At 42.7% G+C, this 72,089-nt stretch overlaps 1 protein-coding gene across 1 annotated transcript; it reads right to left on the bottom strand.

Annotated features, from left to right (window-relative positions):
- Positions 1-27,405: 27,405 nt before the first annotated feature.
- On the bottom strand, positions 27,406-38,479 carry LOC139581506 (SLIT and NTRK-like protein 4). The gene is made up of 2 exons (XM_071411335.1): positions 37,601-38,479; positions 27,406-37,000 (listed from the first exon to the last, which is right to left on the bottom strand). Exons 1-2 carry the CDS (start codon positions 37,649-37,651, stop codon positions 34,457-34,459), a joined length of 2,595 nt encoding a protein of 864 aa, XP_071267436.1. The 5' UTR covers positions 37,652-38,479; the 3' UTR covers positions 27,406-34,456.
- Positions 38,480-72,089: the final 33,610 nt, after the last annotated feature.

The raw sequence follows: 72,089 nt of genomic DNA, 5'->3' as shown, positions 1-72,089 counted from the left end.
TTGCTGGTATTTTGGCCCATTCCTCCATGCAGATCTCCTCTAGAGCAGTGATGTTTTGGGGCTGTTGCTGGGCAACACAGACTTTCAACTCCCTCCAAAGATTTTCTATGGGGTTGAGATCTGGAGACTGGCTAGGCCACTCCAGGACCTTGAAATGCTTCTTACGAAGCCACTCCTTCGTTGCCCGGGCAGTGTGTTTGGGATCATTGTCATGCTGAAAGACCCAGCCACGTTTCATCTTCAATGCCCTTGCTGATGGAAGGAGGTTTTCACTCAAAATCTCACGATACATGGCCCCATTCATTCTTTCCTTTACACGGATCAGTCGTCCTGGTCCCTTTGCAGAAAAACAGCCCAAAAGCATGATGTTTCCACCCCCATGCTTCACAGTAGGTATGGTGTTCTTTGGATGCAACTCAGCATTCTTTGTCCTCCAAACACGACGAGTTGAGTTTTTACCAAAAAGTTCTATTTTGGTTTCATCTGACCATATGACATTCTCCCAATCTTCTTCTGGATCATCCAAATGCTCTCTAGCAAACTTCAGACGGGCCTGGACATGTACTGGCTTAAGCAGGGGGACACGTCTGGCACTGCAGGATTTGAGTCCCTGGCGGCGTAGTGTGTTACTGATGCTAGGCTTTGTTACTTTGGTCCCAGCTCTCTGCAGGTCATTCACTAGGTCCCCCGTGTGGTTCTGGGATTTTTGCTCACCGTTCTTGTGATCATTTTGACCCCACGGGGTGAGATCTTGCGTGACGACAGCTTACTTTAAACTTTCCCATATTGCATTCTTCAACTGGTTTCAAATGTACAATGTAAACTCTGGCAAGTGTGTGAGAATTGTTTGTATTACGTGGTCTTTTTTTAATCTGACTATTATTTGGTATTGAGGGAGATCGAGGGACATTATCAGTGGTCTTGTATGTCTTCCATTTCCTAATAATTGCTCCCACAGTTGATTTCTTCAAACCAAGCTGCTTACCTATTGCAGATTCAGTCTTCCCAGCCTGGTGAAGGTCTACAATTTTGTTTCTGGTGTCCTTTGACAGCTCTTTGGTCTTGGCCATAGTGGAGTTTGGAGTGTGACTGTTTGAGGTTGTGGACAGGTGTCTTTTATACTGATAACAAGTTCAAACAGGTGCCATTAATACAGGTAACGAGTGGAGGACAGAGGAGCCTCTTAAAGAGGAAGTTACAGGTCTGTGAGAGCCAGAAATCTTGCTTGTTTGTAGGTGACCAAATACTTATTTTCCACCATAATTTGCAAATAAATTCATAAAAAATCCTACATTGTGATTTTCAGGATTTTCTTTCTCATTTTGTCTGTCATCGTTGAAGTGTACCTATGATGAAAATTACAGGCCTCTCTCATCTTTTTAAGTGGGAGAACTTGCACAATTGGTGGCTGACTAAATACTTTTTTGCCCCACTGTATATGATAAACAGAGAGTAGCAGCAGCGTAAAAATAGGGGTTGGGGAGGGGGAACACAATGCAAATAGTCCGGGTAGCCATTTGATTACCTGTTCAGGAGTCTTATGGCTTGGGGGTAAAAACTGTTGAGAAGGATTTTTGTCCTAGACTTGGCACTCCGGTACAGCTTGCCATGCGGTAGTAGAGAGAACAGTCTTTGACTGGGGTGTCTGTGGTCTTTGACCATTTTTAGGGCCTTCCTCTGACACCTCCTGGTGTAGAGGTCCTGGATGGCAGGCAGCTTAGCCCCAGTGATGTACTGGGCCGTACGCACTACCCTCTGTAATGCCTTGCGGTCAGCGTCCGAGCAAGTGCCGTACCCGACATTGATGCAACCAGTCAGGATGCTCTCGATGTTGCAGCTGTAGAACCTTTTGAGGATCTCAGGACCCATGCCAAATCTTTTTAGTTTCCTGAGGGGGAATAGGCTTTGTCACGACTGTCTTGGTGTGTGTGGACCATTCTAGTTTGTTGGTGATGTGGACACCAAGGAACTTGAAGCTCTCAACCTGCTCCACTACAGCCCCATCAATGAGAACGGGGGCATGCTCGGTTTTCCTTTTCCTGTAGTCCACAGTAATCTCCTTAGTCTTGGTTACGTTGAGGGATAGGTTGTTATTCTGGCACCACCCGGCCAGTTCTCTGACCTCCTCCCTATAGGCTGTTTCGTCATTGTCGGTGATAAGGCCTACCACTGTTTTGTCGTCTGCAAACTTAATGATGGTGTTGGAGTCGTGCCTGGCCATGCAGTCGTGGGTGAACAGGGAGTACAGGAGGGGACTGAGCACGCACCCCTGTGGAGCTCCAGTGTTGAGGATCAGCGTGGCAGATGTGTTGCTACCTACCCTCACCACATGGGGGGCGGCCCGTCAGGAAGTCCAGGATCCAGTTGCAGAGGGAGGTGTTTAGTCCCAGGATCCTTAGCTTAGTGATGAGCTTTGAGGGTACTATGGTGTTGAACGCTGAGCTGTAGTCAATGAATAGCATTCTCACATAAGTGTTACTTTTGTCCAGGTGGGAATAGGCAGTGTGGAGTGCAATAGAGATTGCATCATCTGTGGATCTGTTTGGGCGGTATGCAAATTGGAGTGGTTCTAGGGTTTCTGGGATAATGGTATTGATGTGAGCCATTACCAACCTTTCAAAACACTTCATGGCTACAGACGTGAGTGCTACGTGTCTGTAGTCATTTAGGCAGGTTGCCTTTATGTTCTTGGGCACAGGGACTATGGTGGACTGCTTGAAACATGTTGGTATTACAGACTCAATCAGGGACATGTTGAAAATGTCAGTGAAGACACCTGCCAGTTGGTCAGCACATGCCCGGAGCACACGTCCTGGTAATCTGTCTGGCCCCGCAGCCTTGTGTATGTTGACCTGTTTAAAGGTCTTACTCACGTCGGCCAAGGAGAGCGTGATCACAGAGTCATCCGGAACAGCTGATGCTCTCATGCATGCCTCAGTGTTGCTTGCCTCGAAGCGAGCATAGAAGTGATTTAGCTCGTCTAGTAGGCTCGTGTCACTGGGCAGCTCGTGGCTGAGCTTCCCTTTGTAGTCTGTAATGGTTTGCAAGCCCTGCCACATAAGATGAGCGTCGAAGCTGGTGTAGTATGATTCAATCTTAGCCACGTATTGACGCTTTGCCTGCTTGATGGTTCGTCGCAGAGCATAGCAGGATTTCTTGTAAGCTTCCGGGTTAGAGTCCCGCACCTTTAAAGCGGCAGCTCTACCCTGCGTTGTACAGGAGTGGCAACAACAATGACAAAAATGTATACAAAATATATACCGTTGACGTCGGAAAGTTTACATACACCTTAGAACTTCTTATGGCTGCAATCCTGCTACCGGGATCGATATGACAACAGCCAGTGAAAGTGCAGGGCGCCAAATTCAAACAACAGAAATCTCATAATTAAAATTCCTCAAACATACATGTGTCTTATATCATTTTAAAGGTAATCTTGTTGTTAATCCCACCAAAGTGTCCGATTTCAAATATGCTTTTCAGCGACAGCACTACAAACGATTCTGTTAGGTCACCACCAAACCACAATAAGCACAGCCATTTTTCCAGCGAAAGATAGCAGTCAGAAAAAGCAGAAATAGAGATAAAATTAATCACTAACCTTTGATTATCTTCATCAGATGACACTCATAGGACTTCATGTTGATAAAGTTCATATTTATATCAAAAATCTGAGTTTACATTGACGCGTTACATTCACTACTTCCAAAAACATCAAGTGATTTTGCATAGCCACATCGTTTCAACAGAAATACTCATCATAAATGTAGATGATAATACAAGTTATACACATGGAATTATAGATATACCTCTCCTTAATGCAACCGCTGTGTCAGATTTCAAAAAAACTTGACGGAAAAAGCAAATCATGCAATAATCTGAGACGGCGCTCAGAACAATAGCCAAATTAGCCGCCATGTTGGGGTCAACAGAAAACAGAAAATACATGATAAATGTTTCCTTACCTTTGATGAACTTCATCAGAATGCAGTCATAGGAATCCCAGGTCCACAATAAATGCTTGATTTGTTCGATAATGTCCGTTATTTATATCCAATTAGCTACTTTGGTTAGCGCGTTTGGTAAACAATTCCAAAGTCACAAAGCGCGTCCACTATAACGTGACGAAATGTCCAAAAGTTCCATAACAGTCAGTAGAAACATGTCAAACGATGTACTGAATCAATCTTTAGAATGTTGTTAACATACATCTTGAATAACGTTCCAACCGGAGAATAAGATTGACTTCAGTTGAGCGATGGAACGGAGATGCCTATCACGTGAACGTGCGTGGTCAAAGCATGGTCAGCTCGTGGCAGTGGTGACCAATTCCTGTCTCCTTCGGCCCCCCTTCACATTAGAGTCATCAGACAAAGTTCTATTGACTGTTGACATCTAGTGGAAGCCGTAGGAAGTGAAAACGCATCAATATCTCGCTGTAATTTCAATGAGAGCTTGGTTGAAAATCTAGCAACCTCAGAAAAAATCCAAACAGGAAGTGAAACTTCTCAGGTTTTTGCCTGCCATATGAGTTCTGTTATACTCACAGACATAATTCAAACAGTTTTAGAAACTTCAGATTGTTTTCTATCCAATACTAATAATAATATGCAAATATTTGCAACTATGACTGAGGAGCAGGCCGTTTCCTCTGGGCACCTCTGTGTACCTTTCATCCAAGCTACTCAATACTGCCCCTGCAGCCATAAGAAGTTAGCCAAATACATTTAAACTCAGTTTTTCACGATTCCTGACATTTAATCCTAGTAAAAATTCCCTGTCTTAGGTCAGTTAGGATCACCACTTTATTTTAAGAATGTGAAATGTCAGAATAATAGTAGAGAGAATTATTTATTTCAGCTTTTATTTCTTTCATGACATTCCCAGTAGGTCAGAAGTGTACATACACTCAATTAGTATTTGGTAGCATTGCCTTTAAACAGTTTAACTTGGGTCAAACGTAGCCTTCCACAAGCTTCCCACAATAAGTTGGGTGAATTTTGGCACATTCCTCCTGACAGAGCTGGTGTAACTGAGTCAGGTTTGTAGGCCTCCTTGCTCACACACGCTTTTTCAGTTCTGCCCACAAATTTTCTTTGGGATTGAGGTCAGGGCTTTGTGATGGCAAACCAATACCTTGACTTTGTTGTCCTTAAGCAATTTTGCCACAACTTTGGAAGTATGCTTAGGGTCATTGTCCATTTGGAAGACACATTTGCGACCAAGCTTTAACTTCCTGACTGATGTCTTGAGGTGTTGCTTCAATATATCCACATAATTTTCCATCCTCATGATGCCATCTATTTTGTGAAGTACATCAGTCCCTCCTGCAGCAAAGCATCCCCACAACATGATGCTGCCACCCCCGTGCTTCACGGTTGAGATGGTGTTCTTTGGCTTGCAAGCCTCCCCCTTTTTCCTCCAAATATATCAATGGTCATTATGGCCAAAGAGTTCTATTTTTATTTTGCGTTTTACTGTGGCTATAGATACTTTTGTACCTGTTTCCTCCAGCATCTTCACAGGGTCCTTTGCTGTTGTTCTGGGATTGATTTGCACTCTTCGCACCAAAGAACGCGTCTCCTTCCTGAGCGGTATGATGGCTGCGTGGTCCCATGTTGTTTATACTTGCATACTATTGCTTGTACAGATGAACGTGGTACCTTCAGGTGTTTGGAAATTGTTCCCAAGGATGAACCAGACTTGTGGAGGTCAAAAAAAATAAATCTTAGGTCTTGGCTGATTTCTTTTGATTTTCCCATGATGTCAAGCAGAGGCACTGAGTTTGAAGGTAGGCCTTGAAATTCATCCACAGGTACACCTCCAATTGACTCAAATGATGTCAATTAGCCTATCAGAAGCTTCTAAAGCCATGACATCATTTTCTGGAATTGTCCAAGCTGTTTAAAGGCACAGTCAACTTAGTGTATGTAAACTTCTGACCCGCTGGAATTGTGATACAGTGAATTATAAGTGAAATAATCTGTCTGTAAACAATTGTTGGAAAAATGATTTGTGTCATGCACAAAGTAGATGTCCTAACCGACTTGCCAAAACTATAGTTTGTTAACAAGAAATGTGTGGAGTGGTTGAAAAATGAGTTTTAGTGACTCCAACCTAAGTGTATGTAAACTTCCGACTTCAACTGTATATATACATATACCACCACCACCAGGTGCCTGGGCACAGATAGACCCCTGTCTGTGCATGTCCCTGGAAAAATGAGTATAATTGCATGAAATCTGTTGTACGATTGTACAAGTCTCTCTCCGCTCCATGGCAAAATGTTTGTATTTAGGGTCATTGTCCTGTTGGAAGGTGAATCTTTGTCTCAGTCTGAGGTCCTTAGCACTCTGGGGCAGGTTTCTTCAAAGATCTCTGTACTTTGCTCCGTTCATCTTTGCCTCGATCCTGACTAGTCTCCCTGTCCCTGCCGCTGAAAAACATCCCCTCATTGTGATTGTAACGGCTTCCGTCGGTAGAAGGAGAGGAGGACCAAAGCGCAGCGTGGTATGTATCCATATTTATTAGAATACTTCTTCAATACGAACAAAACAATAAACAGACGAAAACCAACGAAGCTACAGTCCTGAACTAGAGAACATAGAACACATGAACGCACGAACAGGAACAATCACCCACAAACAAACAGTGAAAACAGGCTACCTTAATATGGTTCCCAATCAGAGACAACGTAAAACACCTGCCTCTGATTGAGAACCATATCAGGCCAAATGACAACCTAAACATAGAAACACATAACATAGACTACACCCACCCAGCTCACGTCCTGACCAACTAAACAAAGACTAAACAAAGGAAATAAGGTCAGGAACGTGACAGTACCCCCCCCCCCTCCCAAGGTGCAGACTCCGGCCGCAAAACCTGAACCTATAGGGGAGGGTCTGGGTGGGCATCTGTCCACGGTGGCGGCTCTGGCGCTGGACGTGGCCCTCACCCCACCATAGTTAATCCCCGCTTCCGTGGCCTCCTCGGAATGGCGACCCTCCAAAATAACCCCACTGTACTGATGGGCGCCTCTGGACAGAGGGGCAGCTCCGGACTGAATGGCAGCTCATGACTGAGGAGTAGCTCATGACTGAGGGGTAGCTCATGATTGAAGGGCAGTTCATGACTGAGGGGTAGCTCATGACTGAGGGGTAGCTCATGACTGAGGGGTAGCTCATGATTTAAGGGCAGCTCATTACTGAGGGGTAGCTCATGGCTGAAGGGCAGCTCAGGGAGCTCCTGACTGGCGGGCGGCTCAGGCAGCTCCTGACTGGCGGGCGGCTCAGGCAGCTCCTGACTGGCGGGCGGCTCTGGCAGCTCCTGACTGGCGGGCGGCTCTGGCAGCTCCTGACTGGCGGGCGGCTCTGGCAGCTCCTGACTGATGGACGACTCTAGCGGCTCCTGACTGACGGACGGCTCTGAAGGCTCAGGACAGACGGGCGGCTTTGAAGGCTCAGGACAGACGGGCGGCTTTGAAGGCTCAGGACAGACGGGCAGCTCAGATGGCGCTGGGCAGACGGGCAGCTCAGACAACGCTGGGCAGACGGGGAGCGCAGGCGGCAGCTCAGACGGCGCTGGGCAGACGGGCAGCGCAGGCGGCGCTGGGCAGACGGGCAGCGCAGGCGGGCAGCTCAGACGGCGCTGGGCAGACGGGCAGCGCAGGCGGCGCTGGAGAGACGGCAGACTCTGGCCTGCTGAGGCGCACAGTAGGCCTGGTGCGTGGTGCCGGAACTGGTGGTACCGGGCTAAGGACACGCACTTCAAGGCTAGTGCGGGGAGCAGGAACAGGGCGTCCAGGGCTCTGGAGACGCACAGGAGGCTTGGTGCGTGGTGCCGGAACTGGTGGTACCGGGCTGGAGACACGCACCACAAGGCGAGTGCGTGGAGGAGGAACAGGGCTCTGGAGATGCACAGGAAGCCTGGTGCGTGGTGTTGGCACTGGTGGTACTGGACTGGGGCGAGGAGGTGGCACCGGATATACCGGACCGTGAAGGCGTACTGGAGCTCTTGAGCACCGAGCCTGCCCAACCTTACCTGATGAATGCTCCCCGTAGCCAGGCCAGTGCGGGGAGGTGGAATAACCCGCACTGGGCTGTGCTGGCGAACAGGGGACACCATGCGTAAGGCTGGTGCCATGTACACCAGCCCGAGGAGACGCACTGGAGACCAGATGCGTTGAGCCGGCTTCATGGCACCTGGCTCGATGCCCACTCTAGCCCGGCCGATACGAGGAGCTGGGATATACCGCACCGGGCTATGCACATGTACAGGAGACACCGTGCGCTCTTCCGCATAACACGGTGTCTGCCCGTACTCTCGCTCTCCACGGTAAGCCCGGGAAGTTGGTGCAGGTCTCCTACCTGACTTCGCCACACTCCCCTTTAGTCCCCCCCCAAGAAATGTTTTGGGCTGTCTCTCGGGCTTCCTACCGCGTCGCCGTGCTGCCTCCATTCGCCGGTATCCCTCCTCACATTGCTCCATAGAATCCCAAGCGGGCTCCGGCACTCTCCCTGGGTCGACCGACCACCTGTCTATCTCTTCCCAAGTTGTAACACAGTCCAGATCATGCTGCCGAGCTAGCTCCTCATAACGCCGCCTCTCTGTTTTCGCTGCCACCAGCTCTTCCTTGGGGCGGCGATATTCCCCTGGCTCTGCCCAGGGTCCTTTGCCGTCTAACTCGTCCTCCCATGTCCATTCTTCCATAAAGCACTGTTGCTGCTGCTGCCGCTGTCCGTTAGCACGCTGCTTGGTCCTTTTGTGGTGGGTGATTCTGTAACGGCTTCCGTCGGTAGAAGGAGAGGAGGACCAAAGCGCAGTGTGGTATGTATCCATATTTATTAGAATACTTCTTCAATACGAATACGAACAAAACAATAAACAGACGAAAACCAAAGAAGCTACAGTCCTGAACTAGAGGACATAGAACACATGAACGCACGAACAGGAACAATCACCCACAAACAAACAGTGAAAACAGGCTACCTTAATATGGTTCCCAATCAGAGACAACGTAAAACACCTGCCTCTGATTGAGAACCATATCAGGCCAAATGACAACCTAAACATAGAAACACATAACATAGACTACACCCACCCAGCTCACGTCCTGACCAACTAAACAAAGACTAAACAAAGGAAATAAGGTCAGGAACGTGACAGTGATGCTGCCAACCAACATGTTTTACCGTAGGGATGTTGACAGGTTTTCTCCAGACGTGACGGTTGGCGTTCAGGCCAAAGAGTTCAATCTTGGTTTCATCAGACCAAACTCCAAGCGGGCTGTCATGTGCCTTTTACTGAGGAGTGGCTTCCATCTGGCCACTCTACCATAAAGTCCTGATTGGTGGAGTGCTGCAGAGATGGTTGTCCTTCTGGAAGGTTCTCCCATCTCCACAGAGGAACACTAGAGCTCTGTCAAAGTGACCATCGGGTTCTTGGTCACCTCCCTGACCAAACCTCTTCTCCCCCGAGTGCTCAGTTCGGCAGTGTGGACGGCTCTAGGAAGAGTCTTGGTGGTTCCAAAGTTTTTCCATTTAAGAATGATGGAGGCCACTGTGTTCTTGGGGACCTTCACTGCTGCTGAAATGTTTTGGTACCCTTCCCCAGATCTGTGCCTCGACACAATCCTGTCTCGGAGCTCTACGGACAATTCCTTCGATCTCATGGCTTGGCTTTTGCTCTGACATGCACTGTCAACTGTGGGACCTTATATAGACAGGCGGGTGCCTTTCCAAATCATGTTAAATCACTTACATTTACCAGAGTTGGACTCCAATCAAGTTGTAGCAACATCTCAAGGATGATCAATGGTGACAGGATTCATCTGAGCTCAATTTCGAGTCCTACAGCAAAGCGTCTGAATACTTATGCAAATAAATTATTTCTGTTTATTTTTAATACATTTGCAAAAATTACAAAAACAGGTTTTCCTTATTGTGTGTAGATTGCTGAAAAAAAGTATATTTGATACATTTTAGAATAAGGCTGTAACATAACAAAATGTGGAAAAAGTCAAGGGGTCTGAACACTTTCTGAAACCACTGTATCTACCTAACTGTCAAACTCCACAAAAGCAAAGTGTTGTCCTGATGTGTTTTTACAGTACCCGCTGCTGTAGACTACCTCTCCTTTTCTGTCGGATAAAAGTGGGTTGGAGTTGGAGCGGTAAGAGATGTTGAATCACATTGCATCAAGGACTGCATTGTGTTTGAGTCCCAGTGCGATCACTGCCAACCCCAGGTCTAAATTTGCAAACGTTTCTCAACACCTGTTTTCGTTTTGTCATTATGGGGTATTGTGTGTAGACTGCTGAGGAAAAAAATGTATGTAATCCATTTTAGGATAAGGCTGTAACGTAACAAAATGTTGAATAAGTCAAGGGGTTTGAATTCTTTCTGAAGGCACTGTATTTGTATGCCCTCAAAGCTCATCACTAAGCTAAGGACCCTGGGACTAACACCTCCCTCTGCAACTGGATCCTGGACTTCCTGACGGGCCGCCCCCAGGTGAAAGGGTAGGAAACATCACATCTGCCACGCTGATCATCAACATGGGGGCCCCTCAGGGGTACGTATTCAGTCCCCTCCTGTACTCCCTGTTCACTCATGACTGCACGGCCAGGCACGACCCCAACACTGTCATTAAGTTTGCTAATGACAGAACGATGAGACAGCCTATAGGGAGGAGGTCAGAGATCTAACCATGTGGTGCAACGACAACAACCTCTCCCTCAACGTGATCAAGACAAAGGAAATGATTGTGGACTACAGGAAAAGGATGGCCGAGCACGTTCCCATTCTCATCGACGGGGCTGTAGTGGAGCAGCTTCAAGTTCCTTGCATCCACATCATCAACAAACTAACATGGTCAAAGCACACCAAGACAGCCATGAAGAGGGCACAACAAAACGTATTCCCCCTCAGGAGACTGAAAAGATTTGGCATGGGTCCTCAGATCCTCAAACGTTATTACAGCTGCACCATCGAGAGCATCCTGATGCATTGCATCCCCGCCTGGTATAGCAACTGCTCAGCCTCCGACCGCAAGGCACTACAGAGGGTAGTGCGTATGGCCCCGTACATCACCAGGGCCAAGCCTCCTGCCATCCAGGACCTCTATACCAGGCGGTGTCAGAGGAAGGCTCTAAAAATTGTCAAAGACTCCAGCCACCCTAGTCATTGACTGTTCTCTCTGCTATTGCACGGCAAGCAGTACCGGAGCGCCAAGTCTAGGTTCAAGATGCTTCTAAACGTCTTCTACCCCCAAGCCATAAGACTCCTAAACAGCTAATCAAATGGCTACCCAGTCTATTTGCATTGCCCCCCCCCCCCCACCCTCTTCTACGCCGCTCTTCTCTGTTATTATCTATGCATAGTCACTTTAATAACTCTACCTACATGTACGTATTACCTCAATTACCTCGACACCGGTGCCCCCGCACATTTGACTCTGTAGTGGTACCCCCTGTATATAGGCCCGCAATTGTTATTTACTGCTGCACTTTAATTATTTGTTATTCTTATCGCTTACTTCTTATTTTGGGGGGGGGGTATTTTCTTAAAAACTACATTGTTGGTTAAGGGCAACTAAGTCTTAATTTCACTGTAAGGTTGTATACAGTTGTATTCTGCGAACGTGACAAATAACATTTGATTTTCCCACCAGTGGTGTGTTTCCACCAAATGACTTGTTGCGGATAAAAATCAGTGGGTGATCACGTAGTGCACACAAAATGTACTTTTTTACTTAACGTACTGAATAAAAATGTAAAGTGTAATGTGTTTCCACCTAATTTTCAACTCTACCGATAGTTTAGTCACAAAACCTTTTTAACTGCGTTAAATAGCAAATGTCCATACTCTGGTTTTGGCACCTGCGCTCTCCCCAACAGCTCGCAGATACAGTGCGGGTAGGCTGTGTGGCTGGTCTACATGATGAGATTATCATGGACTAGAGAGAAATTATTTTTATTTGTCAAATGATGGTCAAGCATCGATCATCATGTCACCAGAATCACCATGCACTTTCACCACTCTGTGAAGTTCATCAGAATTTATTTAATGTAGCCTAATAAACTGCATGGTTTCCCGAGTTGTCGTGGGAGGCCCACACACATAGGGTGACTCCAAGTTTACTTCGATATGATGGTTATTATATCAATATTTGCGCATAAATGAGTTTCCACTGCCATTTCTCGCATAATAAATTTGACACAAAAATAATCCACCATGTCGAACAAACAAATCATCTGTCTGCATTTATAACATTTTACAGAAACTTTCCGTTTCTATCACAGCTGTCATGATTTTATTTTATACGGTATGACTTTACTCGCATAAAAACTGTGGATGGAAATGTGGTTAGTGGCTGACAAAACAAGAGGAAAACTACTGATGTACAACCAAATTTCGAACTTGCACCTTGTGTATTCTACTATTCTAACTCTCAAAGTAAATTGAGAACCCTACTGAATCCCCCCGCCCCAAAAAAGGCATCCGGGGGACCTAAAAGCAACAGCTGATGTCATTTCTGCCTGGAGCCTGCCCTGTCTTCTTTCACCTGTGATGATCTGGAAAAAGTCCCCCACATTTGTCACAGGAAATAATGTGTCACTGGGTTATTTTCAGTTGAAGTCAAAAGTTTAACTTTTACACATGGAAAAAGTCTTGGCTAACGACCAAATCGTTGTTATTTATGACTACCTTCATACAAAGTTGTAGTTTCTACACCGGCTCTAAATCTGGCTAACCACAGGAAAGGAAGTAATGGAATGTAACAGTGCTATACATTTCATTTTTCATTATTTCCTACCCACAGAACATGTACTGCTACAGTATGTAATGGCCATCAAGTTTAGAGTAATGTATGTCTGGAGACATATCAAGATAACGTTAAAAATCATCGCAATGTAAACTAAATATAGTAATAACATGCTTTACAAATTGTTTGATAGAGAGTTATAGATTCTTATTCATCGCGGTTCTATGAGCAGAAGTTCATGTGAGAATTGGAGACAAGAAAGAAATGTCCACTTCATTTCTGAGGGGGATATGACCTGAAATCCCACAGTGCACCCAATGACTACATCTCAGTGCAAAACACATGCTTTTGTAAGCCCCTGTTTGTTCCAAGAAATAGGCTAATATAATTTATGATTTCTTCTAATAGTAAACCACCAATGACAACCATATTGATCAACAAATCACATAACAGGCTGTGACAGCCAAATTTCCTCTGTTCCTCATTGAAGAAGATCAAGTCCGATCACACACTATAGTCAGTCAGACATGGAAAAGAACACGTCTCTGTCTCGATTAGTCCAAAAAACACTTGGTTCATCCTCCCAGTGACCCATGTCCTCAATATCTCTCCCAAGAGGCTTCAGTACAGGCCCCAGTGTAAGGAAGTAGGGGCTATTCAACTCAAGGCCCAGATGAGTTCAAGCTGATCTCCCTCTCTCCGCAAGCGTCAAAAGTAGCTGAGGTGACAGACTTGATGTGGCGTGACATTGCAGTCGAACCCCACCCCCAAACTGGTTGGAAGCCGGAGGTGTAGTGTCCACCAAAGAACAGGAGTCTTTGATGCTTGGAGTGTGAGTCAGCGTTCAATTTTCAAGACCTCAACAAATCTAAGGATAAGGAGAAAACTTGTGCCACTCAAGTCACCACTTCTTTCTAATAAGGTGTCTAGTATTGGACTAATAGTGTCTAATAGTAATGTTGCTTTCACTTGAGTGCATATACAATATCTACACATATCTGTGTAACTACTTGAAGGCTTTCTGTCTGAAGCCGGATTGTGGAGTGCTTTCTTCATGTGATCCATAACACTTGTTCTAGGTATGATCTCCATTTCCTGGCATGTTGTTAAACATAGTCATAGTAACACTAAATTTAGTTAAGAAAACGACAGTAACACAGAGGCAGCAGGATAGGGAGCTGAATGAAATCTCCAAAGGGTTCAGCTAAGTGTCCATAAACAATATGATATGTTATTCTTGGGCTACAATCAATCATAATTACATGCTAATGACCAATCTATTCTCTTCCACTCACAGCCTCCCGCGACCTTCCTCCCGACGTTTCTTCTCTCTGCTCATGATTTCCAACAGACATAACAAAGCCTTCAATGTGACGACATATTACATTTAATGGGATGAATATGGCTGCATTTACACAGGCTTCCCAATTCAGATATTTTTTCACTAATTGGTCCTTTTGACCAATCACATGAGATCTTATCACACCAGATCTTTTTCAGAGCTGATCTGATTGGTCAAAAGACCAATTAGTAAAAATATATATATCATCGGACCAAGAGCAATATCACACTTGACTAACTGACAGACAGTGATGCAACAAACAGAAATATACCCAGTCACTCTGTAGATCAATTAGGGTTGTGGGTATGGGGGGGGGGGGGGGTATAAAGCTACAGAGAGGTATCACAAAACAGAATGCTTTTTAATTATGTTAAGCTGAGAACCACATAATTAACATTTTCACAAATATTGCATCATGGTAAATTACCTGAGTGAGGATCTTGAAAGTCTTCTGATTATGTCAGGCTGTAATTGTATATACAGTACTCCCCATCCGATTGTCCATTTTCTTTTGTATCAGAATTAATTTATCAATGTTCTTTTACAGCATCAAGGTTCACATGAAACTACAAGTAAATGATAAAATGATAATGTTATGATTTGCCTTTTCGAAACATACCTATTGGATAGCCAAATTAACAGTGTCAAACTGTATTAGTTGTAGTGACCTAGTTTCAATTGTTTTAATCAACCTTTTTCCCATATCTGCCAAAACTTTAGGGATTTCTCTATACATATAATACAAATTGATTAGCTTCTGACAGTGGCAAGAATAATAATGGTGCAAGTAATTCAATTAAATATTTCCTATATTTTTCACATGAAACTGTGACCCCAATAATTGTCTAGTACTTCAACATGTTTTTTTATTCAATTACCTGTAGGTTAGGGAAAAGGAATGCATAACATTTGACTTTTTCCCTATAGCAAATCCCATTCTCATGTCATAGAGCCAGAAATGATTAAGTATGAACAATATTTTTTTAATGGGCCTGTCTTTTTACCATAAAAGACCTTCAATTACATGGTTGCATGGATTCTTTGTGGTAGATGTCACTTTCATTGGGTTTTCTTTCAGGCAGGAGGCTGTAGGAGGGAACCAGGCGTGATTGTGATCATTTTTGTCGCTGACTGCTGCTCGTCAAAGGAAAACAGACAAGGGTTTTGATGAACTATGTCAAAGCATCAAACTTGTTCCACTGAAAGTTGTAACATGCTATTACCATAACTGCATATTCAGGATACTGAGTTATTTCTTGCACGTCATTGTTTACATACTTCTACTTCTAGCACCCTTAAACATGTGGAATAAAGACTTAGGTTGACGGAACACATACTGACACAGCACCCCTAAACATGTGGAATAAAGACTTAGGTTGACGGAACACATACTGACACAGCACCCCTAAACATATGGAATAAAGACTTACGTTGACGGAACACATACTGACACAGCACCCCTAAACATATGGAATAAAGACTTACGTTGACGGAACACATACTGACACAGCAATGTACACAAGCTGTGTCAATATTTGAATCTGTATTGTCCCCTAGCTGGATTAATAATCATCATGCTCTGACATTAATATTTAAGACCAGACATTGCATAGGGTCTCATTCTTCTATATTAAGACATGCACAACCTGGAATTACCCTCTGTAATCATTTCCAATTATGTCTCCACTCATTGTTAGCTTCCCCTTGGTTGTTACATACGAAGGATGGGCTTTTTATCGGAAGTTGAAAAAGGAATGTGTCGTGTACATTAGGAACCATTTCAAGACACTTCAAACTGCCTCTTTATCTGTGGCCCACAGAGACCCCAGTGCCTGACAGCAATCTTGATCTGTGTCCCAGCAGAGGCAAGGCTCTGGGAATGGGTTTATGAATACAATCTGCATAATTACCCTCCGATCCTGTGTTTGGAAAGCCTGTGGGTCCGCACTCACTTCTTACTCTTATGAATTTAGAGGACCGTCTGGTGAGAAACTGAATTTAGAGGACTGTCTGGTGAAAAATGACATGTATAGGTAAAGAGGAGACATGGTAGAGGCCACATGAATAAAGTATAATCCTCAAGTCTCCGTTTTGGCTGATGTTTGCTGTTTCATGGCACAAGGAAGAATAAAAATGTTTCCCTTCTACTTGGCAAGGATCTTGTAACATCACTGGTTTGGGAAGCAATTATTTAAAACATGACATTTTCTGGAGCAGCAAGGCAAGGAGGCGTGTGTTGCAAAGTCCTTAGCAAATATCACACTGTGGGAACATAAATGGCTTTAGTTGACAAAAAAACACCAGTCCCTTTTCCATTTGTAAATATTGCTGATCTCCCTGACTGTGCTCTGAGAGCAGGTTTAGTGAAAAAATATATTTGTATTGTTGTGTTTTCTAAAAGAGGTATTGTCACTGGGTGAGTCGATTTAATGCAGTTTCCATTAGGCAGGCTCACTAACAAGCAGCAGCATGCAGGAAGGGAAAGACAAACAGACAAAAGGAAACAAACTGAAATTGGCATGGGACCAGCTGGTTAGACCCATTGTTGCAACCCCTATTACTAGTCTGTTCAACCTCTCTTTCGTATTGTCTGAGATTCCTAAAGATTGGAAAGCGGTCGCGGTCATCCCCCTCTTCAAAGGGGGAGACACTCTAGACCTAAACTGTTACAGACCTATATCCATCCTGCCCTGCCTTTCTTCGAAAGCTGTCTTCGAAAGCCAAGTGAACAAACAGATACCCGACAATTTTGAATCCCGCTGTACCTTCTCCGCTATGCAATCTGGTTTCCGAACTGGTCACGGGTGCACCTCAGCCATACTCAAGGTCCTAAACGATATCATAACCGCCATCGATAAAAGACAGTACTGTGCAGCCATCTGCATCAACCTGGCCAAGGCTTTCAACTCTGTCAATCACCGCATTCTTATCGGCAGACTCAACAGCCTTGGTTTCTCTAATGACTGCCTCGCCTGGTTCACTAACTACTTCTCAGATAGAGTTCAGTGTGTCAAATCAGAAGGCCTGTTGTCCGGACCTCTGGCAGTCTCTATGGGGGTGCCACAGGGTTCAATTCTCAGGCCGACTCTTTTCTATGTATATATCAATGATGTCGCTCTTGCAGAGGGTGATTCTTTGATCCACCTCTATGCAGACAACACCATTCTGTATACATCTGGCCCCTCTTTGGACACTATGTTACAAACCTCCAAACGAGCTTCAACGCCATACAACACTCCTTCTGTGGCCTCCAACTGCTCTTAAATGCTAGTTAAACGAAATGCATGCTCTTCAACCGATCACTGCCCTCACCCGCCCGCCCAACTAGCATCACTACTCTGGACGGTTCTGACTTAGAATATGTGGACAACTATAAATACCTAGGTATCTGGCTAGACAGTAAACTCTCCTTCCAGACCCACATTAAGCATCTCCAATCTAGAATCAGCTTCCTATTTCGTAACAAAGCCTCCTTCAGTCATGCTGCAAAACATACCTTCGTAAAACTGACTATCCTACCGATCCTTGACTTCGACGATGTCATTTACAAAATAGCCTCCAACACTCTACTCAGAAAATTAGATGCAGTGCCATCTGTTTTTTCACCAAAGCCCCATATACTACCCACCACTGTGACCTGTATGCTCTCGTTGGCTGGTCCTCGCTACATATTAGTTGCCAAACCCACTGGCTCCAGGTCATCTATACGTCTTTGCTAGGTAAAGCTCCACCTTATCTCAGCTCACTTGTCACCTTAGCAACACCCACCCATAGCACATGCTCCAGCAGGTATATTTCACTGGTCATCCCCAAAGCCAACACCTCCTTTGGCTGCCTTTCCTTCCAATTCTCTGCTGCCAATGACTGGAATGAACTGCAAAAATCACTGAAATTGGAGACTTATATCTCCCTCACTAACTTTAACATCCTCATCTGCACATATATCACTCCAGTGTAAATTGCTAAATTGTAATTACTTCACCACTACTGGCCTATTTATCGCCTTACCTCCTTACTTAATTTGCACACACTGTATACAGATTTTTTTCTGTTGTATTATTGACTGTACGTTTGTTTATCCCATGTGTAACTCTGTGTTGTTGTTTTTGTCGCCCTGCTTTCTTTGCTCTATCTTGACCAGGTCTCAGTTGTAAATGAGAACTTGTTCTCAACTGGCCTACCTGGTTAAATAAAGGTGAAATAAAAAACACGCAGCCAGAGGGACTCCAGATTGACTGAAGAGTTGGCAGATAGTATAACAGATCAAATGGAGGGTAAACCAACAAGCAGATGCCTTCAGACGTGTCTACATTATCAGACTAAATAAGGAGGGATTTAACAGTGACAAGAGTGATGGAATAGGGGAAGGCCCTGCAGCATTCTGAGGGCCTGATAACAGTAGCAAAGTAACAGATAAATGAACATCAGCCGCCTGGGACTGTGATCACATTTCAGCATGCAGTGAGCACCAATCACTATCCCTGCTACTACCCTAATCAACATCCTCTACCTAACCTACCTACCACAGGCTATAACAGCACTATCCCCTGAGGGAGAGCGAGAGAGAGAAAGAGTGAAAGACCCCCATACCAGCCGTTCTTGAAGCACCACTACACGTTGGGTAATTACCTTCTAAAGTTTAAATGACTCTCTGGCGTCAGTGTTTTCATTTTATCTTTATCTCTTTTGATGGGTTTACAGAGGAATGTTTGATGTGGGATGCCAAAGAGCAAAGGATCCTGGGTTCTAAACAGAGCGTTTTCTGTTGGAACAGCACAAATCAGACCTCTGTGGTTACCGAAAGGGAGAAACGCCATGCCCTAATGGACTGAGTCACTCCCGTGCTTTCCCCCTGATTAAACTAACGACCCATTTGAACCAGCTTAAGAGGCACTTTACTCCGTTTCCACTCTCCAGGCAGGAAATGCCATATTTAATACAGAAATATGTGTATGTGACCAATAGATTTTGATTTGATTTGATGTGTGGTGAGGCGCAGGAGGACAGACAGAGAGCGTCGCTGATAGAGCCGTGCCCAGTCCCCAGCAGAGTGGCTCTGTGTGACAGCAGAGTGACAGGAACCACTGTCCTTCTGCTGGTCCTACACTACATTGCACACACTGCATAGATATGCAGCACGAAACGTTCTCACAGCCTCAGGCCACGGAGAGGGACTTCTATTTTATGCTGTGACTGTTCATCTGTCATTCCTTTCTCATGGTTTGCTAGACCTGCTTCTTTCATTGTCTAATTTACAGCGAGGCAGAATTTGCACTCAAAAGTCGACTAAGCCCACATAAAAATATTAAATGTAGGTAAGAGTATGAACTGTAAATCAAAGCTATCAGTGATGTCCGGTGTCCAAATTTGAATTGATGTCTCTGAGTCCAGTAATAGTCATTAATATATCTACATTAGATACACCAGCCTGCTCTTGTGAGGAAAAAAAATACTAATTTATTTAAAAGAGTTGCCATGGGGAACGGCATTCATGATTAATGTGGGGGTTGATTATGCAACCAATTGACTATAATTCACACCCAGTGAAACCTGGGCCAGCCGCCTGCCAGAGGGGGGGATGTTATTAATAATAGAGGAATCCTGCACTGCAATCCCCCTGTACCTCAAACTGAAATAAAGAGCCCAAATAAAAGGCAAACTTCAGGGGTGAAAAGGGTTCAGTATTCCTCTGGCAGCTCCTCACAATCAAACTGCAAAGCAATCCTGCTGGTGTTGCTGCTGTTACAGCAGTGTTGTCAGTGTCCTATGCCAGCTGCCTGCCGCCACACAATTGTACTGTTAAATGTTGAACATGGACATAACGGAGGACTCCATTCCCTGTAAATGTTATCAGATTGTAGCCTGAGGACAATCACGAGGGACATGCATTGTTGCTGTTACATTAAGGCGTGCTAGGGCAGCTTGAGGTCCATTAAATAATATTAGAGTCAGACAACATTCATGCAGGCTAGTGTCTTCACGGAAGCCCTTGCACACAAGATTGATATGAATACAATAATAACAAGATGTTACATGTAAACAGAATCCATGTCTACATGACCAGCCTTACTTTATTCACTATGCTTCAAAACACAGAATAACACGGTGTCATTGTACCACACCCAGTGTCCTGTGGGTGATGCCCTGTCAAAATGGAATTCAACACTACTGTATATGCTGTGTGAATCGACAAGCAGCTAAGAAGAACTCCAGCTAAGAAGCAAAAAGTCTAATACCCTACACTTTAGGGCTGGGGTCAATTCCAATTGAAGGCAGTTAATTCAGGAAGTCATCTAAATAACAATTCAAAATGTGAAAAAAATTATATTATTTTCAATGACTTGTCAATAAACTGAGAAAGTGAAGCTGTTTATTTCATAAGTTTGTCTTTTTTTCTCATTCTAAATTAAAATAACTTCCTGAATTGATCGCAGCCCTGCTACTCTTTCTCACATAACAGGATTCTATGCAGCTTCACAGCTATAGGAGGAAATGTAGGAAGTGAAGACGCAAGAATGTTGTTATCAGTTAGAATTCCCAACAACACATTGTGGATCCAGGTAGTGCCTCAAGAAGACCACTTGCATAATCATGTGTCATGTTCATTCACAATTCATGACATCTTCATGACATCAACAGGAAACCAAGGTTTTGAAACATCTCAATGGCTTGTAAATGAAATGTACCACTTGAAGGCTGAAGGACAACTGTTTAATTTCCTTGCAGAATGCCAAGAAGAATCTGAAGCGAGAACATTCGTCTACATGCGACTGACAACTAGATTTCCCCAAGACACACATACATACCCCCTTAATAATATTAATGTGCAACTTGTTTGTTGTGGACTCTTAATTACGGAGACAGAGAAAATAATATCATCAGAATGGAATGAGCTGTCTTTAACTCATGTATAGTTATTAATAATAGATGGGATTTTGAGAGACAACATTAGCAAGCTTGATTTATCAGGAGACTGTTTCCTGTGTGAAGCATAAGAAGCTGTCTTAGTGTGGCAAACCACAGTCAGTGATGATGCACAAATACTACACAGAGCCCTAGGGGCAGGACAGACACACTAACCAGATACACAACCTTATCCGCTTAGTGCCCACATTGTATTACATATTAAAGTCTATGGTTTACATTGTAGTTGTGTGCTTAAAATGATGTGTGCATTAGGTCCGGCCGGGACGATGCCAGTATCGCAGTTTTCTTTCCATGCCGAAAATAAAAACAGGAAGCAGACCAAACTCTGTATGTCAAATATTGTCAAATACATGTAACTCTGGATGACAACATAATGACGTTTGTCTCCAACATTAGGGCTGTTTTCCTAAAGGAGTTAAATCCGCTTCGTGTTTTGTTTCCTTGCGTAACTATAGACTAATGAAGAAAGTTAAGCAAAGTTGCTATTCCTCAAAAAGGTTATTGGAAATGTTCTTGTACTATTTCTTATGTTTCTCCTTAAGCAAAAGTGAAGAAGAAATTAGATGACTGAAAATAAGGTTTTTGGATTGGTTCTTAATTCCAAGATGGCTAAACCCTCGTCTCCAAGATGGCTAAACCCTCGTCTCCAAGATGGCTAAACCCTCGTCTCCAAGATGGCTAAACCCTCGTCTCCAAGATGGCTAAACCCTCGTCTCCAAGATGGCTAAACCCTCGTCTCCAAGATGGCTAAACCCTCGTCTCCAAGATGGCTAAACCCTCGTCTCCAAGATGGCTAAACCCTCGTCTCCAAGATAGATAAACCCTCGTCTTAAACTCAGGGGAGTGAAAGAATACGCTCATGAAAGCAATTGAACATGTTTAATTCACTCACAAACTTAATCTGAAAGTTTCACAATGTATTATTTTAAACCCAATAACATGTTTTAGAAGAGTAATCTCAGTAAGAAATATGCTAACATGATTGCCATTGCTAGCTAGATAGCTAAATCGGTTGCCTAGCCATTTGAATATCAGTCTCTGGAGATCAGGTCCATAACACCTAGGATTATCAGTCTCTGGAGATCAGGTCCATAACACCTAGGAATATCAGTCTGATCAGGTCCATGGGTGAAAATGTGTGTGTTTGTATTTACATCAATTAACAGTTCACTTTATCATCCAAGTGATAATGGATGATGGTAACTTGGTGTTTATACACATCACCACACAATATCAAAACACACACACTCACACAATATCCACGCACACACAATATCAAAACACACACTCACACTATCAAAACACACACTCACACAATATCATAACACACACACTCACACAATATCCAAAACACACACAATATCCACACACACACACAATATCTACACACTGACTCACACAATATGCAAACACACACTCACACAATATCCAAACACACACTCACACAATATCCAAAACACACACTCACACAATATCAAAACACACACACTCACACAATATCCAAAACACACACAATATCCACACACACACACAATATCTACACACACACTCACACAATATCCAAACACACACTCACACAATATCCAAAACACACACTCACACAATATCGGAACATCACGGCCATGAAATCACACCGGTGCTTATCAGAGGTTAAATACAGAAAATATATAATTAGCACCATCAGACAATAACATCCTGCATCATCATTCACCTCAAGGATGAAACATTTTCAAGACTAAAGCACCAAGGATGTTATATCACATTCACATGATGGTGTTGTTCAATGTGTCTCCACTGGGAATGGTAATATATGATTGACCTGAGACCTGTGAAAGCTCTGCGCCTTTTCTTTGGGTTCATTTATTATCTATTCATTTATTTCCAATTGAAATGTAACAACAAATTGTTTTATTCTGAATATATAGTCTCCTTTTCCGAAGGGAAATCACTGGGTGAGAATTCAATCCCAAAAAGCACAATTAGATTCTGTGCACGTGTTAATAATCCACCTCAGAGGAAAATAATAAACATTCTAGAGGTTAGAGTTTATTTCATCGCATCTCTTCTTGGTCACTATTTTGATAAGAGGGCTGTCACCTTTTCCGGGTTTATCTGTCAAGTGTATTTTTTTCCTGCAAATACAGTATTGATTTTAGATTCATTCTAAAAGGGTTGCACGGAAAATACATTTACTGGAACTATTGTGAGCACTGACGGTATTGAATTAGGAATATTCTGATGCAGTGGTTTTTATTCCAAGAAAACGGTAACCCAATATTGTTTGTACTATATTCATCTTTCATATCATCATAGGAACAGCTTTGCCTGAATGATCCAAACGTAGCATACATACAAGTGATGGTTGCTGTGGGAGTAGAGTCAACCAGGTTGCTTCTAGAGCACAGAGAAAATAATATAGCAATGCAAAGACATAGAGTGGGTCGGACAGTGGGTCGGACAGTGGGTCGGACAGTGGGTCACACAGTGGGTCACACAGTGACAGTAATACTGGATTTCGTTAGCTAATCTGTCAACTTGTCACTTATTTGAGGGGATTTCGGGTTTAATAGTGGAAAAGGTCATTTACTTTGACAACTTCAGTCAGGATGTGTGAATCAATATTCTTTTTTGAGACAACGCAAACTCAAGCTATTTTTTGTTTAACACCATTTTGTAGCTTAAAATGTACTGCCAGGCTCAGAATAGAAACCAGTTGAAGAACAATAGGCTCCCTCCATGGCCCTGGTCTCCTATCACATGACACAGTACTAACGTCTCCCTCCATAGGCCCTGGTCTCCTATCACATGACACAGTACTAACGTCTCCCTCCAAAGGCCCTGGTCTCCTATCACATGACACAGTACTAGCTTCTCCCTCCAAAGGCCCTGGTCTCCTATCACATGACACAGTACTAGCGTCTCCCTCCAAAGGCCCTGGTCTCCTATCACAGGACACAGTACTAACGTCTCCCTCCAAAGGCCCTGGTCTCCTATCACATGACACAGTACTAGCTTCTCCCTCCAAAGGCCCTGGTCTCCTATCACATGACACAGTACTAGCTTCTCCCTCCAAAGGCCCTGGTCTCCTATCACAGGACACAGTACTAACGTCTCCCTCCAAAGGCCCTGGTCTCCTATCACATGACACAGTACTAGCGTCTCCATCCAAAGGCCCTGGTCTCCTATCACATGACACAGTACTAACGTCTCCCTCCATAGGCCCTGGTCTCCTATCACATGACACAGTACTAGCGTCTCCCTCCAAAGGCCCTGGTCTCCTATCACATGACACAGTACTAACGTCTCCCTCCATAGGCCCTGGTCTCCTATCACATGACACAGTACTAGCTTCTCCCTCCAAAGGCCCTGGTCTCCTATCACATGACACAGTACTAGCGTATCCCTCCAAAGGCCCTGGTCTCCTATCACATGACACAGTACTAACGTCTCCCTCCATAGGCCCTGGTCTCCTATCACATGACACAGTACTAGCGTCTCCCTCCAAAGGCCCTGGTCTCCTATCACATGACACAGTACTAACGTCTCCCTCCATAGGCCCTGGTCTCCTATCACATGACACAGTACTAACGTCTCCCTCCATGGCCCTGGTCTCCTATCACATGACACAGTACTAACGTCTCCCTCCATAGGCCCTGGTCTCCTATCACATGACACAGTACTAGCGTCTCCCTCCAAAGGCCCTGGTCTCCTATCACATGACAGGTGAGGTGATGAAATATGCTAGGCACCTCTCAACACACGTCTATAAACACAGACGACATGAGAGCCTGCACTCTGCACACACTCATGTCCTGGCTGATGTGGTCATTTGGAAATGCATAAAACACTTGAGGGATTGTCACAGTCAAAATATGTTGTTAGTACTTTTATCCCTTTTAGTCAGACATCAAACCATCATTGCCCCCTCCCCACCCCATGATAGACAGACACAATCCTTCCTGAATAACAGCACTATTACATCCTGTCATGTCACATGTCCCCAACACAGAGAGCGTTAAAGATGCTCAGGGTGTTTGTGATGTTGTTTGTGTATGCCTGTCAACGGGGACATTTCTGTCCCCTTTTTGCTTTCTGATTATTCAAGTTTGAGGAGTTCAAACTCCCACTCTGAGGATTCTTGCAAATTAAACATTTATCAACTACAACATCTATTAATGTAAATGAGAGAGAGAAAAGGTCTGTGACCAAAATGCTGCACAAAAATGTGTTTGTAACTAAACTCAGCATGAGCTCAGATTATCTACTTAGTGTTGTATGTTATCCTAATTTATGCTCCTGTGATTGACACCTCTCTCAGGACTGCAACAGTGACTGTTTTCCATCATGAAAACAAGTTCTGAAAGGCAACCCCTTCTAACAATTCAATTTGCGAGCTTGAAAATGCAATACACATAACTTATTAATAATTTGTAATGCTCAACTGAGAAATGCTTAAACGTTCCTCAACAAAATGAAGGGCAGCACACACTACCTTTTAGTTTAAGGCAGAAAACATTTTAAAGCAAACATACACACGACTGAAAACAACCTTCCCACATGGGCCACTTTAAAACATCCAGAACATAAAGTATCATTGATGCACTCTCTATGCTCAACAACCTCCCTGAAGCATCATAACACACACCACTACAGGCACAAATACATGACTAGTAGCATGGGCACCCAGTGGTATGAAACACCACAACACCTCTCAGTGGTATAAAACACCATAGCAACACAACAACTCTCAGTGGTATTAAACACCATAGCAACACAACAACTCTCAGTGGAGCATGTGAAGTACTAGTAGTGATTAATTTTATGTTACAAACAACTCTCTTTATTTCAATGCTGCTCAAGACAATTATTTTCACCATCATTTTACCAATCTAACTGTAGACTTATTCACAACCCACTGGGCACACACTGGTTGAATCAACGTGGTTCCATTTCAATTCAATTATGTTGAACCAACACGGAATACATGTTGAATTGACGTCTGTGCTTAGTGGGAAGACGAGGACAGTTCTCCACTGTTGAACTCATCTTGACATAGAGAAACTATGGGATCTCAGATAAGTATTTTCTCTGCAGCGCTCCGAGGCCTGCACACAGCCCTATACTGTAGTGCCTCGCTCTGCCTTTCTTTCTTCAAACAAATGACCACATTATTCAGCAGAGGCAAAGACCCTGAGGTTTAATCCATCCTTGTTATCTGCCAATCACAGCTCGCGCTTGGCTGTCCTTATCGCTCTGTGGTTGAAATGAAAAGGCGTCCATTGCGTCCAAGACGTCTACTTGTGCATGCAGCCCCGCACTCCTGCACCTCCGGGGCCTCCTACAGGAAGTGTGCTGCCTAACGAGCATGTGACATTGACTGGAGCAAATATACATGAATAAATCAATTGCCGTTCCATGGCGTCATTTCGGAAGGCTTGAAAGGGCTTGGCTTGCAGGGTGAGGGACAGGGTTGGAGGGCATGCCGGTCATACAGGACAATGCAACATTGGAGTGTTCAGGGACAGGGGAAGAGACTAGAGGGGTGAATATTACCATCACTCAGTGACATTTTTAAATGATACTATACTGTGACCAAGTCTTAGGGCCTGCTCTGACCCCTAAATGGTCCCCCTCTACAAACAAACATGAGCTGTTACATGAGTCACAACAGCATCAAAGAGTTTGTCACAGAAATGCTAATAAATGCAAAGAAATCCAGATAGTACCAGCTAGGAGCGATGCCAGGACTACAGTACCAGCTAGGAGCGATGCCAGGACTACAGTACCAGCTAGGAGCGATGCCAGGAATACAGTACCAGCTAGGAGTGATGCCAGGACTATAGTACCAGCTAGGAGTGATGCCAGGAATACAGTACCAGCTAGGAGTGATGCCAGGACTACAGTACCAGCTAGGAGCGATGCCAGGAATACATGATTGGGGAAGCGGATTCCTAATCGTTACCATATATGGGGTGCATGCACGTCACACACTATGAAAAGATTGCTGATGCAAATACTGCTACTGAGCCAAACACAAGTGACTTTTGTAGACTCATTGCAGAACCAATGACAACTTTGTGTAAAAAATGTAAACTATGAGGATTAAAATATTGTATTCAACTAATGAAAAGGATTGGTTGTCCCCATGGTTACTTAGTCAGACACACATACTTGTTCAACCCATTGCATAGTAAAGTTAGCATAATTATATGGATAAAACATGCTACGGATACATACATGTTCATCGTTTTATAATCCCTGATGATGGGTTCAGCCATATGTGATATGTCTCGACATCGAGCCTAAAAAGCCTTTCATGTGGCGTTACAAGACAAGGGTGCATCAAAAAAGATGTGATAGATCTCTGCCCAGGTTGTTGTACTCCAGGTTTATTACAAAGGCAACTCCCATATGAAACAAGAAATTCTGATGTGAAAATTTCAAGGTCTACAAAATCACATGATAAAATGATGGTGTAAGAGTTTTTGCTCTGCATAATACATCACAGGAAACCGCATCCATATAGAGACTGTTCACATCCCATCATTGGTTTGACAAAACACAGTTATGCACTTCTTATGCAATTCCACAAGGGCAAACTTCACACATGAAGTCACAAAAGCAGGAGGGGAAAGCGACAGCATTTGAAGGGTTATATATAATGAATTATCTATAGGTGTCATCTCAACATTCAGACCTGGCAACACATTAGATCAAAGCGGGTAAATAAATAGACCAACTATTTAAAAAGACATCTGGCGCAACAGCTAAATGCATTAAAAGATCTAGACTCTGCCAATGTGGGTAGTACAGTTACATTGCAAATGTATGCACACACACGCTCACACAATATCCGCACACACACTCGCACAATATCCAAAACACACAACATCCACACACACACACACACACTCACAAAATATCCAACACACACACTCACACAATATCCAAAACACACACAATATCCACACACACACTCACACAATATCCACACACATTATCATGCAATATCCACACACACACTCAAACAATATCCAAACACACACTCACACAATATCCAAAACACACACTCACACAATATCCAAAACACACACTATATCCAAACACACACTCACACAATATCAAAACACACACACTCACACAATATCCACGCACACACTCACACAATATCAACACACACACAATATCAAAACAGACACTCACACAATATCCACACACACACTCACACAATATCAAAAACACACACAATATCAAAACACACACACTTCCACCATATCTAAACACACACTCACACAATATCCACACACACACTCACACAATATCTAAAACACACACACAATATCAACACACTCATTCACACACTATCCAAACACACACTCAGACAATATCCACACACACACTCACACAATATCCACACTCACACAATATCCAAACACACCCTAACACAATATCCACACACACACTCACACAATATCCAAAAACACACAATATCTACACACTCAGTCACACAATATCTACACACTCAGTCACACAATATCCAAACACACACTCACACAATATCCACACACACACACACACACACACACACACACACACACACACACACACACACACACACACACACACACACACACACACACACACACACACACACACACACACACACACACACACACACACACACAATATCCAAAACACACACTCACTCAATATCCAAAGACACACTCACACAATATCCACACACACACTCACACAACATCCATAACACACACTCACATACAAATCCCTGTCAACATGCAGTGCCCTCGTTCATGAGGCATTTAGAGCAAATTAGCATATTGCAATATAGGTTATCTTTTTTTCCCAAAAACAATATTGAGGATGATTGGAAGTCATAGATCATTCAAATTAAATGAGACCATGCTGGAATGCTAAAATATATACAAGGGTTTTGTAACCTTTGTATTCACCCAATTTGTTCACCAGTGTAAAAATGGAGACAACATGACAAACACAACACACACACATTCAGTAGAGAATGGTAGGAATATAACCTGAGTATATTCACTTAGAGAATGATAGGAATATAACCTGAGTATATTCACCTAGAGAATGGTAGGAATATAACCTGAGTATATTCACCTAGAGAATGGTAGGAATATAACCTGAGTATATTCACTTAGAGAATGATAGGAATATAACCTGAGTATATTCACCTAGAGAATGGTAGGAATATAACCTGAGTATATTCACCTAGAGAATGGTAGGAATATAACCTGAGTATATTCACTTAGAGAATGATAGGAATATAACCTGAGTATATTCACCTAGAGAATGGTAGGAATATAACCTGAGTATATTCACTTAGAGAATGGTAGGAATATAACCTAAGTATATTCACTTAGAGAGTGGTAGGAATATAACCTGAAGTATATTCACTTAGAGAATGGTAGGAATATAACCTGAGTATATTCACTTAGAGAAAGGTAGGAATATAACCTGAGTGTATTCACTTAGAGAATGGTAGGAATATAATCTGAGTATATTCCCTTAGAGAATGTTAGGAATATAATCTGAGTATATACACTTAGAGAATGGTAGGAATATAATCTGAGTATATTCACTTAGAGAATGGTAGGAATAAAATATGAGTACATTAATTTAGAGAATGGTACTGTAGGAATAAAATATGAGTACATTAATTTAGAGAATGGTAGGAATATAATCTGAGTATATTCACTTAGAGAATGGTAGAAATATAACCTGAGTATATTCATTTAGAGAATGGTAGGAATATAATCTGAGTGTATTCACTAAGAGAATGGTAGGAATATAACCCAAGTATATTCCCTAAGAGAATGGCAGGAATATAATCTGAGTATATTCACTTAGAGAATGGTACTGTAGGAATAAAATATGAGTATATTAATTTAGAGAATGGTAGGAATATAATCTGAGTATATTCACTTAGAGAATGATAGGAATATAACCTGAGTATATTCACCTAGAGAATGGTAGGAATATAACCTGAGTATATTCACTTAGAGAATGATAGGAATATAACCTGAGTATATTCACCTAGAGAATGGTAGGAATATAACCTGAGTATATTCACCTAGAGAATGGTAGGAATATAACCTGAGTATATTCACTTAGAGAATGATAGGAATATAACCTGAGTATATTCACCTAGAGAATGGTAGGAATATAACCTGAGTATATTCACCTAGAGAATGGTAGGAATATAACCTGAGTATATTCACTTAGAGAATGATAGGAATATAACCTGAGTATATTCACCTAGAGAATGGTAGGAATATAACCTGAGTATATTCACTTAGAGAATGGTAGGAATATAACCTAAGTATATTCACTTAGAGAGTGGTAGGAATATAACCTGAAGTATATTCACTTAGAGAATGGTAGGAATATAACCTGAGTATATTCACTTAGAGAAAGGTAGGAATATAACCTGAGTGTATTCACTTAGAGAATGGTAGGAATATAATCTGAGTATATTCCCTTAGAGAATGTTAGGAATATAATCTGAGTATATACACTTAGAGAATGGTAGGAATATAATCTGAGTATATTCACTTAGAGAATGGTAGGAATAAAATATGAGTACATTAATTTAGAGAATGGTACTGTAGGAATAAAATATGAGTACATTAATTTAGAGAATGGTAGGAATATAATCTGAGTATATTCACTTAGAGAATGGTAGAAATATAACCTGAGTATATTCATTTAGAGAATGGTAGGAATATAATCTGAGTGTATTCACTAAGAGAATGGTAGGAATATAACCCAAGTATATTCCCTAAGAGAATGGCAGGAATATAATCTGAGTATATTCACTTAGAGAATGGTACTGTAGGAATAAAATATGAGTATATTAATTTAGAGAATGGTAGGAATATAATCTGAGTATATTCATTTAGAGAAAGGTAGGAATATAACCTGAGTATATTCATTTAGAGAATGGTAGGAATATAATCTGAGTATATTCATTTAGAGAATGTTAGGAATATAATCTGAGTGTATTCACTTAGAGAATGGTAGGAATATAACCTGAGTATATTCATTTAGAGAATGGTAGGAATATAACCTGAGTATATTCACTTAGAAAATGGTAGGAATATAATCTGAGTGTATTCACTAAGAGAATGGTAGGAATATAACCCAAGTATATTCCCTAAAAGAATGGCAGGAATATAATCTGAGTATATTCACTTAGAGAATGGTAAGAATTGAACCTGAGTATATTCATTTAGAGAATGGTAAGAATATAAACTGAGTATATTCACTTAGAGAATGGTAGGAATATAACCTGAGTATATTCACCCAGAGAATGGTAGGAATACAACCTGAGTATATTCACTTAATAATTTCAAATATGTGATGTTAGCCAGGCTAATTTGCAACACTGACATTTCATACAAAAAGACAGCAAAACAAAGGCAGAGTATAGCTGAACAACCGGCAGTGACTATGGCCCCACACTGCAGTACACACCAGGCAACGGAAGCAAAATGATGAGACATCTCCTACAGTACATACAGCACTACTCTCCGAGTGAATATGACAAACGAAAAACATGAATGTTTACTGGCAAGAAATGTTAACTTCAATCTTAAAAGACAATTGTTTCCTTCATCAACAGAAAAAAGTCAACCTAAATGACAAAACCATTTCACTCTGGGAGGAAACCCTTTCACTGCGGAAGGAAACCATTTCATTGTGTGAGGAAACCATTTCACTGTGGGAGAAACCATTTCACTGTGTGAGGAAACCATTTCACTGTGGGAGAAAACCATTTCACTGTGGGAGAAACCATTTCACTGTGGGAGAAACCATTTCACTGTGTAAGGAAACCATTTCACTGTGGGAGAAAACCATTTCACTGTGGGAGAAACCATTTCACTGTGTAAGGAAACCATTTCACTGTGGGAGAGCGAACATGAAAGGCTAATAGAGTGCATTCAAAAAAGCAAAAACAAAGAAACAAATGAAATAAGTATACACTGCCGGTAATCACTAGATACATATAGCATCAGCTGCGGTGTTGTAGGTCATACAGTATATTACAGAGGACAAAAGCTTGACCTGTCCATCCACAAACATCCCAACAGTAGTTTAGTTCTCACCCACATCTTAAAAACGGTGCTCCCTGTTTTATCATAGAACATGAGTTATTCATTGGCTGAATCAGACTAGAATGTAAAATCTACTTCTCTTGGGGTGAGGCAGTGTGGGGGTGACAGACGCACTGCAATTGTTGAAGGCATTTTAAATACAGAAGCAAACATGCACCAGAACATCTGCAAAGATTATGACACCACATTATCATTTTACTCACTAACTAATTCATCCCCTGTAACAAAAAAACTGTCATGTAAAGGAATAGTGTTATTGCCTTTAAAAATTGTGAGAAAGAACAATCCCCTAAACATTGTTTGATCAGTGTAATGGGACATGATGAAACAACTCACACACAGCATTGATGATTGGGCTGTATCATATGTATTCATGTTGAATTGAGATTCATGTCAAACATATTTTGTGTTCAAATACTCAACTATTCTCAGGTTTTCTTCTTGAGCATTCAAGGCTTTATTTATAAAGCAACTTAAACGACTGAGGAAACAAGATGACATTTTCTTGAGGAGAAGAAAAACACAGTGCAGATAGGTGCCTTGACTTCAACAGGTTTATACAATAAAAACTAACCAATATACAGTATTCTGCTGACTGATAGAACATTGTATTGATCATATCTTTCAAGGTACATTCTATTCATTTTGTATTTCAAACACTCATTAACTTAACAATACTTTAAATAAGGACTTGGTAAAATAAAGTGGATAAAATCATTTGAAATAACAATATAAGCTGTCTCCACAATATAACCTTGAACTAATAAATCAAATAAAGGATTTAAGCTATTATGATTGAGCATATTAATATTGCACATGGTGTTTGATATGAATCTGTCCAGATCAGTAGCTACTGTATATAAAACAAATTCATAGCCACATAATTTTCTTCCAAAGATAAATTGAACATATCTCATACACTACCTTTCTAATCCATTACCATGGTACCACAGTCAAACCATCCAGAATTGTATCACTTTAATGCAAATTTATTTTGGTTGCATAATGTTAAAAAGAAACCTTTACAAGAAACCTTTTACAAGAAACCTTTTTTCAAATACTAATCAGGCCTCAGTTTGTGCACCATCATAGTGAAATAACATCCATCTCTAGTCCCCTTTCAGGCCATAGGTAGAGTTCATGAAGACTCCAAAAACAGAAACAGTTACTCTGATAAATCATTTGTGGAGTGAGATCTGGGCCTGTCTTGCTTATGCATTCTAAATATCCATTTCACTTTTAAATAGTACCAATAATCTTTAAATAATCCTGCATAGAAAAATAAATAAATTAGTTAAATGTACTACCAATTGATAGTTGGTCATCAATGATATATATTGACAGGGGTCATCAATCATATAAATTGACAGGGATCATCAATCATATATATTGACAGGGGTCATCAATCGTATATATTGACAGGGTCATCAATATTCAGTTTGTTTAATGTTGCTTTTTTTCTACATGTTTTGTCTTTTATGGGTATAGTTGTTTTGTCTTCTGTTGTAATTTACAAACTGTCCCACAGATACAAATAATGTAGACTTACAAAATAAATCCAGGTATGCTTACATGGCAAGCAGCTGTTTTTCTTGGGCTTAAAAGAAATGTCCCGACATGTGCCATACCCAAACATATCCAGAGGAACCACATTTAATTCAAACACTATTAACATGGCTCTTTACACAAACAAGTCATGGAATCATTCCAAATCTGCTGTTTGGTTCATAGGTGCCTTTTCTTAGTGAAAACACGGCGTCAGGTTCCCCAGCAGTGACCAGCAGTGACCAGTTATAATCCAGGCAGATGGTAAGAGTCTGCAAGTGGGGGATCCCAACCACGTTATATTCCCAGGAGAACTGTAAAGTCACCATTTGATAGTTCATTCATTGAAAATACTGATCCCATATTGCCACAAAAACACTGCAGAAGGATCACTAGCTATGATGAGGTACAGTCAACATTGTTTTCATGACCCATGATTTGGTTGAAAAAAAATCTGATAAGTACCAATTTCAATAGCAGCAAAACACTACAATTGTCTCTTAAGGATGTCTTGTGGTATAATGTGATAATAATACATGTTATAATGGCATCACCACATCAGGAGGAAAGTCTGTATTTGCAACAGAGCCACTGATTCTCGGGAAATCATGTTATCTGACTGGAGCCTCCTGTCCAGTTTATCCATTGGTCATTAAGCTTTTCCAAAAGGCACTTTTGTCATTGGGGGAGGGGGGAGGGGAGGTGGATAGATAGCCTACATTTGACTCATTTGAGTCTGTTCTTCCAGAACCTGAAGGTAGTCAGGTGTACCTTGAAGTTTAGTTTTAAGTTCATAGTACTCACTTTTCCTTTGTTCCACTACTATCTTACTATGGTTTCCCCCTATTAGTGACTTCTTCATCTTTTTGTCCTGTGGTTTCTCAGGGTAACGGATCTGAAACCCACTCCCCCCTATACTGCTGAAATCCCCCCTTTTACTGTCTAAAAAGTTTTGAATAAACATGTTGGATTCTCTTGGCAGGAACTCATCCAGCTCGTCAATGGTGCTCAGTCTCTTATTGCGTGGATCCAGGGAGGACAGTGAGTCCTTGTCTTGGTCAGCGCTGTTGAGCAGGATTATTTTCTGTCTCTGGGAGTCAGCAAACTTAAAGCCTGACTCAGAGTCTCTAATCCCACAGGTGTGACTCTTGTTCATATGCTGGATAGTGTGGGGGATGAACGTCTCCCCTCCCAGATCATCTTTCTTGTTCGATTTGTTGTGTCTCCTGAGCGTGAGTTGCATGGAACCACACTCCTGGTTCCCCATGCCCTCCTGGCGTCCGGCTGGCTTCTTATTGCGCCTCAGCACGAACACCAAGAGGCAGAAAGCAACAAACACTGTGATGATGAGCACCACCAGGACACTGAGGATCATGATGGATAGGGGAACTGGACCACCTGGAGGGGCTTTGCCCACCCCTGCTGGGGACATGGAGGTCACCACCGGAGTAGTACTGGTCAGGATGAAAGGGGGCCTAGCTATAAGTTTGGGGCATAGGATCTCATTTTTCAGCAGCCGTAGCTCTATATTGGAAAACTGAACTGGGGATGCACATTTGACCTCTTTCGCAGCCACTCCGTCATTTAGCTTCTCCAGCCACAGTTTCAGAGCCACTAAATCACAGGAGCATTCCCAGGGATTGCCTTCCAGATCAATTTGCGTGAGAGACCTCAGCTGGTCTAAAACACCACTCACAGGCAGAATCATGAAATGGTTGTTCTTAAGATTTAGCCTAGCCAGGGAAACACCAGCAAAGATATAGGCAGGGAGGCTCCTTAGCACATTATTGTTCAGATACAACAACTGCAGATTTGGCATGGAGTCAAATGTCCCTGCTAACACCTCTTGTATGGCATTATATTCCAGATACAAGTATTGGAGGTTACTGAGCCCAAGGAACATCTCAGGATGCAGCTGCTCTAGTTGGTTCCCATTGAGATAAAGCCTACGCAGGTTGGTCAGATTGGCAAAGACCCCTTTTTGAACTGTGACTATTTGATTGCTACCCAAATGTAATAAATCTAAACCCTCAAAGCCTTGGAAATCAACTGGGCTGATATCTCTGATATAATTTCCACTCAGGTGGAGCTTCTTGGCATTTGGTGGCTTGGGAATGATATCTGCTAGATTGTTTATACTTCTCTCTTGGCAACTCACACTGATGCCAAAGTCTGAGGGGTGAGCTTTGCAGGTGCAAGGCTGTGGGCAGGAGAGAGGTGGGGTTCTTGTTTGATAGGACATAATTGGAATATTTTTATTCAAACCGGGCAAACCAACAATCCCGTTACCATAAATCTTTGATGGGTTTGTTGTTTTGGGAGCTTTGGTGGCTATGGGCGGTATCGTAGTGGGGGCCTTGTCGGATGTTGTTCGGCCATTTTCTGGCTGTGAAGGGGGCATCCTTACATCAAAGTCACTACCTGTTCCCATGGGACACAGTTCCTGTTTGTTTGTTTCTTTCAACAGGCGTCCATACAGGTCACTAGGGGTTTCACATATAGCCTCCCCAATAAAAATGTTATAGGGCATGTTCTCCAACCAAGCTTTCAAGGGTAACAAATCACATGTGCAATTCCATGGGTTGTCATCAAGCTGCAATTCCACTATACGTCCAATGTGTTCCAAAACTCCCAGATATGGTAGCTTCTGGATCCTGTTTCCTCTTATATCCAAATGTGTAAGGGAGGCAAAGCGAAAAATGTTATCAGGAAGGATCTGGACTAGATTGTCATTCAGAATGAGAACTTTCAACCTATGCAATTTGTTGAAAGATCCTTTTTCAATATACTTGATCAAATTGTAGTCAGCCTGGAGGTATTCCAAGTTTTCGATCCCATAGAAAGTGTCAGCTCGGAGGACTTTTAATTCATTGTTATTTAAATGCAGCTGTTTCAATGAACTAAGGCCATAAAAGGCCCCTCCCTCGATGTTCTGTAGTTTGTTGTTTCCCAGTTGAAGAGAGACTGCGTGTGTGAAATTGAGAAAGGAATTGGGGTAAAGGACGATCAATAGGTTATTTTGGAAATTCAAATGATAGAGGCTAGAGACCGGGGGCAGCAGCTGGGTAGGTCTGTACACAGTTATTTTCTCACAGTTCACATATAGGACGTTCTCGATGGACATGCATGAACAGGCGCTGCAGGTCTCCGCTGAGAGGTCAGAATCCAAGTCAGAAAACGTACTCGATACGAAAAAGGCCAACAGAACTAGAAGCAGCATTTTGCCTTTTATAAATCCCCCAGAAAACCATTTAGTAACCTTTGAGAGGAAAAACAAACAAACAAACAATCAAAACACAAACTGGTACTATACATACAGACAGTACTTCATTAATGGTTAGATAGTATATGCCCTACTGCTGATGTTAGTAATGGTTAGTTAGTATATGCCTACTGCTGATGTTAGTAATGCTTTGTCTACACACCAGGCTAATTTAATGTACGCAAATCAACCCATTTCTCTATAGCAATACAGCCATCAAGTACCATTTTAACCTAAAAAATTGTATTAATAATAATAATAATATTAATAATAATAATAACCATAATAATGATAGACAAATAATAAGAGTCTAATAATAGAAGCCTTAAAACCATAATCTCCTTCTGATCCATAATGTTACAAAACATCATTGAAATCACCATTATATATTACAGTAGTGCGTCAATTTTGTGGGCATATAACAAAAAGAGTGGAAAATGTATATGCTACTGCATCCTATGCTGACATATTGTGGGCTAAAACATCCCATGAAGCCTGTGCCCCAGGCGGATCAACCCATATTATAATTAAACATATGAACAATGTAGGCTACAGAATGGATATTAAAGCTTTTCAACCAAATAACAGAGGACTTACCGTAAGCGTTTGCAAATGTGGTTTCTTGAGAGACGGACATTGGCAGTGCATTGAGACGCGGTGCTCCCATTCAGACGTAGGTAGGCTATCGCTCAGATTTCAGCCTATGCGTCTCTTCTTGACAGGCTCCACTTGTTAAAAAATATATTTATCTCGTAGGGTTCCCGATGTTGTTGTATCTCCATGAAGCATTTCAGTTCGCAATGAACTAAAGACACTGTGCCCACCTCAGCGTTATTAAGAAAGCAGGGACAAAAGGCGAGCAGCTGAAGTGACTGCGAAACAACTTCTCTCCAGTTCACGATAGAGGAAAATGAAACGAATGGTGCTGCTGGAACACCTAGTCCATAGAGATGCTGAGCCTATGTATATGGCTCGCTGAAGTTGGACTGAGCCGTTCAGGCAGAAAAAAATGAAGCAGCAGCACCCGATAAACCTAAACAATCCTGCGCGGGTTTACTCACCTCCAAAAATCTGAAATTGCTTGCTAAGCGTCTCTTTTCAAATCATGCATTTTACAGGGCTGTCAGTGTGACATCTGAGGCTGAGCCTCTCTACTCCAAGGAAAAGAAAAGGAGAGGGAAAAAAACACCACACTGTGATATTCAGAAAAATGAGAACGGCGACTAACTGACGCGGAAAATGAATAATTCAGTTTAGTCAGATGCGGGCAAGCAGGAGATGCCGCTCTCCATCTTCCAACAAAAGCAAGAAACTGCGTTCAAATAAACTACTGTTAAAACAGTCACCAGGGATCCGGATACGCAGGAAGGAGGGAGTGTGTCTCGTAATAGCAACTATTCCTGCCTGTCTCATAAGTATGCTGCTTTACAGCTGCATAGAGCTTCCCACACGACTAGCGGGAGAAGAGGGCGCAGAGAGAAAGGGGGAGGAGGGGAGGGGTGAAGAAAAAGAGGGAGACAGAGAGAGAGATAGTAGAGAGAGAGAGAGAGAGAGGAGGGGAGGGGGTCTCGTATACCAAACGGAAAACTTCAGACCTTGACATGAATGATTTTAGTAGTAGGTTAATTTAACAGACTTGGAATTGTTTCTTGTCGTTATGATGATCAACAGAAATGGTTATGCATCACGCATTGTGCTATAGCCTATTGGATCGAGATCATACGGTAGACTTCGTTTGAGGATGAAGTCGCTTACCTGACAGTTCAAGAGGGGTCGGCGCCTGCATTATATTTTATGATTGGAGTGTTTAAAACGACAGAGAACGTGAGCGGCATTCTAATGTGGACTATTATTCAACGTGGACTGCAGTCAAAGCAAGGCAAACATTGCTGAGGGAAGTAGAATAAACAGACACTGCCGCTCATATTGTTTTTGAGGAGGCTACTTGGATAGCGTTTTTATGTTAGACATTATGGCTGCATTTACACAGGCAGCCTAATTCCGATTTTTTTTCTCCCAATTATTGGTCTTTTGACCCATCAGATCAGCTCTTTTACCAATAACGGCAGAATATTTTAATTGTGTTTGTTGTGTAAAAAGCCCATTTCTGATATTTTTTGGGGTCACTAGTTGGTCTTTAACCAATCAGATCAGCTCTGAAATATATCTTATGTGAAAAGATCTAATGTGAAAAAAATATCTGAATTTGTCTGCTTGTGGAAATGCAGCCCAACTGGAATTCAGCATCACTTTAGTTTTCAGACAACAGGTGGATGCTCCCTCATGTGAAGTCAATAATAGAAACCACTCAATTTTAGCCTAGACTTCACCTGTTTGTTCAAATAATATTCATACTTGAGAGACAATAGCTCCAAATGTGTGAAACGCAAAGAGCTCTCCAAGTGAACAACGTTTTAATGGCAGAGTGACAAAACACTACAAGCTTATTTTTTTAGACTATGTGGAGAACAAGATACAGGCTTAATCAATTATAGGTCAAGTCTGAATGACAGTGACAGTAAAAGTAGGCTATTGTAATATGAATGTATCCTATTTTCCCTGCCCGTTCAGTTTTGACATGAGGATACATGGGTGCGCCAGTGAACTGACGTTATGGGCAGTGTGACATTGGGAGAATCTCAATGAGAATCCTAATTGCATAATCCTTGCGTCCTCTCTCCTCGCCTCCTCAAAATCCATTGGATGAGAAAGTCAGAGGCCTCCCCTCTGACCTCCTCCAAAGGGTTTTGAGAATGAGGCGAGGAGAGAGGACTTGAGGAGTACAGTATACAATTGAGATTCTCCCTGCAGAGGTTTCTCACACATGCAGAAATCAAAGGTAGCGCCCTCATCTGGCTGAACATTTTACCTACTTTATTGTCTTGGTACCTATAGGTTACAGTATAGTATGCACTCCTGAATGTTGACTGTATTGTAGGCTAGGATGCAATTATTCTCAAAAAAAAATTTGTTTATAAGGTTACATGGCATCACATGAAGCCGAACGACTGGGTTGTCTGTATAGCCTATGGACCCAGTTACATCAGCTATAGGTTACGTAATGCAAGTGCATTAGTAGGCTACTTCAGAAAGAGCCTCATGTGAATATTCTATACTGTCAAGCAGTGTGGCAGTAGCCTAAATGTTGATATTTATTTACCATCACACTCTCAAAGTCTCCCATTTTGTACTGTGGAAAACGGTTGAGGCATGCCATGTAGTCTGTTGTTGCAGAATCATTTGTTAATATCTTTTCTCTTCAACAGGCTATGAAATAACAGCAGCATAGCCTTGGGGGCAGTGTGCTAAGGTAATTCTCTACACAGGTAGAGCTAGGATGCGTCAGACAGTGTTGTGATTAGCAGAGGGACAGTATTTGCTCTTGGAGTACAGGGGGTTGTATTTTTCTTCTTCCTCTCTTTCTGTAGACTCCCCTTTGATATGCTAAATATATGTCTATTTATATCCCACACAGAAGAACAGAATAGGTGGTGGGGACAGACGTTAAATGCCCATGTCTGGGAAGGGAGGGAGGTTGTCATTTCAGTCCCCTTTTTTTTTTTTTGATCTGAAGACACCAACCTTGGTTAGATGTTTAGGAATACACAGCCTGATGCTTGCAGGTATCTTTTACCCGGGTCAGAATTATGTTTATTTAATTATATTACTCCTTAGTGCACGTACCTCAAGGCTACAATCAGTAGGATTCCTTATCAGAAGACAAACTGCTACAGTCATCACAGTATTAGTTTGCGAACTGGCACATATTAAATATTAATTTGCATCCAAGTGAATACATATCATTGCTTACAGGCTATCTTAATGATGATGTTGCCACCATGAGGGGAGGAGAGGCCTAATGTTAATGACTATCTTAAAAGGGGAGGTCTAATGTTAATGATTCTCTTCAGAGGAGAGGTCTAATGTTAATGACCCTCTTCAGAGGAGAGGTCTAATGTTAATGACCCTCCTCAGAGGGGAGGTCTAATGTTAATGACCCTCTTCAGAGGAGAGGTCTAATGTTAATGACCCTCCTCAGAGGGGAGGTCTAATGTTAATGACCCTCCTCAGAGGGGAGGTCTAATGTTAATGACTCTCTTCAGAGGAGAGGTCTCATGTTAATGACCCTCTTCAGAGGGGAGGTCTAATGTTAATGACCCTCTTCAGAGGGGAGGTCTAATGTTAATGACCCTCCTCAGAGGGGAGGTCTAATGTTAATGACTCTCTTCAGAGGAGAGGTCTAATCTAATGTTAATGACCCTCTTAAGAGGGGAGATCTACTGTTAATGACTCTCTTCAGAGGAGAGGTCTAATGTTAATGACCCTCTTCAGAGGGGAGGTCTAATGTTAATGACTCTCTTCAGAGGAGAGGTCTAATGTTAATGACTCTCTTCAGAGGAGAGGTCTAATGTTAATGACCCTCTTCAGAGGGGAGGTCTAATGTTAATGACCCTCCTCAGAGGGGAGGTCTAATGTTAATTACCCTCTTCAGAGGAGAGGTCTAATGTTAATTACACTCCTCAGAGGAGAGGTTAATGACCCTCCTCAGAGGAGAGGCCGAATGTTAATGATTCTCTTCAGAGGAGAGGTCTAATGTTAATGACCCTCTTCAGAGGAGAGGTCTACTGTTAATTACACTCTTCAGAGGGGAGGTCTACTGTTAATGACTCCTCAGAGGGGAGGTCTACTGTTAATTACACTCCTCAGAGGGATGCGTATTTTAGATGTACATGCTTGCAAACAATAGATTCTCATAAAATATATTCTTGCCCCTTATAAAAATGGTCTATTTGTTTGTTCTCTATAGTCAAATTGTGGTCAAACCACCATTTAACAAAACCTATTTTCTGGTCTTTCTGATATCTATACGGCTGACCAACACCACTCGTGTCGCGTGCGCACCAACGAGAGTCTGCGTTGCCAAGGGCTAAAATAGAAGTCAGTTCTATTTCTGACGCAGATCGCGCTGCAAGTCCTGCCTCTCCCATCTCCTCATTGGTTTATAGAAGCAGGTACCCACGTGCTATCTCCTCATTGCTTATACCCACGTGGGTGACTGAAAGACGAACGAGGTTGGTGGCGGTAATGCACCTAATTTCTGAAAGTTGCCAATCGCAATATGAAGTTAAGAGAAGAAAAAGCCTAGAAGGAGAAGAGATGACTAGAAACGATTCGGTTGACCGTTTAATGTGTGGATTAATTGTCGGAGTAGAGGACCTTGTGCATTTCAGGTAAAATAACATCTCAATGTTTAATTCCCAGGACAAATTAACTAGCAACAGCAAGCTAGCTAAATAGGACAAATTAGCTAGCAAGTGCAAGATAGCTAGCTAAATTGCCATAAAGGTTTAATGCTTTTCAACTTGTCCCCAAATTAATGTAATTGGTTCAGAGTTAGTTTTTATATTTTAACCTGCGTGTCGTGATCACGTTTGGTATGGGGGGACAAAAGAAATGTATGCACGATGGCACACGATGGCGCATGCGCACAGCCAGTTTGGGTTCCGTGTTACCTTAAGAATGTAAGCACAGGTGTGTGAGAGTTGCTTTATTTGATATGTCTCTGAACTGCAGCACTGTAACTCTACACTGAGGTGAACTGCATGGACTAGCTGCTCCCTACCGTCCCTTTTTTAACTGTTTCATTCTCTTGCAGGTAAGAGGGTATACCATTTAAATATCTCTGTTACGAATCCCTTTGGCCCGACAATCTAGGGGGGGATGGTAATGGACCCGTAACATAACTCATGCAAATTATAGTAGTGACAAAGTAAGAGTGAGAACAAAATAACCACGACAACTAATATCTACCGTCAAACACTCATGGTTTATTTACAAACACACGGTAATGGGGGGAGCAGGAAAAGGGGCAGAGCTGGACCCAAGGAAAGAAAGAATAATAATCCAAAAACACCCCTAAGCTAGACTAGCCTATTTCAACAACAGCTAACTAACTAACCAAAAATACAGTGGGTGGTCCGCCCAGTTCTAACTAGTGTATTTAACAAAGTTTACCTACGGGTAGTGTATGCCCATGGGCGAACTGTCTGGTTACCCCCTTTACCCACTATCAAAGAAACACTCAAACACCATAACAAACCAATACTCACATGTGGGGACAAAGTGACATGTAGTTGCAAACCACACAATGGATCTACAGACATATGGCATTGACAGAGAGATTGAGCTGTAGAGAACACAACTGACAGGGTTTTTAAACCAAGGGAAAGGGACTGTGATTGGGTAGGAGAAAAGGAGCAGGTGTCTTCTGATTAGCGACTGATTGATGACTGATTGGGGAATGATGATGGTCACCTGTGAGTAGGGGAGAAGGAGAGAAAAGAAATACACAGGATACACACAGAATACTTGTATCCGTAACAATCTGCCATGAGTCCTTGTTCTCCAAAATCCCACACGAAGAAACACAACATGAATGAAGGGTTAACAATCTCTTGTAATAGGTTCTGCTTTTTTACATTTCTGTCTAACCTAAAGGTAAATAGAGGGATTTGTCCTCACATGGAGCTGTGACTGTTGTGAATGTGAGGATAGTCTAAGCTTGACATATTCATTCTACACTATTAACTCAGCTGCAGAACAGCCAACTGGTTGTTACAGGCTGCCAGTACACTCTGTCCACTCATGGCAGTAAAAACATTTTGTACCAATAATCCACACTTCAGTATATGATTTAGTAAATGTGATTCAAGTGAAATATGTAATGTGAAATGTATATACGGTGCCTTCGGAAAGTATTCAGACCCGTGGACTTTTTCCACATTTTGTTACGTTACAGCCTTATTCTAAAATTGATTAAATATTTTATTCCCCCTTATCAATCTACACACCCATAATGACAAAACAAAAACAGGTTTTTAGATATTCTTGCTAATTTAATAAAACTAAAAAACGTTTAAATTTATGTAAGTATTCAGACCCTTTACTCAAATCAAATCAAAATGTAATTGTCATATGCGCGGAATACAGGTGTAGACCCTCGTGAAATGTTGACTTACAAACCCTCCAACAGTTTTAAGAAAAAAGTGATAAGAAAGTATTTACTAAAATAAACTGAAGAAAAAATAAATAAATAAAAGAAAAATTGAAAAATAACAAATATTTAAGGAGCAACAATAAAATAACAGTAGCGAGGCAATATACAGGGGGTTCTGGGAAGGAGCCAATGTGCGGGGGCACAGGTGAGTCGAGGTAATTGAGGTAATATGTACACGTAGGTAGAGGTAAAGTGACTATGCATGGATAATAAACAGAGAGTAGCAGCAGCATAATAAATGGGGGTGGGGGACTAATGGCTACATGGACTAATGCAAATAGTCCGGGTAGCCATTTGATTAGCTGTTCAGGAGTCCTATGACTTGGGGGTAGAAGCTGTTAAGAAGCCTTTTGGACCTAGACTTGGTACTCTTGTACCGCTTGCCTTGCGGTAGCAGAGAGAACAGTCTATGACTAGGGTGGATGGAGTCTTTTGGCAATTTTTGGGGCCTTCCGCTGACATCACCTGGTAAAGAGGTCCTGGATGGCAGGAAGCTTGGCCCCAGTGATGTACTGGGCCTTACGCACTACCCTCTGTAGTGCCTTGCGGTCGGAGGCTGAGCAGTTGCCATACCAGGCGGTGATGCAACCAGTCAGGTGATGCAACCAGTCAGCAACCACTCTCGATGGTGCAGCAATAGAACCTTTTGAGGATCTCAGGACCCATGCCAAATCTTTTCAGTCTCCTGAGGGGGAATAGGCTTTGTCGTGCCCTCTTCACGACTGTCTTGGTGTGATTGTACCATGATAGTTTGTTGGTGATGTGGACATCAAAGAACTTGAAGCTCTCAACCTGCTCCACTAGAGCCCCATCGATGAGAATGGGGACGTGCTTGGTCCTGCTTTTCCTGTAGTCCACAATCATCTCCATTGTCTTGATCACATTGAGGGAGAGGTTGTTACTCAGTACTTTGTTGAAGCACCTTTGGCAGTGATTACAGCCTTGAGTCTTATTGGGTATGACGCTACAAGCTTGGCACACATGTATTTGGGAAGTTTCTCTCATTCTTCTCTGCAGATCCTCTCATTCTCTGTCAGGTTGGATGGGGAGCGTTGCTGCACAGCTATTTTCAGGTCTCTCCAGAGATGTTCAATCAGGTTTAAGTCCGGGCTCTGGCTGGGCCACTCAAGGACATTCAGAGACTTGTCCCGTAGCCCCTCATGCGTTGTCTTGGCTGTCTGCCTAGGGTCATTGTCCTTTTAGAATGTGAACGTTCGCCCCAGTCTGAGGTCCTGAGAGCTCTGGAGCAGGTTTTTCTGTACTTTGCTCCTTTCATCTTTGTTTTAATCCTGACTAGTCTCCCTGTCGCTGTTGATGAAAAACATCCCCACAGCATGATGCTGCCACCACCATGCTTCACAGTAGGGATGGTACCAGGTTTTCTGCAGACGTGACACTTGGCATTTAGACCAAATCAATCAATCTTGGTTTCATCAGACCAGAGAATCTTGTTTCTCATGGTCTGAGAGTCCTTTAAGTGCCTTTTGGCAATCTCCAAGCGGGCTGTCATGTGCCTTTTACTGAGGAGTGGCTTCCATCTGGCCACTACCATAAAGACCTGATTGGTGGAGTGCTGCAGAGATAGTTGTTCTTCTGGGAGGTTCTCACATCTCCACAGAGGAACTCTAGAGCTCTGTCAAAGTGACCATCGGGTTCTTGGTCACCTCCCTGACCAAGGCCCTTCTCCCCGATTGCTCAGTTTGACCGGGCAGCCAGCTCTAGGATGACTCTTGGTGGTTCCAAACTTCTTCAATAGAAGAATGATGGAGGCCACTGTGTTTTTGGGGACGTTCAATGCTACAGAAATGTTTTGGTACCCTTCCCCAGATCTGTGCCTCGACACAATCCTGTCTCTGAGCTCTATGGACAATTCCTTCGACCTCATGGCTTGGTTTTTGCTCTGACATAAACTGTCAACTGTGAGACCTTATACAGACAAGTGTGTGCCTTTCCAAAGCATGTTCAATCAATTTAATTTACCACAGGTGGACTCCAACCAAGTTGTAGAAATATCTCAAGGATGATCAATGGAAACAGGATTCACCTGAGCTCAATTTCGAGTCTCATAGCAAAGGGTCTGAATACTTATGCAAATAAGGTATTTCTGTTTTTATTTGTAATACATTTGCAAAAATGTCAAAAAATCTGTTTTCCCTTTGTCATTGTGTGGTATTGTGTGTAGATAGCTGAGATTTTAATTTTATTTCATCCATTTAACAATAAGGCTGTAACGTAGCAAAATGTGGAAAAATTCAAGTGGTCTGAATACTTTCCGAAAGCACTGTGTAGAGAGTCAAATTCAATCTTTAACCATGATGAATTATGTATGTCCATATGCCAGAATGTTGAGTCTCTATAGTATACCCAAACGTTACGTTTCTATAGTATATCCCAAAAAAGTTTGAGCAAAGAGATATGAGTCATGAACAACAATATTTCCTTTATAGGCAGTGTTCTCTGATCAAGCTATCACCTTACGGTTGGCAAATTACATAGAATCCATTTAGTCCGTTTGATTTCTGTGGTTATTATACGTTTAGTGTTACTCCCATTTAGTAATATGTACTTACAGGTGCTGTCAATAAACAATGTTGCATTGGGATGCTTCTATCTTCCCCTCTGTAACATCTGTCTGTGTTCTGAGAAATGTTGCCGTGCGTCCATGTAGGGGTGAGTAGAGAGAACATGAGTAATGATCTACTAAGTAGAGAGAACTTGAGTAATTATCTACTAAGTAGAGAGAACATGAGTAATGATCTACTGAGTAGAGAGAACATGAGTAATGATCTACTGAGTTGGGAGAACTTGAGTAATGGTCTACTGAGTAGAGAGAACTTGAGTAATGATCTACTAAGTAGAGAGAACTTGAGTAATGATCTACTGAGTAGAGAGAACATGAGTAATGATCTACTGAGTAGAGAGAACTTGAGTAATGATTTACTGAGTAGAGAGAACTAGAGTAAGCAATCGGGGAGAAGGGCCTTGGTCAGGGAGGTGACCAAGAACCCGATGGTCACTTTGACAGAGCTCTAGAGTTCCTACTCTACTGAGTAGAGAGAACATGAGTAATGATCTACTGAGTAGAGATAACTTGAGTAATGATTTACTGAGTAGAGAGAACTTGAGTAATGATCTACTGAGTAGAGAGAACATGAGTAATGATCTACTGTCATCTGGTAGATCACACCCAGTCTCCCACACCCAGTCCCACACACCTAATAGGCAGAGAGAGAGAGACTACACAGTACATCGGACAGCATCAGTGTCACTTCTTCCATAAAGAATAGAAGAAGCATTTCAGCATGTCAGCCACCCAAAGGTGGACCACCAGTGCTGCCGTGTGAAACTGTCACAATGGTTGTTAGCAGGGACACTCAAATGGAGACATGCATCAGCCTCTCATGTGGTGTCTTTCCCCTTCATTAGAGACAGGGTCGTAGTGCAGACCCATATAGGCACTGGTCCAAATGGGAATGGAAAAGCATTGTTTAGAATAACACAAAGATGGAACAACAGTAGCTTGCCTGTTTTAGTTCACCAATAAACATACATTTTCTTAAAAATATATATATTTAAGGTATTTTCATTTGTTATAGTTATGTCACTTTGTTTTAGTCAGTAAACAGTGTGTATTGTGCACAAGCTAACATGTAATTGTGCTAACAACGCAAACTCCTACCATATCATAAAGCTTCCACCCCCACAGCATAGGGACGGTAGAGGGGATAGGATCAGTGGGTAACAGTTGGCTTGGAATTGAGTTTATATTCTCTACAAGTCCTGCATTGCTCCTACATCCAGTGCTTAAACAGAAAATATATTGGAAACAGAATTGAACATGGAGGAACAATGCTATCAAAGGAAATCCAATCATATTTCAAATCATTAACCACAATTGTTCTTGGAGAGCAGCAACCATATGTAATCCCTATGAACACAGTTAGGATCGCAGTAGGAAATGAAATGTCAGCCATGGTGGTATATCTAACAGTGATGGTATTCACAGGGATCTGAGCAAACAGAGAGCGTTGTGGGGGTAGGGCACACCTGGAGTCCATCTCTGTGATCCATGGAATGCAAGCATATTTCTGGAACAGACATTACTGTAGTTGAACAGAAAACAAGCTGTTCATCCTCAGTGACACTGCTATCTGGATGTTGTTTTTCTATATGCATTGGCAACAACAGCTTGTTACAGCGAGTTAATCCTTGGTCTGAATGATCAATTATCAGCTATGTACTGTAAATAGTTAGCTTACTGCTCTCCTCTTTAATACTTTCTGACATCTCATCTACTGTTCTACACTGAAACAGTTCATTAACATCAATGCTTTTATCCCTGTCAATAGAAAAGGGAATCCTCGATCTTTGCAACGTCATCCAATTAGATGTGATATGACGTTCTATCAAAAGTCTGGTAATGAATTTCTATGTGAGAGGATTAGAGTGGGATATACTTGCAAACTCTTCATTAACTCAGGCCTTCAGACCATCACTTGAGTAATTCATCCTAACAAGTACAGACAGGTCTGTTAGTGTCTAACTGAAGACATGGAGGGCCTAGTGGTCTGTTAGTATCTAACTGAAGACATGGAGGGCCTAATGGTCTGTTAGTGTCTAACTGAAGACATGGAGGGCCTAGTGGTCTGTTAGTATCTAACTGAAGACATGGAGGACCTAGTGGTCTGTTAGTGTCTAACTGAAGACACGGAGGGCCTAGTGGTCTGTTAGTGTCTAACTGAAGACACGGAGGACCTAGTGGTCTGTTAGTGTCTAACTGAAGACACGGAGGACCTAGTGGTCTGTTAGTGTCTAACTGAAGACACGGAGGACCTAGTGGTCTGTTAGTGTCTAACTGAAGACACGGAGGTCCTAGTGGTCTGTTAGTGTCTAACTGAAGACATGGAGGTCCTAGTGGTCTGTTAGTGTCTAACTGAAGACACGGAGGGCCTAGTGGTCTGTTAGTGTCTAACTGAAGACACGGAGGACCTAGTGGTCTGTTAGTGTCTAACTGAAGACATGGAGGTCCTAGTGGTCTGTTAGTGTCTAACTGAAGACACGGAGGGCCTAGTGGTCTGTTAGTGTCTAACTGAAGACATGGAGGTCCTAGTGGTCTGTTAGTGTCTAACTGAAGACACGGAGGACCTAGTGGTCTGTTAGTGTCTAACTGAAGACACAGAGGACCTAGTGGTCTGTTAGTGTCTAACTGAAGACACGGAGGACCTAGTGGTCTGTTAGTGTCTAACTGAAGACACGGAGGACCTAGTGGTCTGTTAGTGTCTAACTGAAGACACGGAGGACCTAGTGGTCTGTTAGTGTCTAACTGAAGACACGGAGGACCTAGTGGTCTGTTAGTGTCTAACTGAAGACACGGAGGACCTAGTGGTCTGTTAGTGTCTAACTGAAGACACGGAGGGCCTAGTGGTCTGTTAGTGTCTAACTGAAGACATGGAGGACCTAGTGGTCTGTTAGTGTCTAACTGAAGACATGGAGGACCTAGTGGTCTGTTAGTGTCTAACTGAAGACACGGAGGACCTAGTGGTCTGTTAGTGTCTAACTGAAGACACGGAGGACCTAGTGGTCTGTTAGTGTCTAACTGAAGACACGGAGGACCTAGTGGTCTGTTAGTGTCTAACTGAAGACACGGAGGACCTAGTGGTCTGTTAGTGTCTAACTGAAGACACGGAGGTCCTAGTGGTCTGTTAGTGTCTAACTGAAGACACAGAGGACCTAGTGGTCTGTTAGTGTCTAACTGAAGACACGGAGGACCTAGTGGTCTGTTAGTGTCTAACTGAAGACACAGAGGACCTAGTGGTCTGTTAGTGTCTAACTGAAGACACGGAGGGCCTAGTGGTCTGTTAGTGTCTAACTGAAGACACAGAGGGCCTAGTGGTCTGTTAGTGTCTAACTGAAGACACGGAGGACCTAGTGGTCTGTTAGTGTCTAACTGAAGACACGGAGGTCCTAGTGGTCTGTTAGTGTCTAACTGAAGACACGGAGGACCTAGTGGTCTGTTAGTGTCTAACTGAAGACATGGAGGGCCTAATGGTCTGTTAGTGTCTAACTGAAGACATGGAGGACCTAGTGGTCTGTTAGTGTCTAACTGAAGACACAGAGGACCTAGTGGTCTGTTAGTGTCTAACTGAAGACACGGAGGACCTAGTGGTCTGTTAGTGTCTAACTGAAGACACGGAGGACCTAGTGGTCTGTTAGTGTCTAACTGAAGACATGGAGGGCCTAATGGTCTGTTAGTGTCTAACTGAAGACATGGAGGACCTAGTGGTCTGTTAGTGTCTAACTGAAGACACGGAGGACCTAGTGGTCTGTTAGTGTCTAACTGAAGACACGGAGGTCCTAGTGGTCTGTTAGTGTCTAACTGAAGACACGGAGGGCCTAGTGATCTGTTAGTGTCTAACTGAAGACATGGAGGACCTAGTGGTCTGTTAGTGTCTAACTGAAGACACGGAGGTCCTAGTGGTCTGTTAGTGTCTAACTGAAGACACGGAGGACCTAGTGGTCTGTTAGTGTCTAACTGAAGACACGGAGGTCCTAGTGGTCTGTTAGTGTCTAACTGAAGACACAGAGGACCTAGTGGTCTGTTAGTGTCTAACTAAAGACACGGAGGTCCTAGTGGTCTGTTAGTGTCTAACTGAAGACACGGAGGGCCTAGTGGTCTGTTAGTGTCTAACTGAAGACACGGAGGGCCTAGTGGTCTGTTAGTGTCTAACTGAAGACACGGAGGACCTAGTGGTCTGTTAGTGTCTAACTGAAGACACGGAGGTCCTAGTGGTCTGTTAGTGTCTAACTGAAGACACAGAGGGCCTAGTGGTCTGTTAGTGTCTAACTGAAGACACGGAGGGCCTAGTGATCTGTTCGTGTCTAACTGAAGAAATTACAACTGACTCCTGCACAACCATAGTAACAACCATTCAAGGAAATTAGCATTGCAGAAGAGTCCTTGCCCTGTAGTTGCAGAAGAGTCCTTGGCCTGTATTTGCAGAAGAGTCCTTACCCTGTAATTGCAGAAGAGTCCTTACCCTGTAATTGCAGAAGAGTCCTTACCCTGTAATTGCAGAAGAGTCCTTGCCCTGTAATTGCAGAAGAATCCTTGTCCTGTGAGAATAAAGCTCTTGACGAAAAAGCCAAGAGTGAGCGACAACAGCTCACATTCAGAACTGAGAACGTTCTTGTCTAAAAGTAAGATTTACACAAGAAATGTTGTATTGTTCCATGTTCAAACCTGTACTCCTTTTTACAACTACCTATGAACACATTTCAAGATTGAAATAGAATGCCTGCGCATCACAGAGCAATTTTTCCCCCTTTTATCCCCGTTTTACCTTCTAACAGTAGACGCTTCCCCTATTGTATTATGACTGCCCTGTCAGAGTGCGCTGCAGGGTATCGTGGGAGATGACCCATCCTGCTGGTCAGTAATGAGGTCCACATGTCGAGGCTCACATGCCATGTCACACTAATTGGAGCTGTTTGCAGCCAGCCATGTAGCATACTGTGTGATCTCTCTGAAAAGAAGGACGCTCTCCCTAGAACCACAGAGTTTTTGTCCCCATCGCTTTGGGTCTCTTTGCAAGTAAGAGGTTTCAAGCTTACATATTGGCAGTCTAATGTTAAACATATTTGATTTAGGTCTCAAACAAACAAGGGTAGTGATCTCCGTACAGATACAATTTCTTACTGTTATCCATTGTGCTGCCTTGCAGTAACTTCATTGATATGCACACATGTACACCCACTAACCATAGAGTGAGTGATGTTAGGCACCAAACGTCAGAGAGAGAGAAAGTTGAGAGCCCACCTAGGACTTGATCTGATGCTGTATCACAACGATGTCAATTGTCATATTTGACACTTTAATAAAAGCACAGACATGAAGAAGAGATATGCCTTTCATATTCTCTGTGTGTTCATAATATATCTTGGTGTGGTGACACATCTTTGTAAATATGTATTTTTAGTGAATGAAACATCAACACAACAAGTATGTTTTGATGTGATGTCAGACACTGTGGGAATGAAAAAAACAAACAATGATCCTTCAATATATCTTTTAGATGCCTACTGTATTATATGTATTTATATGTATACCGTATGTTACATAGTGTAGAACAGCTTTGGGTTTATCTTTCAAAAGTGTAGAACAGCCATTGTGTTTCTCTTGCAAACATGTAGAACAGCTATTAGGTTTATCTTACAAAAGTGTAAACCGCTATTGGGCTTCTAAGTCATGAAGCATAGAAAAACAATCAGATAGAATGTGTGGCACATCGAAATGTGGCCTGCGCTGCGTAGCCTTGTCTAGGGCAAACCGATCAAATCAGAATGTAGCCTATTTGATGGGGGTGATACATGATACTGTATCATGAGAACCTAAACCCTGCAGCTCACCACACATCCAGCAGTGGCCCCTGAACAACATGGGGAGATCTGGCACATACAGGAGGATCAAGCTATCCATACATGTTTTAGAACCTTTAGGTGATTGTATAGGAGGATCAAGCTATCCATACATGTTTTAGAACCTTTAGGTGATTGTATAGGAGGATCAAGCTATCCATACATGTTTTAGAACCTTTATATCATTGTATAGGAGAGTCAAGCTATCCATACATGTTTTAGAACCTTTAGATCATTGTATAGGAGAGTCAAGCTAGCTATATATGTTTTAGAACCTTTAGACCATTGTATAGGAGAGTCAAGCTAGCCATACATGTTTTAGAACCTTTAGACCATTGTATAGGAGAGTCAAGCTAGCCATACATGTTTTAGAACCTTTAGATCATTGTATAGGAGAGTCAAGCTAGCCATACATGTTTTAGAACCTTTAGACCATTGTATAGGAGAGTCAAGCTAGCTATATATGTTTTAGAACCTTTAGACCATTGTATAGGTGAGTCAAGCTAGCCATACATGTTTTAGAACCTTTAGACCATTGTATAGGAGAGTCAAGCTAGCCATACATGTTTTAGAACCTTTAGACCAGGGTGTAGTTGTTGGGTTCTTGAATATCTCTACTTTGTCCTGAACTTGTTGAGTGAAGAATGAGTCTGGTGGTGCAGTCGATGTAGCTGGGCTGTCAGTGAATTTAACAGACACTCAGAGACCCAGAATCAATCGATGAAGGGCATTTCATTTCATCCAATTGTCCTCACCGGCGCTCCATGCACCCAGGTTTAATTAGAATCAGTTTTAAATATTTATAGCAGTTGTCCCTACTGTAATCCTTAGAGGAAACTGGATAACTTGGGAAACCTGATGACACCAAACACACTCACTGACAACTTCAAGCTGCTTAGCAATTAATTAATTACCTAGGGCCATGCAGTTTCTTAACATATAGATCCAATTTGATGTCTTGTTGATGCGAGCTGGACTCCAGTGAACCTGAAAGATACGGTATAGAGTTGAGGAGTAGAGGTTAGTGGTGCGGCCTGAGCTAATGTGTCCATATGGTGGGAGGCAGGTCCACATGAATATGCAGCACATCAACGTCAGGGTTCCAGCAGGTTCACAGCACGACCATTAGGGCCGGAGTAGACATTTAACACTGATCACACAGCCCATTTCATCCCAGTGAATGGAGGCGCTCTCGAATGCCAGCTCAGGGTCACCTCCCCTCTTATACTCTGAGCATATGAGACACTCGAGGCAGCGATAACCTTTGTCTGCTTTGAACAAGGACCAAGCTGGAAAGTTGAATGCATGTGAATGAGTTGAAGTTTGTACAGCACACTCTGTGCCTGTAACTGTATATGTCACGTTGATGACTATGAGATACGCAGTCATTTGGGATGTGTTGTTGATGGAAAAGGACAAAGCTTGAAGGTTGTTATACTGTCTCCACAATGTTTCCACACTGTCTCCAATGTTTCCACACTGTCTCCAATGTTTCCACACTGTCTCCACACTGTCTCCACAATGTTTCCACACTGTCTCCACAATGTTTCCACACTGTCTCCAATGTTTCCACACTGTCTCCACAATGTTTCCACACTGTCTCCAATGTTTCCACACTGTCTCCACACTGTTTCCACACTGTCTCCACACTGTCTCCAAACTGTCTCCACACTGTCTCCAATGTTTCCACACTGTCTCCAAACTGTCTCCACACTGTCTCCACACTGTCTCCAATGTTTCCACACTGTTTCCACACTGTCTCCAAACTGTCTCCACAATGTCTCCACATTGTCTCCAATGTTTCCACACTGTTTCAACACTGTTTCCACACTGTCTCCACACTGTCTCCAATGTTTCCACACTGTTTCCACACTGTCTCCAAACTGTCTCCACACTGTCTCCAATGTTTCCATACTGTTTCCACACTGTCTCCACACTGTCTCCAAACTGTCTCCACACTGTCTCCACAATGTTTCCACACTGTCTCCACACTGTCTCCAAACTGTCTCCACACTGTCTCCACACTGTCTCCACACTGTCTCCACAATGTTTCCACACTGTCTCCACACTGTCTCCACACTGTCTCCAATGTTTCCACACTGTTTCCACACTGTCTCCACACTGTCTCCAAACTGTCTCCACACTGTCTCCAATGTTTCCACACTGTCTCCACACTGTCTCCAAACTGTCTCCACACTGTCTCCAATGTTTCCACACTGTCTCCACACGGTCTCCACACTGTCTCCAATGTTTCCACACTGTCTCCACACTGTCTCCACACTGTCTCCAATGTTTCCACACTGTCTCCACACTGTCTCCAAACTGTCTCCACAATGTTTCCACACTGTCTCCACACTGTTTCCACACTGTCTCCACACTGTCTCCAATGTTTCCACACTGTCTCCACACTGTCTCCAATGTTTCCACACTGTTTCCACACTGTCTCCACACTGTCTCCACACTGTCTCCAAACTGTCTCCACACTGTCTCCACACTGTCTCCAATGTTTCCACACTGTCTCCACACTGTCTCCACAATGTTTCCACACTTTCTCCACACTGTCTCCACACTGTCTCTTAACTGTCTCCACAGTGCATTCTGTGCAGACATAAGCCCTGTGAGCTCATCAAAATGTAAAGTGAGGAGCACAGATTACTCATTCTGCTGTTACTGTCAGACCTCCCTATAATCTTTGAGGGCTCATGATGAATTTTGCAGAGTCAGTGACAGAAAAACTCTTTGTCATTATTCCACAGTACAGCTATGCTGCACGTTTCACTGACACACAAGACCACAGACTGTGTAACCTAGAGTTGGTCCACTGTCGTGGTATAATATGCCATTGTAGATGATGGTGGGAGGACACATGTCTCTGTAACACAGATTAGCCGCAGCATAGTGCCACACAGGAAACACTGTAAAGGTTACTAGAGTGGTAAACGTACCATCTCAAAGGGAAAGCTCCCTGTGCTCTTCTAGCAAAGTGAATCATTTGTCTCCATTTGACGGGACACCAGCCTTACAGAACCAGTCTTATCTGTTCTCGTTCATTCTTCTTACAACCTCGCTAATGTGTTGGGGGAGCAAATTATTCTATTAATATCAAGAGCAAAGTTAATCACATTGAAGAAAAACTCAGAGAAATCTATTGAGGTGTCTTGGCAAGGTGGCACAGGAAAATGGACTGCAGGGTGATGGAGTGAGCTGGTCTACGGGTTCCTCCATACAGCTGAACCGGGTGAACTATGGTCCTGTTATTCATTTGGCACAGCAAAGCAGGGAAGGTCAAGAAAAAAACGCAGAGCTCACATTTCATTTTGCACAATACCAGAGTAAACACATGTATTATCAGTCCATGATTGCATGACACCAGCTACAGATGTGAAAGAACATTATCCTTTTACTGCATTTTACCATAGGCCACAGTTTTATATTATTGTCAACATGAATGCACAAGAACATTACCATTTTACTGCAGTGGGCTAAATCATGGCCACACAGAGTGTTTCTTGGTAGTTTTAAATAAATCTAATGAAACAAAAGTATACACCTCACACACATGGCTATGAGCTTAAAAAAATAACATACCTGTACCATATCAGATATAGAGTTGACATGTATTACAATTTGAGTTTGCATCCCAATATTACACTTTATATACATCACAGAAGACTGAAATATAACAAAACTGTTTGACATAGAAACATAGAAGTGACATAGAAGCGTTTAAAAAAAATCTTGTTTATTGTTTATGAAATATATGAATAGCATTCCACCCATGAGGCCACTAGGTCATTTGACTGCAGGAAAGGGCTACCAAAGAGCATGTAATGTTCAATAAAAAATATTTGACCTAAATATGTGGTCCTCTCAGTTGGTAGAGCATGACATTTAGGCACTTGCAATGCCAGGATAGTGGGTTCGATTCCCGGACCAACCATATATAAAAAATAAATACAAATGATGCATGTGTGACTGTAAGTTGCTTTGTCTAGAAGTGTCTGCTAAATGGAATATATTATTATATTATATTGCCTGAGTACAGATCTGTTCCTTATCGTTTGCTCTCATTATGCGATAAGGATGATACATTCTGATCCACAGGACCTAGTAATGTGGTACGGTAGTTAATATCACTACATGTATCTTTAGGTTACCGACACCAGGTGAAGCGTGTTGCATGTATGTTCATGTCAGCTTCATATACAGTATAATATGTAAACTAAGGTCAGTCTTCTTCCAGCCCAACAGCCCTAAGACACCTGTCCCTCCTTGTTCATTTTATTGTGCAACTTGAAAAGCTTAGTTATGTCTCACAGTGGCACATCAACAGAAATCACCTTTGAATTAATAATTTATACAGATAAATCAACAGCATGATTGGGATTGCATTTTCCCATACAATTATCAGAATGACACCTATGAGCATGGAAGCATAACTGGATAATGCATAATGTATAACAACTACATAATGCACATTTGAATACAGTAATGAGTAAAAAAATGAATGATGGATGTCCTTGTTGTAAGCAATACAAGGACAAAGACAGTAATGATCCACCTGCACTGGAACTATATTTTGACTTTCTCTCTTTTCACCTGCAAGTCATTTTCTATGTCAAAGGCTTTCAGTCAAGAACTCTCACCGGCCAACTCTGGTCCTGTAGGACTGCAGGGTACAGGCATTTATTCCAGCCCTTGTATTGAAGAGATAACCACAGCGTAGTCAGAAATAAATACGTTTGGTATGGTGCTAATAAAACGTGACTGGTCTTGGGTTCACCACAAGGTTAAACGCCTCCCGTCTCAGTGCTAATCAGGGACCCACTTCCTCACTTTGTCACGTCCTCCCACAGTCTGGTGAAGTGGCAAGTAACTCCTCCAAAACAGATCTTGAAAAGGAGTGACAGAGTCTGCATCTGAAATTGCCTTCCCCTCCAGCCAGTGACTCTGTGTCAGTCATCAATAAGACCAGGACAAGGAGATTACAGCCAGCTAGATGTTTTGTGTTGTGTAAATACATGCTGATCCTGAGGAGACACAACATGGCTAATTCCCTGTTGGCTCCATGCACCTTGAACTTTAGCCATGCAGTCTTAGGGTGCGTCCCAAATCGCACCCTAGTCTCTATATAGTGCACTACTTTTGAGCAGAGCATGAAAAGGGTACCATTTGGGATGCACACTTACTCACAGCATTCGGATCCAGACAACAAGCGTATTGAGTAAAACAATATGGCTCAGATGGTTTGTGGTTGGCATCTGTGCCTTTGCAGTTTATTAATTGCATTCAAAGTTGTACTCCACTTTGGCATCATGACGGTGTATCGCTCCCCTTAGAGCATGAAATAGAATAGAGGCTGCAGCAGAACTCACTGCATTATTCTCTGCCCTGTTTACTGATACCTCCTCCTGTCTCCCCTCTGAATCTCACCTACCAGGCTACCACACTACCACGCTCACGTGGCCCCTGCTGCACAACAAACAGCCTCAATAAGGTTAGCAGAACGTCAGGGATGACAAATGCAGCACTTAGTGTACGAGTCTTCTACACAGATATGTGTCTTGTCACATCTATTCTAAATGATCCCTTTACCCTTCTGCCTATCCTTCATGTTCTATTTATCTGCCAATATGAGCGGAGACTTTCTGCTGATTGAAGCACTCCTCGTGGCCCCTCCCTCCCTCTCCCTTCCCCTCCTTTCCTCAGTCTGAATTTAGTATCTTTCACTTTCTGCCCAGTCAATGCAGATCAAGATGGAACAGCTCCTAGCCCTCCTAGTCCTCCTAGCCCACCTAGCCTTCCTAGCCCTCCCAATCATCCTATCCCTCATAGCCCTCCTATCTCTCCCAGTCATCCTAGCCCTCCTAGTTTTCCTAGCCCTCCCAATCATCCTATCCCTCATAGCCCTCCCAGTCCTCTCAGTCCTCCCAGTCTTCTCAGTACTTCCAGTCCTCCTAGCCCTCCCAGTCCTCTCAGTTCTCCAAGTCCTCCCAACCCTCAATTTGTCTAAAAAACATGGATTGCTGTCATGTAGACACAGAGAAAAGATGGATTGTAGTTACACATGAGACTCAGAAGAAGGGAGGGGGATTGTGTTTATGTGTGTATTGTGGAGTAGCTTAGTGCATGTTGATAAAGCACTGGCAGAATGATGTCAAGAGACTACTGTTAAATATCCCTGCTGTGTTGTCTTGACGCTGTCTGACAGAACGTGATGTTGCTTTATCATGGCTAATGCATTAGGTATATTCATTCTCTAAGAAACTGTCTATAGACGGCATGCGCAAAACAACTGTCAACTCTAAAGGATTATTGACAACATGAACTATATTTAATCTCAAATGTTTATTGAAAACATAAAGACATTTGTCCAATGAGCACTTGTTGTCCCTCAAATACATTGTTACAGTTGTTGGTTAGCTACCTAGTGAATTTTAGCCATGTTAGCATAGACATGAAATCAGTCAAAACACCTCAAAACAAGACAAGGTATCAATAATAAGATAGAACTAGCTGAAATGAGTCATCTACGATTCCCTACATGGCAGTTTCTTGTCATTGTTGCTAGCTATCTGGCCATCCAGAATCACAACACACCATCGATATGTGCATTAGTTTCGTGACGTTGTCAGGCAACCCATCTATTGTATGTCTTCATCCATGATACTATCTGCACAAAATGATAGGGAGGAAGATAGTCAAAGTTACTTTGGAGGACACAGTTTTCCTGAAACATACGAAAAATGGGCTATAGTCATAGTGAGCTATGGTGTAATGTCTACGCCATCTCCCTTTTGCTGTTTTTATGGGATGACTAAACTGGGAGTAGTGTTGGAGGCTGGGTTGATCCTTTGTCTTTGTATATAATACTGTTGTTTTGCCCTGTGGTGCCATACCTTCATGGATTTGAAAAATAACCGTTTGGAGAAAACGTTCTCCTGCAGTTTCATCTTTGCATACTTAATTTCCTAAGTACCGCCATAAGAAGTATTATACTTGTCACTTCCATGCTAAAAGAAAAATAAACATACCTCACTTTCACAACTGCTATGGTTATATTTACTGTAGGTAAATATGAACCTAGTTGATATTCTATGTTTGTCACTGAAATAAAACAGATAATCCTGCAGAAACAGGAAATGTGGATTATTATGTGAATTATAATGAATATATGTTTTTGTAGGGGCAGGGCGAGACCCAGATGCAGACACAGGAGGCAGATGGTTCGAGTCTGATATTTATTACAATTTAAGGGGCAGACAATAGGCAGGTCGAGGACAGGCAGAAGGTCATTAACCAGGTCAGAGTCCGAGGTACAGGGCAGGCAGGCTGAATAGTCAGGCAGGCGCGCTCAGTGTCAGGGCAGGCAGAACAGGTCGGAACCGGGAGGGCTAGAAAACAGAGACTAGGAAAAACAGAGACTAGGGAAAAGATTGCTTCGATCACGTGGACTGGGATAAGTTCCAGATAGCCTCAGACAACAACATTGATGTATACGCTGACTCGGTGAGCGAGTTTGTTAGCAAGTGCATCGGTGATGTTGTACCCACATTTCTAAGTGGAAATTACAAACTCCAGAAGCCTTTTTTAAACCTCAAATACACTACACGTTTTAAATATCCTACATTGCAGTAAAGTCCTCCTTCAACAAAATGATCAAATTAAGATCCTACATCTGAATGTCCTTTTAGTGACTACAGTAACAGGTCAATAAAATACATTCCATCCACTTTTCCTTATTGCCTATCAAGAGGAGTCCTTATTCCCAGAAGTCTGTTTGTGTTTGATTGAAACCCAGAGTGTTGGATTGAGTCTCAGAAACTTGATAACCGTGCTTGATTGAATAGGTTCCAAAGTTTTTTCAAAATGTGTCGCACTTCACTTCACAGAACACAATTTAACAAATGTTGAATACAGTCCCGCTCTTTGGTGAGATCAATATGGAGATATCAAAGCTGTGGTGCAGTACTCACACTGAGATATAAAAACACCTGGAAGAGAGGCCATGTGCCCCAATGTACATTATTACCACATCAACATGACATCAATGGGAAGTGGACAGCGCCATTCATTTTAATACATTACAATTAACCCATCAGACTACACCATATGGGCTTTGAAGGTATGAAATAAATTGCCCAACTGTTGAATTCTTGTAAATCCCTATCAACACCATACTGCCTCTCATTGTTAAGCATCTGGAAAACCTCAAGGCCTATGCTAGACTGTTATTTATTGATTTCAGTTCCGTGTTTAGCACAATACAGCCACATGTCCTCCTCAGCCAGTAAAGCAGATGGGTGTTAACCCCTGTACCATAAGGTGGTACCACTCATTCCTGACTAGCTGTACTCAACAGGTTAGATTTAAAAGTACCCTCTCTGAATTGCAATACTCAACAGGTTAGAGTTAACAGTACCCTCTCTGAGGCTAGAGACATTAGCACAGGGGCCCCGCAGGGTTGTGTGAGTTCACCCATCTTATTCACACTGTACACAAATGAATGCACTAGCAGTAATCCTAGTAACTATATTGTCAAGTTTTCTAATGATAACTCCATTCTTGGTCTGTTGTATAAAGATGCTGATACTACTGTGTACAGGTCAGAGATTCAAAGGTTTGTCAACTGGTGTGATTTATTTCACCTTTATTTAACCAGGTAGGCAAATTGAGAACACGTTCTCATTTACAATTGCGACCTGGCCAAGATAAAGCAAATCAGTTTGACACATACAACAACACATAGTTACACATGGAGTAAAACAAACATACAGTCAATAATACAGTGAAAAATAAGTCTATATACAATATGAGCAAGTGAGGTGAGATAAGGGAGGTGAAGGCAAACAAAATATATATATAAATAAATAAAAATATAAAAAGGCCATGGTGGCGAAGTAAATACAATATAGCAAGTTAAAAAAAAAAAGTAGAGTAGAGATAGTAGAGATAGAAAAAGTAGAGATAGAAATAATGGGGTGCAAAGGAGCAAAATAAATGAATAAATACAGCAGGTAAAGAGGTAGTTGTTTGGGCTAAATTATAGATGGGCTATGTACAGGTGCAGTAATCTATGAGCTGCTCTGACAGCTGGTGCTTAAAGCTAGTGAGGGAGATAAGTGTTTCCAGTTTCAGAGATTTTTGTAGTTCGTTCCAGTCATTGGCAGCAGAGAACTGGAAGGAGAGGCGGCCAAAGGAAGAATTGGTTTTGGGGGTGACCAGAGAGATATACCTGCTGGAGAGCGTGCTACAGGTAGGTGCTGCTATGGTGACCAGCGAGCTGAGATAAGGGGGGACTTTACCTAGCAGGGTCTTGTAGATGACCTGGAGCCAGTGGGTTTGGCGACGTATGAAGCGAGGGCCAGCCAACGAGAGTGTACAGGTCGCAGTGGTGGGTAGTATATGGGGCTTTGGTGACAAAACGGATGGCACTGTGATAGACTGCATCCAATTTATTGAGTAGGGTTTTGGAGGCTATTTTGTAAATGACATCACCGAAGTCGAGGATTGGTAGGATGGTCAGTTTTACAAGGGTATGTTTGGCAGCATGAGTGAAGGATGCTTTGTTGCGGAATAGGAAGCCAATTCTAGATTTAACTTTGGAATGGAGATGTTTGATGTGAGTCTGGAAGGAGAGTTTACAGTCTAACCAGACACCTAGGTATTTGTAGTTGTCTACATATTCTAAGTCAGAGCCGTCCAGAGTAGTGATGTTGGACAGGCGGGCAGGTGCAGGCAGCGATCGGTTGAAGAGCATGCATTTAGTTTTACTTGTATTTAAGAGCAAATGGAGGCCACGGAAGGAGAGTTGTATGGCATTGAAGCTCGCCTGGAGGGTTGTTAACACAGTGTCAAAAGAAGGGCCAGAAGTATACAGAATAGTGTCGTCTGCGTAGAGACGGATCAGAGAATCACCAGCAGCAAGAGCGACATCATTGATGTATACAGAGAAGAGAGTCGGTCCAAGAATTGAACCCTGTGGCACCCCCATAGAGACTGCCAGAGGCCCGGACAACAGACCCTCCGATTTGACACACTGAACTCGATCAGAGAAGTAGTTGGTGAACCAGGCGAGGCAATCATTAGAGAAACCAAGGCTGTCGAGTCTGCCGATGAGGATGTGGTGATTGACAGAGTCAAAAGCCTTGGCCAGGTCAATGAATACGGCTGCACAGTATTGTTTCCTATCGATGGCGGTTAAGATATCGTTTATGACCTTGAGCGTGGCTGAGGTGCACCCATGACCAGCTCTGAAACCAGATTGCATAGCGGAGAAGGTATGGTGGGATTCGAAATGGTCGGTAATCTGTTTGTTGACTTGGCTTTCGAAGACCTTAGAAAGGCAGGGTAGGATAGATATAGGTCTGTAGCTGTTAGGGTCAAGAGTGTCCCCCCCTTTGAAGAGGGGGATAACCGCAGCTGCTTTCCAATCTTTGGGAATCTCAGACGACACGAAAGAGAGGTTGAAAAGGCTAGTAATAGGGGTGGCAACAATTTCAGCAGATAGTTTTAGAAAGAAAGGGTCCAGATTATCTAGCCCAAACAATTTACCAATGTTAGGGTCAAGAGTGTCCCCCCCTTTGAAGAGGGGGATAACCGCAGCTGCTTTCCAATCTTTGGGAATCTCAGACGACACGAAAGAGAGGTTGAAAAGGCTAGTAATAGGGGTGGCAACAATTTCAGCAGATAGTTTTAGAAAGAAAGGGTCCAGATTATCTAGCCCGGCTGATTTGTAAGGGTCCAGATTTTGCAGCTCTTTCAGAACATCAGCTGACTGTATTTGGGAGAAAGAGAAATGGGGAAGGCTTGGGCGAGTAGCAGAGGGGAGGGCAGTGCTGTTGACCGGGGTAGGGGTAGCCAGGTGGTAAGCATGGCCAGCCGTAGAAAAATGCTTATTGAAATTCTCAATTATAGTGGATTTGTCGGTGGTGACAGTGTTTCCTATCTTCAGTGCAGTTGGAAGCTGGGAGGAGGTGTTCTTATTCTCCATGGACTTTACAGTGTCCCAGAACTTTTTTGAATTTGTGTTGCAGGAAGCAAATTTCTGCTTGAAAAAGCTAGCCTTGGCTTTTCTAACTGCCTGTGTATATTGGTTTCTAGCTTCCCTGAAAAGTTGCATATCACGGGGGCTGTTCGATGCTAATGCAGAACGCCATAGGATGTTTTTCTGTTGGTTAAGGGCAGTCAGGTCAGGAGAGAACCAAGGGCTATATCTGTTCCTGGTTCTAAATTTCTTGAATGGGGCATGCTTATTCAAGATGGTGAGGAAGGCATTTAAAAAAAATATCCAGGCATCCTCTACTGACGGGATGAGATCAATATCCTTCCAGGATACCTCGGCCAGGTCGATTAGAAAGGCCTGCTCGCTGAAGTGTTTCAGGGAGCGTTTGACAGTGATGAGTGGAGGTCGTTTGACCGCTGACCCATTACGGATGCAGGCAATGAGGCAGTGATCGCTGAGATCTTGGTTGAAAACAGCAGAGGTGTATTTGGAGGGCAAGTTGGTTAGGATGATATCTATGAGGGTACCCGTGTTTACGGAATTGGGGTGGTACCTGGTAGGTTCATTGATAATTTGTGTGAGATTGAGGGCATCAAGCTTAGATTGTAGGATGGCTGGGGTGTTAAGCATATTCCAATTTAGGTCGCCTAGCAGCACGAGCTCTGAAGATAGATGGGGGGCAATCAGTTCACATATGGTGTCCAGAGCACAGCTAGGGGCAGAGGGTGGTCTATACCAGGCGGCAACGGTGAGAGACTTGTTTTTAGAGAGGTGGATTTTTAAAAGTAGAAGTTCAAATTGTTTGGGAACAGACCTGGATAGTAAAACAGAACTCTGCAGGCAATCTTTGCAGTAGATTGCAACACCGCCCCCTTTGGCCGTTCTATCTTGTCTGAAAATCTTGTAGTTGGGGATGAAAATGTCAGAATTTTTGGTGGTCTTTCTAAGCCAGGATTCAGACACGGCTAAAACATCCGGGTTGGCAGAGTGTGCTAAAGCAGTGAACAAAACAAACTTAGGGAGGAGGCTTCTAATGTTAACATGCATGAAACCAAGGCTATTACGGTTACAGAAGTCATCAAAAGAGAGCGCCTGGGGAATAGGAGTGGAGCTAGGTACTGCAGGGCCTGGATTCACCTCTACATCACCAGAGGAGCAGAGGAGGAGTAGGATAAGGGTACGGCTAAAAGCTATGAGAATTGGTCGTCTAGAACGTCTAGAACAGAGAGTAAAAGGACGTTTCTGGGGGCGATAAAATAGCTTCAAGGAATAATGTACAGACAAAGGTATGGTAGGATGTGAATACAGTGGAGGTAAACCTAGGTATTGAGTGATGATGAGAGAGATATTGTCTCTAGAAACATAATTGAAACCAGGTGATGTCATCGCATATATGGGTGGTGGAACTGAAAGGTTGGATATGGTATAGTGAGCAGGGCTAGAGGCCCTACAGTGAAATAAGCCAATAAACTAACCAGAACAGCAATGGACAAGGCATATTTACATTAAGGAGAGGCATGCTTAATCGAGTGATCAATAAGGGTCCAGTGAGTAGAGGTTGGTTGGGGTCACGGTGATCCAGACAGCTGGCCGGGTAGATGGCTATCGGTAGCAAGATAGCATAGGATGGAGGTCTATTTTTAGACACCTCGTGCGTTTCCGTCGGTAGATTAGTGGGGTTCCGTGTGGTAGAGGGGATCAATCCAATTGGCAAAATAGATATAGTGACCCAAGAAAAAAAAATAATAATAATAATAATAATAATAATTGTCCGATATACTTATTCAGATAGCAGCCGATAAGACAGCTAACGATTAGCGGGCCCCAGATGAGCGTTCAGGTAACGTCGTGACGGAGGTGCCAGTTGGATAACTCCCTCGGGCAGATAACGTCGGCAGTCAGTCGTGAAGGCCCAGTGGGGCTCTGTATCTGCAGCAAAAAAAAACAAAAAAAACGGGTCCGGATAGGTGACTGTAGCCCAGGAATGGCTGATGGAACTCCTCAGCTGGCTAGCTCCGGAATAATTTAAGTTTGCTCCGGGATCGACGTAAGCCAATAGTCACACGGTTTGCAGCTAGCTAGCTGCGAAATCAAGGTGCAAATGTCCAGAGCCTGCGGCTGAAATCCGGGGAAACTGAGAGAAAAAAAAGCTCCGGTCCGAGTCGCGTTGCACAAAAGTGCCGGTAGATTATCGAGCTAAAGGAATAGCTGATGACCACAAAACGTGGGCAGCTGAAACACCAACGCTAGCCAGCAAACCGGCTAACTTCTGGGCAGCTTCAGATTAGCTTTCGGCTAGCTTCTGGTTAACTTTCTGGCTAGCTTCTGATTAGCCCCTGGCTAGCTTCCACTGTGGATTTTCAGATTTGAGGTAAATAATACTTTATTTTTTTTAATTGGTGAGGCGGGTTGCAGGAAAGCTTTTGCAGGAAAGCTTTTGTAGTTGAGTTCTTGGATAATAAAATATATAAAAGATATGCGAAGAAGGTGTAAATATATATATATACAGGACAAGACAGTACGAGGACAAAAAAATGACGTCTGAACTGCTAAGCCATCTTGGAACATCCTTAGTGATGATCACCATCTCATCCTCATGTAAAGAAAATGGAGGAGATGGTGTTTGACCCCAAATCGGTCTGTGACCATGTGCCTGCCTGTGATTGTCCACAATGCCAACATAGCACAGGTTAGTTGGTACCAGTACCTGGGTGTACTGGTATGGATGGACAATATCCTGAGCTGGGAGGTCCAAGTAGAGAGTGTCTGCTGCAGAATCCAACAACGCCTCTGTTTCCTACAGAGACTCAGGGTTGTTGGAGTTGACCAGAAAATAATGATCATTTTCCACCATGCGTTCATATAGAGTACCCTGAGATACGGCACCCCGGTCTGGCATGGCAATTTATCAGTCCAACTGAAATCCCAAATTGCCCGCCTGATACAAACTGCCATGAAGGTCATAGGTGTGAGGCAACATCCCCCCCTGCAGACTATTTTTGAACAGACTGTTACCAAACAAGTGCAAAAATGAGTATGTTCCATCCAATGTACTTTACTTTCAGTATAAACTCCTCCCCTCAGACAGACCCTATAGGGTCCCTCCTCTCCTCAGACAGACCCTATAGGGTCCATCCTCTCCTCAGACAGACCCTATAGGGTCCCTCCTCTCCTCAGACAGACCCTATAGGGTCCCTCCTCTCCTCAGACAGACCCTATAGGGTCCATCCTCTCCTCAGACAGACCCTATAGGGTCCATCCTCTCCTCAGAGAGACCCTATAGGGTCCATCCTCTCCTCCGACAGACCCTATAGGGTCCCTCCTCTCCTCAGACAGACCCTATAGGGTCCCTCCTCTCCTCAGACAGACTCTATAGGGTCCATCCTCTCCTCAGACAGACCCTATAGGGTCCCTCCTCTCCTCAGACAGACCCTATAGGGTCCATCCTCTCCTCAGACAGACCCTATAGGGTCCCTCCTCTCCTCAGACAGACCCTATAGGGTCCATCCTCTCCTCAGACAGACCCTATAGGGTCCCTCCTCCCCTCAGACAGACCCTATAGGGTCCCTCCTCTCCTCAGACAGACCCTATAGGGTCCATCCTCTCCTCAGACAGACCCTATAGGGTCCATCCTCTCCTCAGACAGACCCTATAGGGTCCATCCTCTCCTCAGACAGACCCTATAGGGCCCCTCCTCTCCTCAGACAGACCCTACAGGGTCCCTCCTCTCCTCAGACAGACCCTATAGGGTCCCTCCTCCCCTCAGACAGACCCTATAGGGTCCCTCCTCCCCTCAGACAGACCCCATAGGGTCCCTCCTCCCCTCAGACAGACCCTATAGGGTCCCTCCTCTCCTCAGACAGACCCTATAGGGTCCCTCCTCTCCTCAGACAGACCCTATAGGGTCCCTCCTCTCCTCAGACAGACCCTATAGGGTCCCTCCTCCCCTCAGACAGACCCTATAGGGTTCCTCCTCTCCTCAGGCAGACCCTATAGGGTTCCTCCTCTCCTCAGACAGACGCTATAGGTTCCCTGCTCTCCTCAGGCAGACGCTATAGGGTCCATCCTCTCCTCAGACAGACGCTATAGGTTCCCTGCTCTCCTCAGGCAGACGCTATAGGGTCCCTCCTCTCCTCAGACAGACGCTATAGGGTTCCTCCCTCCCTCAGGCAGATGTTATAGGGTCTCTACAGCTGAACAGGTATAAGCAGTCCTTCATTCCCATGTCCATCAAATACCTAATCAGCAATAGGTAAAGCTGATCTGTGTTCGTACTCCACTGACAGAATAAGGGAATATGCAAAGTATTATATACAGTATGTGGCTATATGAGAAGTATATGGTGATAAGGGTAACGTGTAATGTACTGTATGTAGTATTATGTTGAGTGTGTAATATACAGTGTTTATTTGTGTGCAACGGTACCATGTGTCTAAGACAATTTTCCCCTTCGGACATTCAATTACAACTTATCCTATCCTAAACAATATGACCTCATACAAATGATATCCCCTCTTCTCTTGCTAAAATAATACTTTAACAACCATTAACCATTTACTTTCTCTAAAACGTCAATATCACTTACGATTCCTTTCCATGTGGGAGTGAAAAGGTAATAGTGTGTGAAGCTTTCTAAGGCGGTGAATGAAGAATATCCTATGAACATTTTCACCATCTGTGTTGTGGGGCAAATTCTCAAATGCACCTTCCCTTCTGGTTTCATTTTTCTCCATTGGGCTCCCTTCATCTGTTGTGTTTCAGACAAGGTAGATCGGATCCAATGCTTCATTGAATCAATCGTGCAATTCAAATTGATATCATCACGTACATCCTAAAGATATGGATGAGAAAATTGTTATTCATTAAAGTGGAACTGACAGTGTTTTAACTACTTTTCAGATATGAAACAAACAGACAATCATAATATCAGTCAAAAACATCAAACTCCCGGTTTATGCTACAAAACCAACTTTATAAGAGGTTTTAAAAATAGGTTATATTTGACTTAAAATGCAATGATGTTCATTAAGGCATTGTTGGCAGAATAGATGGATGCAGTTCAATGCATGATTGATATAATTCACCAATACTTTTCTTGGTTGTCCAAAAAATATTGCTATCAGGTTCTAAATCACATCTCCCTGGTACATTGTTTGCTGCCTCCACTCACTCGGGAAGCACTCTTTCAGTTTCAAAGACTCAAATCAAACTAGCAAGGGCAATGATGAAGTTAGTCATAACGTAGCTAATAGGTTAGCGTATCTATTTATGTAGCTCTTTATTTAGCAAGCTAAAAACACGGAGCCTAACGTTAGCTAGCTAGCTGCTACGAGGCATGCCATGTGATTGGAGGAGTGGGTGAGTGATCGACTTTTCCCCCTCATCATTTTTCGGTGGCTACAGTTAGATGCAGATGTCATTTGGATAACTAGCAAAAAAATTGAATCGCTTTCTAGCTAGCTATGCTGAACTTGAAAGACTATTATCCAGTTAGCGTTCGTAAATTCACTCTGACTACCTACTCTGATTGCTCTAGATAACATGTACACAGCTTAACTAGGGTGAGTAAAATGGTCAGAGTGAGGTGTTCTCTCATTGGTGTCAGGAAGTAGCTAGGAAGCAAGCTAACTTTAGCCAGTTAGCTTGGGTGCTTGACTGCCGTTGTGAGGAACGCTCTTCTCAACCCTACGTTACCTACTCCTCGGCCAGAGCGTCCAGTGTCAGTCGTGCAGTGTGCGCTCTGAACGCTCAGAGAGTGAAACACTGAATTTACGAACAGACAGTCTGACAACGCTCTGAATTTAAGAAAGACCCAGAGCACACTGACACACTGGAGGAAATTTATGAATGCACCCTATCTATTTGTCAATCAAATGGGCGGGCAGGCAAGTTCCCATTCAGGTATCAAAACTTGGGTTGGGACAGGCATGCATTGGCAGGCAAGCTGCAGAAGGATGAGCAGACTACTATTCCCCATATCGTTTATCAGTGCAATTTGGATGGCCAACTATCTGAAAAGGTTTGAGAGAGTTTACCTAGTGTTCCCTCGTTAAATTTTAGCTCATCTCGCCTTGACTAGCATTTGTTGTTGATCTTGTTTTTGTTGATGTGCATAACTGAGGGAGAGAGCCTAACCTTTTCATGGTTGTTTGATCATTAGGACTGTAAAGTTCCCAAATGTAAAATGACTCCTGTGGTATTTCCATATTTGCAGAAATCCATTCAGGTGTGTTTTTTCAGCTTTTGGCAAATGCATTCTCATGATCTAAAGTTGCTCGGTTGCAACTGCCTGTAAACACACAGTCCAGTTCAAAGTGAAAGATGGCAGGCCTGTATGGCAAATAGCTTGTTTGCATAAAGGCCTACTGTAGCTCTGATTGGCAATGGTGCACCGTTCTGCATAGACTCCGGTCCTGTAAGATACAGATGTTTTTATTCGGTTTTATTTCCTGAGTGTCTATTAATTGTCCAAAAGCACGACCGCTTTCCACACTCTATATTTATTGCTATAGAATTTTCACAAATGCCTTAACATACAGTACCAGTCAAAATATTATTTTGACTATTTTCTACATTGTAGAATAACAGTGAAGACATCAACACTATGAAAAAACACATATGGAATCATGTAGCAACCAAAAAACTGTTAAACAAATCAAAATATATTATATATTTGAGAATCTTCAAAGTAGCCACCCTTTGCCTTTATGACAGCTTTGCACACTCTTGGCATTCTCTCAACCAGCTTAATCCGGAATGCTTTTCCAACAGTCTTGAAGGAGTTCCCACATATGCTGAGCCCTGTTGGCTGCTTTTCCTTCACTTTGCGGTCCAACTCATCCCAAACCATTGCATTTGGGTTGAGGTTGGGTGATTGTGGAGACCAGGTCATCTGATGCAGCACTCCATCACTCTCCTTCTTGGTCAAATAGCCCTTACACAGCCTGGAGGTGTGTTGGGTCATTGTCCTGTGGAAAAACAAATGATAGTCCCATTAAGCGCAAACCAGATGGGATGGTGTATCGCTGCAGACTGCTGTGGTAGCCATGCTGGTTAAGTGTGCCTTGAATTCTGAATAAAACCAGACAGTGTCACCAGCAAAGCACCCCATCAAACCGCCACCTCCATTTCAAAAAAAATATTTAGTTAGGCAAGACAGTTAAGAACAAATTATTATTTACAATGACGGCCTAGGAACAGTGGGTTAACTGCCTTGTTCTGGGGCAGAACGACACATTTTTACCTTGTCATCTCAGGGATTCGATCCACCAACCTTTTGGTTAATAGCCCAACACTCTAACCACTAGGCTACCTGCCCCCGTGCATGCTTCACGGTGGGAACCACCCATGTGGAGATGATCTGTTCACCTACTCTGCGTCTCACAAAGACATGGCGGTTGGAACCAAAATCTCAAATTTCATACCAAAGGACAGATTTTCACCGGTCTAATGTCCATTGCTCGTGTTTCTGGGCCCAAGCAAGTCTTTTTTTCTTATTGGTGTCCTTTAGTAGTTGTTTCTTTGCAGCAATTCTACGATGAAGGCCTGATTCATGCAGTCTCCTCTGAACAGATGATGTTGAGATGTGTCTGTTACTCTGTGAAGCATTTATTTGTGCTGCAATCTGAGGTGCAGTTAACTCTAATAAACTTATCCTCTGCAGCAGAGGTAACTCTGGGTCTTCCTTTCCTGTGGCGGTCCTTATGAGAGCCAGATTCATCTTAGCCCTTGATGGTTTTTGCGACTGCACACAATTTTCCTCATTGACCGACCATGTCTTAAAGTAATGATGGACTGTCGTTTCTCTTTGCTTATTTGAGCTGTTCTTGACATAATATGGACTTGGTCTTTTACCAAATAGGGCTATATTCTGTATACCACCCCTACCTTGTCACAACCCAACTGATTGGCTCAAACACATTAACCTCTCTTGGGTATGTGAGACGTTAGCGTCCCACCTCTTCAACAGCCAGTGAAACTGCTGGGCGCCAAATTCAAATACAGAAATACTCATTATAAAAATTCAGAAAACAAAACATATTTTACATTTTACAGGTTTAAAGATTAACTTCTTGTGAATCCAACCACGGTGTCAGATTTTAAAAATGCTTTACGCCGAAAGCATACCTTACGATTATTTGAGAACATAGCCCACTAGACAAATCATTACAAACAGTAACCAGCCAAGTAGAACAGTTACACAAGTCAGAAATAGAGATACAATTAATCCCTTACCTTTGATGATCTTCATATGGTAGCACTCAGCAGACATTCATTTACTCAATAAATGTACCTTTTGTTCGATAAAGTCTCTTTATATCCAAAAACCTCTGTTTTGTTCGCGCGTTTTCTTCAGTAATCCACAGGCTCAAACGCAGTCAAAACAGGCAGACAAAAAAATAAAATCCAGAGAAACATGTGAAACGATGTTTATATTCAACCCTCAGGTTGTTTTTAGCCTAAATAATCGATAATATTTCAACCGGACAATAATGTTGTCAATTTAAAAGGTAAACAAGAAAGGCACTCTCTCGCCCATGAAAAAGCTCTGTGACACTTTAGGGTCCACTCATTCAGACTGCTCATTTTTCAGAATACAAGCCTGAAAC

The sequence above is a fragment of the Salvelinus alpinus genome, chromosome 7, assembly GCF_045679555.1.
Source record: "Salvelinus alpinus chromosome 7, SLU_Salpinus.1, whole genome shotgun sequence".
Taxonomy (NCBI): domain Eukaryota; kingdom Metazoa; phylum Chordata; class Actinopteri; order Salmoniformes; family Salmonidae; genus Salvelinus; species Salvelinus alpinus.
This window is presented reverse-complemented; position numbering and strand designations above follow the sequence as displayed.

Bases quoted from the DNA above. Each gene is read 5' to 3' on its own strand.
- LOC139581506 (XM_071411335.1), bottom strand. From the start codon at position 37,651: ATGCACTGCCAATGTCCGTCTCTCAAGAAACCACATTTGCAAACGCTT. The intron at 37,001-37,600 runs GTAAGTCCTCTG...TTCCTCTCAAAG, and splicing joins CACATTTGCAAACGCTTACG to GTTACTAAATGGTTTTCTGG.